The sequence below is a fragment of the Nuphar pumila genome, chromosome 8, assembly GCF_984573655.1.
Source record: "Nuphar pumila chromosome 8, dmNupPumi1.hap1.1, whole genome shotgun sequence".
NCBI classification, from domain to species: domain Eukaryota; kingdom Viridiplantae; phylum Streptophyta; class Magnoliopsida; order Nymphaeales; family Nymphaeaceae; genus Nuphar; species Nuphar pumila.
Window position 1 is genome coordinate 15581198 of NC_143256.1, and position 72089 is coordinate 15653286.

The 72089-nt window shown below is 36.8% G+C and overlaps 1 protein-coding gene across 1 annotated transcript; it reads left to right on the top strand.

Annotated features, from left to right (window-relative positions):
• Positions 1–15741: 15741 nt before the first annotated feature.
• On the top strand, positions 15742–52913 carry LOC149829669 (actin-interacting protein 1-2-like). Its single transcript, XM_090015232.1, has 7 exons — positions 15742–15785; positions 25028–25171; positions 30527–30688; positions 34764–34947; positions 46589–47011; positions 49090–49497; positions 52656–52913. Exons 1-7 carry the CDS (start codon positions 15742–15744, stop codon positions 52911–52913), a joined length of 1623 nt encoding a protein of 540 aa, XP_089871358.1.
• The last annotated feature ends 19176 nt before the right edge of the window (positions 52914–72089 follow it).

Consider the following 72089-nt stretch of genomic DNA (forward strand, 5'->3'; position numbering starts at 1 on the left):
TCTGGTATAACGATTCAAATACAATATATGTACAACAATTTGAAGAATTTTGCAAAAGTTTTGAGAAGAAACTTGGAGAAAGAATGGCAATTTTTGTGTTTTGAGCCAAACTTGGAGTATTCGAGCTTGGAGGAACCGAGTAGGATGCCTTCCATCCTCATGGTATCGTGATGGACATGAAGGGCATCCACCATTGTTGTTTTAAGTGCATCTCTGCTACTGTTCGTGACCCACAATGTTGCATGTGTTCCTTGGTGGCAATTTTAGATTACACTTCTTATCTTGTGACCACTAGGATTGAAGAAACATGTTTGTGGCTTGAACTGGCCAATTTTTGTCTCCATCAGTTTGGCTAAAACCCAATTGCTCTATTAAATTTGTGTTGTGGATGTTGTTATTGCTTCTTAAATCTGTCATCTCATTGTTAGAGTTGGATTGTGTTGCACCATATTTGAAACATGCATGTCTTTTGAATGAATACAGATTTGTTAAGTTATTTTCTTGAAAGCTTGTGTGGTTGATTATCTTTCGTGTTTGAGTTGAGCATTGTCTAACCGGAGTTGGGTTTCAGAGAAAGGGTAGTTGAAAATTTGATAAATCACCATTGGAAGTATATTTTTTGTGCAGGTCAAATTTTAACCACCAAAAAATTAAAATCGAAAATCAAAACTTGTGCATTTGTGCTTGATGTGTGTTTATGCATTTTGGTTTGTCTGACCCAGTCCTGATAATCAGAGTGTATCTTCGTAGATATAGGTCTATTTTGTGCTTACTTAGATTTGTTGAAAATCTAATGAACTCTCCTATATTTCCAGTGTTCAGTCTGCTGACAGATTTTGTATTTGCAGTCACCAAAAATAGATCTGAACAAAGAGTACAGTCATTCGAGTGACTGTATTTCTGGTGCATCATTCAGACCGGTTATTCATACCATATCATGGCACCCCGATATCAAAAAATTATAATTATTGATTCATTGGAAAGATATTTTTGTTTTCTGTGTTTTCTCTGTTAATCAGTTTTTTCAAATTTAGTGACCTACTAAGTCAAATTCTAGTAGTATCAGTCATTGTCATATTCCATAAAATTTCACTTTGACTGCTTTTGCAATAGAATTTTATTTCGATGTCTTGATCACGAACTGACTTATTGTCGGTGTGCACCATATTCCATAAAACTAAATAAAAGGATAAAGAAACTACACAAAAATACCTTTTCAATGATACCTGATTTGCAGAAAAACTACGAACGAGATACAACCCTGACAACATTCTTAAAACAAGAGCTGAACAAGCATGGTTATTCCTATCCCAATTATTCTATACTATTTTTTAGCCATTTATACTAGAAACCCAAAAACATAATAAAAAGAATAGAGGCATATCGAGGTGTTATATTTCCAATGCCACCAAGGTTACCATGATCTAATGAGTGGTTGGAGAGAAACATCATTTAAAAGTTAGACTATTTGGTTGTTCCAGTCTACAAAGCATGTTTCGTTTCCAATTTTGTAACTCCGACGAGAACCTTAGAGGGGTTTTGAGTTCTGACTCAAAATAGAAAACTTATTGACATGTATCTTAACTTTCCAACAACTTAAAAATATATGTTTTCAACGTTGAATCAGAGAGATACATATCTGAGAACAATGAATGTTCAACAAAAATTTGTAAATATGCGAATATGCGAATTTTCTCCTAAATACACGATCTTCCTCTTAAATATGCAAAATTCCTCCTGAATATGTGATTTTTCTCTCAAATATTTAAATTTTCTCTTAAATATGTGTCTAAGTATTGCATCCAAGATTTGCTACAGACTTTACCACTTATTTTTTACCCAAAAAATGAAAGATTATGAAAAAATATAAAGAAGAACAAACAAACTAGGCATAAATACATTACCAACGATACTTGATTTGCTAGAAAATGATAAACGGATGCAGGGATACAACCCTGATAACATTTTTAAAATAAAAGATGAACAAATGTGATTGTGCCTATCCTGATTATTCTATGCTATTTTCTAGCCACGTGCCAAAAATCTAAAAAAATAATAAAAAGTGCAGAGAGATCATGTTGTTCGCTTTTTAATGCCACTAAGATCAGCTTGATCAGATTAGTGGTGGGGAAGAAACATTCTTTGAAAGATAGATTGTTCAATTATTCTAGTTTGTAGGGCATATTTCTGTTCTATTTTTTAAACTCAAAAACATAAACCTTAGAAGGGTTTTCAGTTCTTACTAAAAACAGGAAAGTTACAGGCCTATATCTTCTTCTAACGACTATAAAAATATAGGTTTTCATTATTAGATCAGAGAGATACAGATATGAAAAAAAAATGGTTTTGCAGAAAATACGTGAATATGCAAATTTCTCTTAAACATGTGAATTTTCTCCTATATATGTATTTTTTTCTCTCAAATATGAAAATATTCTCCTAAATATGTGAATTTCTTCTTAAATATGAGAAATTTCTCTTAAATATGTGAATTTTCTCTTATATATGCAATTTTTTTTCCAAATATATAAATTTTCTCCTAAATATTTATTTTTTCTCTCAAATATATGAATTTCTTCCTAAATATGCAAATTTCCTACCAAATATGTGAATGTCCTCTCAAATATATGATTTTCCTCCTAAATATGTGAATTTCTTCATAAATATGTGGGTTTCTTTCAAATATGCGATTTTTTGCTTAAATATATGATTTTCTTCTCAAATATTTAAGAGAAATCACATATTTAAGAGAAAATTCACATATTTGGAAAAAAAATTGTATATTTGAGAAAAAATGCATATATTTGGAAGAAAATTTATATATTTAGAAGGAAATTTGTATATTCAAGAGAAAAATATCATATATATAAGAGGAAATTCATATGTTTAGATGGAAATTTACATATTTAGGATGAAATTCGCATATTCACATATTTTTTGCAGAATAATTTTTGTTCTCAAATCTTTATTTCTCATATCCGAAGTTGAAAACCTATATTTTTATAATAGTTGGAAAGCGGAAACACAAGACTGTAACTTTTCTGTTTTAAGTCAGAACCGAAAAGCCCTTTAGGGTTCCCCTTTCTCAGTTTCAAAATCAGAACAGAAATATATTCTGCAGACTGAAACAACCAAACAATCTATCTTCTAGTGGATATTTTTCTCCAACCTTTCATCAGATTAAGGTGATCTTGGTGGTGTTGGAAAGCTAAGGCCTCAATCTGTCTCTTTTCTTTTTATTATTTTTTTGGATTTTTGATGCAGGTGGGCAGAAAATAATATAGAATAATCTGGATAAACACAATCACACCTATTCATCTCTTATTTTAGGAATCATGTCAGGGTTGTTTCTCAATGCTTGTTCATTGTTTTTTAGCGAATTAGGAATCGTTGAAAATGTGTTTTTTCAAGTTTCTTTGTTTTTTTATGTATTTTTCAAAAATCCTTCATTTTCTAAGTAAAAAATTAATGGCAAATTCTAACACATATCTTAAATGCAATACTTTGACACATATTTAGAAAAAAAATCACATATGTAGGAGAAAATCACATATTTAGTTGGAAATTCATATATTTGGGAGAAAATTCACATATTTTAAAGAAAATTTGCATATTTTTTGCATGACAGTCTTTGTTCTCTGATATGTATCTCTCTGATATGATGTTGAAAATTTACATTTTTATAGTTGTTGAAAATGTGATACATGCATGTAACGTTCTTGTTTTGTGTAACAACTAAAAACCCCTTTAGGATTCTCGTTTTTGAGTTCTAAAACTGAAACAAAAACATGCTCTGCAGACTAGAATAACCAAACAGTCTATCTTTCAAAGGATATTTCTCCCCAACCACTCATTAGATTAAGGTGATCTTTATGGTATTGGAAAGTTAATGCCTCGATTTGTCTTTGTCCCTTTTGTTGTTTTTTCAGATTTCTACTGCAGGTGGTCATTAGCATAGAATAATAAGGATAACCACAGTCGTGCCTTTTCATCTCATGTTTAGAAATGTTGTAAGGGTTGTATCTCAACATTTGTTCACAATTTTTCAGCGAATTAGGTATCGTTGAAATGGTATTTATGTCTAATTTCTTTGTTCTTTTGTGTGTGTTTTTGAAATCATTTATTTTTTAGGTAAAAAATCAGTGATAAGGTCTGTCATAAATCTTTGATGCAATACTTGGGAACATATTTGGGGGGAAATTTGCATATCTGAAAGAAAACCACTCATGCAAAGGTTAAAATGGTCTTTTTAATGACAGATATTTGCAATTTTGGACATCAAACAAATTTTTGAAAATTATAAGGTTTTTCGTGAAATGCATCATTTTTGTCGTACAATACTTATGATAATTTTTCATACTTTTATTATCTCCCTTTCTGCCCCTCTTAAAACATATTGGCATCAATGCACTCTTAAAAAGTGTTTGCCATGTAGAACATTTGTCGGTCGAACAAGCAAAGCGACAAATGTTCTGGATATAAGAATCTTGAGTGAGAGACAAATGTTTTGGACTTTTGCATCCCCTCAATTAAATTGAGCACAGAACACACATGATAGGTGAATCAAATGCGGGACAACACCTCAGCAGGGAGTGTGGTGTCCCTCCAAGAGATTCTTCGGTGAATCAAACACCCCCTTAACATGATTGCACATCCACAAAATCATTTTTCGAGTTGCTGGTCCATAATAATTCTACATCCACACACAAGGGCTAGTACCAAGATCTAATCAGTCACCAGCAAGGCACAATCTAATCGGTCAAACCCACCATTAGGTGTAAAAAAACTAATAAAAATATGTAAGTGTGCACAAGTCTCTTTGAGTTTGAGATTAAAGGAGCAGCTAACAACCATGACTATATGACACTAGCCAATCACACGACAGCATTGCATGGGGCCCACAACTACAAAGTTTAGACCCCACGTGAAATGTTGTCATGTGTTTGCCTGTGTCAAATATTCATGGCACTTAGCCATTCTTTGAAATACTGCTCTAACATCTTATGAAATTGGGATCCTCAAAGGATTTTTAGCTTGACCCCCTTGCCAAAAAGCCTTGCATTTTTGGCAGTTTTGAAGATTTTAGATCCACGGATTTGAGATCTCTCATTTTAGTAATTGGAGGATTTGGCATGAGTTACCAATGGGGCTCGGCGTGGTTGGTAAGAGCTATCAGTGTACGTCTCCTTGTGGTGGGATGTTGCAGGTTAAAAAACCTTAGTGGTACATTGAACAATAACTGGTGGGGTTATGCCTAACCCCATCTTGCCTTTCTAAAAAAAGGATTTGGCATCTGTCGAATTTGACTTCAATCCAGAGATCTGTAACAAACCAAACTCATCCCTATTGAAAAGTGGATTTTTTTTTTTATAATTGTGGAAACTCTACCCAGAGATCCGGAGCCTTACAGATATAACACAATCCAAACCACAAGGGATCTTACATTAACCCAACAATCGACTAATTAACTTTATTCATCAATAATTAAAGTTTAAGAACATAATCAAATAAATGTCCTTAATTATAGAGCCACACTGTCCCAAACAAAATATTATAAAGTAGTCATGAAGCCTCATAAGCCCCATATAGTAGATGTCCTCATCATTGGGCTTCAGGACCTATGAAAAACATAAAGAGCATAGGGTCAAAATTAAAGATCCTGTGTACAAATTTTTCTAAAGATACAAATAGGCAAGAGAAGTATAAATCAATTCATATAACATTTTTAGAGGAACATGACTACAACTATCTCATAATCCAAACAACCAATCATGCATTTAATAACAATTAGCATGCAACAACAATATCTCACATGAAATGAAAATAGGTAAAGGTGCATAAACTAATTTCAGAATAGTAAATATGCATGATATCAATGCACATGCATGAATAGCTTACTAAATTCTTGTCAGAGTTTTCTTTTGTATGCATGTCGCTATTAAATGTACACAATTTTAGTTTCACTTTTCATTAAAACCTGCGGATATGAAAAAATGGGCACAACAATTCCCGAAGTTCAAGATATCCTAATTATAGCTTAACACATAATTTGTGTTTTATTAATGGGTTTCAGATTTGGCCCTCGACCGATATCAAAAATCAATGTCATACATCAGAACATTAGAAATCAACATTTAATGTCGGAACACCAGGAAAATCAACATCTACTGATATCACTTTCTTGGTATACCAATAATAACTATGTCTGCACACCACCCTCAGGCAAAGTGACAGAAACTCCCTAAATCGTGGCTGAGAGGTGAACCACCATATCATATTGAGGAGCACAATCGCACACAGAGTTTTAGTATCCTTACGGTTCTCCAAAACCGCCATCTAGGATTCCCATAATGTAAAAGGAACATTCAAGAAGAAACATTAATTACACTATTTTATCTTTTTTATCTTTTATCAAAAGACATTCTTTTCAAAAGATTTATTTTACAAATCAACATGCAAAATACAACATGTGACCTTGGCCCGTTACAAAATTTAACAGTGCAATTAATTCAGAAATCAATAGTTTCAAATGGATTTTTGCAATGCATAGAATAAACTTAGAGCAACACCTGCTCATGGTCCACATGGCCTACAGTGGATCACATCTGACCACTGGTGCATCTTATGCAAAGTGAACATGTGATCACATAATTATCCAAACATGTTCACAAATGCACATTCATTCACACACAATACGAATGTGCATGAATAAATAATTTACATATGCATATGAACACATGCTTTCAATATACATTTTTATTTTCATGATTCATCTCATGCATAATATACAGACGTACACATGATCATGCTGATGCAACAACAATGTAATTTCAGAATTCACGTGTTCACTATATGCATATTTAAGCCAACACAAAACTCAAGTTCATGAGCATATGTAAACAACCACATCTTTACCAAATTCGAGTATGCTCGGGTTACCAATCAAAACATACTGAGCCCGAAGGTATGTTAATCATACACGGCATAACACTAAGACCTCATTGGCAATCGGTTAGGCTTAGGCAAAACCATCACAGCCTCAACCGATAACCATATGCAGTCTCATATTAATTTCTCCACGTATGTGGTGTCGCTTTACGACACAACCATATAAAAATTTTGTGACATTTTTTGATACAAGAACAGTCACATAAAAGCATGCATAATCAGTCACATAACATATTTTTAGTAATATTCATAAGGCATGACAATCCTGTAAAAGTGTGCATAACAGTCATATAGAAGCACACATTATGTAACGTTTTATAAAGCATGAACAGTCTTATCATGACATACATGAACAATCACATGATTATGTATTTAACCAGTCCGATAATTTGTCATGTAACCAGCTGAAAATCAACTATATGACAGGCTGAAATTTTTGTTATGAAACAGGCCATAAACTGACTATATAATAGGTTGAAATTTTTATTATGTAACAGGCCATAAATTGGCTATATGACAGGCTGAAAATATGTCATATATCAGGCCAAGAATTCGGTAATGTACATGCAAAAAATCAACTATATAATAGGCCAAAAAAAATCAGACTTACTACAGTTCATGTGGCAGCAACAAAACAAGCCATATTCAATCTAACAGTGGCAGCATACCTGATCTTAACTTAGAGTTCAAGATGAAACTTTAAAGGTTGTTTTGATGCTGGCCTAAATGGCAGCATCAAACAAAGTTGGATATGGGTCCTAGACGATGATAATCGACTGGGCTAAAACCCACTGACATCAGCTCCATTTCATCATTTTTTTTGTTTGAGTCTATCCCAGCTGACTGCAGTTAGCTGGAGTGTAACACATGAGATCTGCTCAGCTGACTACAGTCAGTTGGGCTTGACAGGCTTAGAAACTGCTCAGCCGACTACAGTTGGCTGGGCATGACAGATTATAAAATATGATCAGCCAACTGTAGTTGGTTGGGCACAGAAGTGTTTGAATTATACTTAGTCGACTGCAGTTGGTTGGGCATATTAGTGTCTCGTATTATTTTTTGAACCCTGCTCAGCTAACAACACTTGGATGGGCCTGTGTACTAGAGAAACTGCTCAGCCGACTTTTGTCAGCTAGGTTATTCACAGTTCATAAAAAAAACGAAATAAATTTGAAAATCAATCCTAAAACCATAATTTACGAAATTTGGGTTTTGGTGACATAATGTAAAACATGAACAGTCTTATATAATGCATTAAACAATTATATTAGTATGTTATATGACCAGTCTGAACACTTATCATGCCACAGGCCGAGAACTGATCATGTACAGACCAAGAACCAGCCATATAATAGACCAATATCTTAATCATGTAACAGACCAAAAATCTAGTTATGTAACATGCTGAAAATCTATCGCATAACAGGCCAAAAAAAAAAAAACAATCATTGACATCCGTAGATCCGGACCAAATTTGCACGTTTATGAGGCTTGTCAGATCTGTCCACCATTACAATAGGCAGATCTATCCACATTTGTCCATACACATGGTAGGACAGATTTATCCTTGTGAACAGTGGAACAAATCTAACTATATGCACCGAAAATCGAAACAGCATGCATAGGCTAAAAGAATAAAATTTATGGATGGTTATAATATATATATATATATTATAACCATATATATATATATATATATAAAACTAATGTAATGTTATCTATCAATCTCTCTCTCTATATATATACCTAGTAAAATCATATTCTCATTTTTTTCTTCTTTTTTCATTCCACCAAAAACATTACATAAACCTCATCTGTGCTATTTCTCTGCATTTGAATCAAGAAGGAAGCCTGTACCTTTTTTTGAAGCTCAAAAGAGACCAGGAGAAAGATCGAATGATCGGAGAGAAAAAGAGCCTTCTTCTCCTTCTTCTTTTCTTCTTATTTTTTCTTCTCTTTCTTTCTCTCCCACGGTTTCTCTCTCTCTCTCTCTTTGTTTCTTCTTTCTTTCTTTTTCAAGTTTTATATCAGAGGGGGCCTCTAGAGGGTGACGCCCCTCTAGGGCTTCCTCACATGGACAGGAGATAGAATTTTCCATATGGGATTCTATCTCCAACCTCCTTTCCTAATCTTTCTAGATTTTTTTTGTTGACTTTTCCAACTCCTTCCTCTTTCTAATTACTTACTTTTTTTTTAAAGCAACCAAAGGGGCTCTTATAGAGACCCCACTATTTGGTAACTACCATATCTAACTGAAATTTCAAATTAATTAATTTTTAATAATTAATTAATTAATTAATTAATTAATAATTAATAATTAATAATTATTGAAAAAATCTAGAGGGTGTCTTATCCCTCTAGGAGTCTTTTTAACCTTAAATTTTCTTAAATTAAACCTTTATACTAAATTTAAAGCTTTGATTTCGTTGGACCTAGATTTTGGATCTGAATTTGGATCCAAGATCCAAATCCATATTCAATATTCATATGGATCTTGAATTGAATCAGATCCTAATTAATATAGGTCTTCGACTGAGTCTAGATCTATATTAACTTGGATCATGCGGATCGGATCTAGTCTGATCCAACCCGAACCCGATCCTATCGAGATGGGCACTTTTTAAAAAAATGTAATTTTTGGGCGAACTATAGTTCGAATTCAGGAAAATAAAATATCATTGAATTCAATATTTCAAGGTGCATCCAATGATGTATAACTTGAATTTTGCCTCCAATTTTCACATGAATTTAACTCAAATTTTGCTTAAATTTTACTTGATTTAAAGGTAAAAAATAAAAGTTTTTATCATATCTTGTTTAGCTCATTCAGGTCTTGTCAATGAGACTTGAGCCAAACCCAAACTCAATTGACACCACCTAAAATTGAGGATTTATCAATTTTTCTGCAACACAACCAAAATCTTTGAATTTGACTGTGTAAAAACACACGATATTACATCCCTACTTTCTTAAAAGAATTTCATTCACAAAATTAGAACGTACTGAATAGGTGTGGGTAGTGCTCACGCATATCGACCTTGGGCTCCCAAGTGCACTCGTCCAATCTGTGATGTTGCCAACACACCTTCACGAATAGAATCGTCCTACTGTGCAGTGTCCTCTCCTGGCGATCCACAATTTTCATCAGCTTCTCCTATGTCATCAAGTCAGGTTGTACATCAACCGCCTCATAGTGGATCACATGTGAGGGGTCAGTCACATACTTCTTCAAGATCGAGACGTGAAAGACATTATGAATCTAAGAAAACTAAGGGAGAAGTGTCACACGGTATGCGGTCTACCCAACACTCTCAAGGATCTCTAAGGGTCCAACATATTGAGGACTCAACTTCCCCTTCTTCCCGAACCGGAAGACACTCTTCGTGGGCGAGATCTGTACAAACACGTGGTCACCCATGGCAAAGTTGAGCTTCCTACGCCGCTGATTGGCATAGCTCTTCTGCCTGCTTTGTGCTGCGACCAACCTCTGTCGGATCAACCGTACCTGGTCTGAGTAGTGCTTGATGGCCTCTGGTGACTCCACTGCTCTCACTCCAACCTTATTTCAGCACACTGGGGATCTACATGGTCTGCCATACAGAGCTTCGTATGAGGCCATACCAATGCTAGCAGGGTAACTATTGTTGTATGAAAACTCTACAAGCTTTACAGCCTATCTCACTCTCCTGCCCAATCTAACGCGCATGCTCTAAGCATATCCTCTAGTGTTTGTATCATGCGCTTTGTCTGACCATCAGTTTGTGGGTGAAAAGTCGTGTTGAACTTCAATGTGGCACCAAGGGCCTTCTACAACTGGTGCCAAAAATGAGACATAAAATGAGGGTATCGATCTGACATGATCGAATGTGGCACCCCGTGAAGCCAGACTATCTCATCCACATAGAGGTCTGCTAGACTCTCCAAGCTTTGACTGATCCTGATCGGTAGAAAGTGGGCACTCTTCGTTAACATGTTCACTATCACCTAGATGGCATCGTGTTGACAATGGGTCCACGGCAACCCTATGATGAAGTCCATTAAGTTGTCATCCCACTTTCACTCTGGAATGTTTAATGACTGAGGAAGTCCACCAGGTCTCTAATGCTTGATCTTCACCTACTGGTAGGTAGACACCGAGACACAAACTCTGCTACGTCCTGCTTTATCTTGTTCCACCAATACATCCGTTGGAGGTCCTTGAACATCTTAGTAGAACTTGGGTGAACAAAATACCTCGACCGGTATGCCTCACTCATCAGCTCCTCCTGCAGTGCCTTTGGAACCCACCATCTGTCTTTGAACATGATGGTTTCATCCTCCTCACGACAAAACTATGCATCATGCTTCTGGGCACTCATGCACAACCTCTCAAACTCTAGATCGATTGACTGAAGCTCCTCAATGTGGTCTATAATCTTAGGTTACGCCTGCATCCCCGCATAAAGGATGCATCCAGAATCATCTGCAAATGGTTGTCATCTCACAAACTCTTTGATCATATCCCAAATATGCCCTATTAAGCTAAGTATCATGACTAAAGCCTTCTGCTAAGCGTGTCTGCCACTATATTTGCCTTACCAGGGTGGTAGGTGATGGAGAACTTGTAGTCTTTCAGGAACTCCAAACACTTGTGTTGCCTCAAATTAAAATCACATTGTGTGAATATGTACTTGAGGCTCTTATGATCAGAGAGGACCTCAAACTATTTCGCATACATGTAGTGACACAAGATATTCAGTGCAAAGACAATTGCCGCTAACTCCAAGTCATACGTGGGGTAATTCTTCTCATGCACCTTTAGTTGTCGAGAAGCGTACGCGATCACCTTTCTGTGCTGCATCAAGACACAGTCCAGTCCGGTCCCTGAAGCATCATTGTACACAATGAATCTACCTGTCCCAAAAGGTAAAGTTAATATTGGGGCCGTGGCCAACCTCCTCTTCAGCTTCTGAAAGCTCTCCTCACATCGAGGTGACCAAACCAACTTTATCTTCTTCTATAAAAGTCGAGTCATTGGAGCCGCTATACGAGAGAAGTTCTCAATGAATTGACAGTAGTAGCTCACCAATCCCAAGAAACTCTTGATCTCTAAAATTGTCTTTGGTTGCTTCCAAGACAACATTGCCTCCACCTTGGCTGGATCGACCTCAATGCCCTTCTTAGAGATCACGTGGCTGAGAAACATCACCCTGTGGAGCCAAAACTCACACTTCAAGAAATTAACATAAAGTTGATGTTCTCTCAGTGTCTGCAACACAATCCACAGATGCTCTCAGTGCTCCTCCACGCTCTCAGAGTAGATAAGAATGGTATCGGTGAATATAATGACAAAAGAATCCAACCATAAACTGAAGACCCGATTCATCAGGTCCATGAATGTTGCAGGGGCATTGGTAAGTCTAAAAGACATCACCAAAAACTTATAGTCCCCGTATCTGGACCTGAATGTGGTCTTTAGAACATCCTCTGCCCTGATTCACAACTGATGGTACCCGAAACAAAGATCTATCTTACAGAACCAGCTCCTTCTTCAACTCAACCAGCTCTGCAAGTGCCATGTGATACGGTATTCAGGAAACTGGTGTCATGCCAGGCATTAGCTCGATTGAGAACTTGATCTTCCTGTGAGGTAGCAAACCTGGCAAGTCCTCGGGAAAGACGTTCAAAAACTCATGAACCGCGTCCAACTGCTCCAAATGTGTCACCTAACTGTCTGTCGCAGACACACTGGCCAAGAACACCATACAACCTTGCTTATGGTACTTGGAGATCTTCAATGTCGAGACAATCTTCACCTCGCTCGTTGATCAAATCGCCTAAAACACCAATACAGACAAATCAGGGCGCTCTAACGGAACCTCATTTCTCCAACACTAAAGAGTAGCATTGTATTTAGACAACCAGTCTATACCCAAAATGACATCATAGAAATTCATGTTCAGTATGATCAGGTCAGCAAACAACTCATGCCCCTCGATGATCACTCAGACTGTAGGAAAATATTTCTCGCAAGAAGAAGATGTACCCATCGAGCAGGTCATTTTGATTACCCTGTGTGGCAGTTGTTGCAGCGTACACTCTCCTGTTGGTCCTCTGTTGCGCCTATTGTTGAGGCCTATGTTGCTACTATTGTTGTCCTCCATGAGTCGTTGGCTTGTTCGGACAATAGATAACGATATGTTCGGGCTGTTGGCACTAGTAGCAGACTCCCTTAAAGAGTGGACAAGAGCCCTAATGATGACTCTTGTTGCACCTTTGACACATGAACAAAGTCTTCCCCTATTGCTTCCTCTGTTGGGGTCGACCCTTCTGATGCCCTTGTTGTGTCCTCTGCCTCTTTACCTTACCCCCTGCCACCCACAGGTGGGTTCTTCCTCGCTTCGCCACTGGTGATGCCCTAGTTACCCCCCACTCTTCTGTGATTCATCCTTGAACCTCTTCCACTCCTCATTCAAGATGGATGCAGACTTGATCACATCACTGAATATAGTAGGACAACTCGTCATCACACGAACCTGGAGTCCGTCTTTCAGCCCACGAACATACTTCGCTGCCCTTGCCTTATCATTAGTAAAAAGGTTCAAGTAGTAGCGCTCCAAACTCCTGAATTTGGTGGTATAGTTCACCAAACTCATGTTCCCCTGAACAAACACAAAAAAATATTGCTACATACGTTCTCGTGCATAAGCAGGGAACTAAGCATCTAAGAAATTCTCATTGAAAGTCACTCAAGGAATTACCTCCACTCTGTCGTATTTCACTCATCACAGGGTGTCCCACAATTTCTTGGCATCACCCTTCAATTGGAACATGCCAAAATTAGTCTGCCTATCCTCAGGCACAGGCAGGATACAAAACGCCCCTTTTAGTCTCCTCAACCCAACTCTCAGCTGCCTCTGGGTCGGCCTTCACTGAGAAGGTTGGAGATTCAACCTAAGAAACTTCTTGAACATCACCACGGTGGGGTTTGGAGTGACCTCGGCAAGATAGACACACATGATCTGTTGCGCCACCTGTGCCTGGACGTATGTGGTCACTATCGTTGTCAAGGTGTTCAGGGCATTCAACATGAAGTCCCTTTGCTCCTGTCAATCAGTGGGAGCACCAGAAGTCAAAGCTCGGGAGCGGGTATATATCTAAAACATGAAAAATAGTTAAAAAATTTGCACCCTTATCAAACCTACCCCCTTAGGATTGATCCCCTCAACAATCATAATTGCATATTCACATCAAATTCCTAATTCACATAAAAAGGAATTAAATTAAGCCATTCTCACAGTCTATCATATGAAATTTAAATAAATTGATATTAGTAAAAAAAAATACCAGGTAGCCCTTACTAGTGATGGAGACTGCTCTAGAATACAAGTCATGACTTTCTGATAAAATTTGGACATGGCTTGATTATCAAAAGAAAATTCTGGTACACAAAAATGATTAAAATATAATATTTTATGGTCGACTCTGATACCAAACCTGTAGCGACCCCAACTCATCCCTATTGAAAAGTAATTTTTTTTTAAAGCAATCAAAGGGACTCTTTTAGAGACCTCACTATTTGGTAACTACCATATATAACTAAAATTTGGAATTAATTAATTAATTAATTAATTAATAATTAATAAATATCTAGAAAATTTCATAGAGTGCCTTATCCATCTTGGAGTCTTTTTAACCTTAAATTTCCTTAAATTAAACCTTTATACCGAATTGAAAGCTTTAATTTCGTTGGACCTAGATTTTAGATCTGGGTCCAGATCCAAGATGCAAATTCATATCTAATATTTATATGGATCTTGAACTGGATCAGATCCTAATTAATATGGGTTTTAGATTGAGTTCAGATCCATATTAACTTGGATCATACAGATTGGATTCAGTTTGATCCAATCTGGACTCGGTCCCATCGAGACAGACCCTTTTTTAAAAAATATGATTTTCGAGCAGACCATAGCCTGAGTTCAGAAAAATAAAATATAGTTGAATTCAACATTTTGAGGTACATCTAATGATGTATAACTTGAATTTAACCTGAATTTTGCTCAAATTTTGCTTGATTTTAAAGGTCAAAAATAAAAGTTTTTATCATATCTTGTTTGGCTCATTTAGGTCTTATCAATGACCCATGGGTCAAACCCAAACTCAATTGACGCTACCTAAAATCGAGGATTTATCGATTTTTTTATGGCACTTAGCCAAAACCTCAAATATCTCTAAATTTAATACACGATATTACAAGATCTCGGCACTCAAGCACACCCTCATAATTGTTAGGGAAAAGTAATATGTTTGACTCTATATAATTAGGGGTGTCAACGGGTTGGGTTTACTTCGACCAAACCCTATAGGGTTCGGGTTTGGTGACAAAAAAGAATACCCGATTAAGACTCATGTCCCGACTTGAAGAACCGATTAATATATGGACCCGAGTGTAGTTTGTGAAATTTTATACCAGACCCAAGCTTTGATTAAGACCATAAATTTTCAATGTAAAAATGATAAAAAATTTTATTTTATCAGGTATGATCTGGGTCTGGTTCATGTAGTTCTTATTGGATCTAGGTATGATTTATCTTATAGTAGGCTCGATTAGACCTGGGTCTAGATCCGGTATCCTACCCAAAAATCTGATCCAAGTTTGGTTCCACCTAGGTCGAACCAAAGCCGACCTATTGACACCCTTACATACAATGTCGTAAGCTTAAAGTAAAAACAACCATGATCTAACATTAATGTAAAAGGCTGACATGATTCCTGAATGAGTAGATGCATCATTACGAAGGGCAATATAAGATGGGGAAAGCATTTGACCCTCTAATTGGAACTCACAGGAGAAGGTTGGTTTGAGCAAATGTATTCAACATGGTCGAATTCGTAAGAATGAACACTTAGATCATATTTTTTTATGTAAAAATATTATTTTTTGAAGGTTGAAAGTTTGGTACATTGTAGGCCGTTGATTTTTTAACCCTGAAAAAATCTCACATGCATGTTATAATAACATGTTTCAAAGGTCCTTTTCTACTAAACTAAACATGTAGATCGTGTCAAATGTGCAAAAAATAATAAAAATATTACAGTTTTTCACTGAAGGGTTCCTTACCCACGAGGGGTAGCAAATATTGTCCCATAAAACGGTCCTGGTTTTTTTGTGAGCAAACTTTCTTGGATGACATCCAATCACTAAAGTGTCATAGTGAGTTTCCACTTTCTCAGTAGGATAGAGTGTGCACTTAATTGTTGGGTAGTTCTGGGGTAGGACCTTGTCTCTGTGTGCTGGAACAGGTCACTAAGGACAAATTTCACCATTGTGCGCTCAAAAAGTGACTATTTAGAAAATATTTAAAAAATTTTAATGTTTAATTCTTTAGGATAATGACGGCATCTATTTTACAATTTAACAATATTTTAATCTAAACTTTATTTTTTAATGACAAGAAAACCTATATCGAAGACCAGGTCGCTTAATGGGCTCGGCCCACTGCGATATAAGACCCTCAAAGATTAAGACACAACCACCATATTTTGTGGATTCTTATCGGGTGCAATCACATGGCACAAAATTTGTGCATTATGCACTTGACTGCCCTCCATCAGGCCCTAGGCCCCACAACTGACAGGCTGTCCTCAAGATGGAGGGTGATCAGGTGCTTAATGTTGGTGCAATTATATTGTATCTGATATTTTCATTGTTTTTATGTCCCCCGTACACCTGACGCCCGAACCGGATAAGCAATTCAAATCTTGTGCAGGCCCCTGTCAATTCCTCTGAGTTTCGATCTCGCGACCCTATCGTTGAAGTAAACTTTTCAGTTCAAACTTGATAACTGACAAAATCAATATGCTTCCCAGAAAGTGAATCAACTCACCATGTCAACCAGCCATTAGAATAATTTGGCAATCAAATACTTAAATTGTAAACCATTTTAGATCTCGAATAATTTGGCAATCAAGTACTTAAATTGTAAACCATTTTAGATCTCTCTCTCTCTCTTGTAGGGGAGCAATTCTCGTGGTCAAATATGAGGTCTCGCCCTTGCTTGCGGATACTTGATCGCGTTTTTCTCTCCCCAGAACTATTTCACGCAGTTCCGGATGTCACTGCTTGTCTGCTGCCACGGACCATGTCCGATCATGGACAAATGACTGTTTCGTGGGGCGCAGGCTCCAAGGCATGTCGTAGGTTCTTCTTTGAGGAATGGTGGCTTCGGGTGCCAGACTTTCAGCAGTTGGTAGGTCAATCGTGGGCTCAACCTGCTACGGGATCTTGGGTGGCCATCCGCATCCATGTTAAGCTTCTTCGTCTTCGAAAACGTATTAAGGAATGGCTAAGTTTTAATAACCTGAACAAGTTTAGGTTCATCGGCCAGTGGGAAGCTGAGCTCTCCGATTTGGCCCAACGTCAGGTCGATCTTGTTGGTGTACCGAAGGGTCAAGTGCTTCAATTGCAGGAGCGTATCGTCGTACTCTCTACTCTCGTTGCAGAATGGAGAGCACGAGATGAGCTTAGATGGAAGTTGAGGGCTAGAGTTGCATGGTTGGCTAATAGCGATGATAATACACAATTTTTTCATATGAACGCATCAAATAAATACAGTAAGAACTGTATACTCTCGATCGAGATCGATGGATGCCAGTTTGGTCCGCACAATTGCCTGCTAGCTATTACTTCTTATTTCTCCAGGTTGTATTCGGCCGACTTAGGCGTCAGGGGGGTCATCGGCGATATGGGCTATAAGCAGTTGGCGGCAAACTAATTTGTTTCTTTGCAGGTTAGATTCACTGAAGTGGAGATTTCGAATGCTATTAGCGAACTATCGGGATGGAAGGCACCAGGCCTTAATGGTTTTCACATTGACTTCTTTAAAGCATTTTGGTCAACTGTAAAAACTGACCTGCTCCACTTGTTCGATGAATTCTATCGTAATGCGAGGCTGCCTAAACCATATCATGTGGCAGTCATCTCTTTGATTTCTAAGAGGCAAGGGGCATCAGACATATCCAACTTTAGGCCGATTTCGGTGACGGGTGCTCTGTATCGCATTATATCTAAGGTGTTGGCTAATCGGTTGCGCGCTGTCATTGATCAACTTGTTTTGTCCGAACCAGGGTGCTTTTATTCCAGGTCGAAGTTTGCAAGGATCCATTATTTGTGCAACTGAGCTTCTTCACTCTTTACAGTCGACTGGATCACCGCACTTCATGCTAAAATTGGATTTTCACAAGACTTATGACAGAATGGCATGGGATTTTCTGATTGAATCTCTAACAAATATGGGGCTTGGCAGCCGATTTATAGCATGGGTTAAGGAGTTGGTCACAAAATCCGTATCATCAGTTTGCATCAATGGAATGAGAGGGGAAGAATTCAAGTTGGCTAGAGGTGTACGACAGGGTTGTCCTCTAGCACCTATCATTTTTAATATCGCGGTAGATGGTTTACCTATTCTCATGAAAAGGGCAGAAGAAACAGGCTTCTTGGAATCCTTGGGCATTCCTAGTTTTGTTGGTCACACAATTCAATATGCAGACGATACTTTAATATTTGGACATGCGAATGTTAATCAAATGTCTAGGTTGTACTTCATTATTAAAGTCTTTGCTGCAATTTCAGACCTTCGCCTGAACAAGAGTAAGTGCGCTCTGGTCTTACTCAATGCTGACCCTCTTCTCCAATCGGCTGCTGCAAGGATCTTCAACTGCCCAATATCCGACTTCCTGTCAATTTCTTGGGTCCATCGTTGCACTCTCTATAATCAGCGGGAACTTCTACTTGGATGTCTACCATAGAGCGGGTGCAAGGAAGATTGCAGGCTTGGAAGGCTCAATATTTATCTTTTGCGGGACGAGTGATGCTCATTCGCCATGTTTTAGCCCGATTACCAGAGTTTCGAATGAGCATGTCTATTATACCGACGACAGTAGAGCAGACGATCAATCGTTTGCTTTCGCACTTCCTTTGGTCTGGGAATGTGTCGCACAAAAAGTACCTGCTTGTTTCTTGTCAACAGATCGTGCTTCCGAGGCACCAAGGTGGCTTAGAGATTCCAACTATGAGAAAGAGGAGCATCGTTTTAGTCTTGAAGTGGGCTTGGGAAGCTTCCACATCTCAATCTTCTTGGGCTATGATTGTTAGGCAAAAATATGGTAGTCTACATGAATCCCTTCTTTCCACGCCCAGTTCAGTGTGTCGTTCGTCCCTCTGGCTAGAGTGGCGGAAGACACTTCGATCCTTCAGTGGCAGAGATTTTAGGCCTGTCCATGGCATGACATGGCTTCACTGGGCCATGGCGAGCGGAGATAGGTTCTCCATTAAGCAAGTTTACCATTCCTTGTTGCCATCCGGGATGAACTGGTTTCCCAGTGATTGTATGTGGGGTAAGGAGCCAGCTCCAAGGGCAAAAGCTTTGGCGTGACTTGTGGCTCTGAATCGTGTTCAAACCCAAATTAATGTCAGGAAACGGGGGATTCAATTTCCAAGCATGTGTGTTCTTTACGAGAAGGTTGTAGAGGACACGACTCACCTATTTTGGCTCTGCCCGGTCATTCTAGACTTATTTTTTCAAACTTGGGGTGCGCCACTTGTTCAAACTAGTCCGTGCTTCGTTATTCAGGACCTCTTGCTTGGTCCCAGGATTGTACGACACAAAAAAAATGGAGATTACTGTGGCGGGTTTGGTTGCTTTCAGCATGGTGGGTCATATGGACTGAAAGAAACGACATCTTCTTCAGGGGCATCAAATTCGATTTCGGAAGGCTTCGACAACGGGTCATGTCTGATGTGTATCTGGCTCTTAAATTACATAGTAGGGGGGAGGGGCTGATCGGCTTGTACTCTGAACTATGTACAATCGCCATCTAGATTGTGGCTGTTTTGCTCTTATGTTTCTCTTTTGTCTCTCCCATCCAATATTCTGTTGGATGTATTTTGGTAATGTTGAATGGTGAATGTTCTCTCTCTCTCTCTCTCTCTCTTGTACATGCGCTACAGAGTTTGTAACCCAAACTGAAACTACAACACCACACGTATATTTGTGCGGATGCATAAACATGAAATTTTGCCCATCCAAATGGATGGGTTTCATAGATTTAGGCGATGTTTGGAAACTAGTTGTCAGAAGTAGCCAGAGTGGGAATACCAACACCAGAATTGTTGGTGATGGATGGAGTTGTAAGAAATGATGCAAGTGAGATGGTATTTGACACGTCCAATTCCACATTTTACATCCCACTTACATGAGGTGGTAGTTACCAAATACTACACCAGATCTCACACAGGTGACTGCTTCAACAACCTTCCTAACGTTCTTTCAGTATTATTTCCAACTTTTTAGTTGCATTACAAACAGATGCACATGTGGAAGTGGTAAATCTCCCGTAAAATCAAAGTGGGCGATAAAGTAGTCGGAAGTCATAGGAAAAAAGGTTTCATTTCAAAAAAATTGCCTAGACTGGATATGTCTTATTTGCAAAATGGGACACCAGTTGATATGGCATTCAATCCATTAAGAGTACCTTCACGAACGAATGTGGGACAAATATTTGAATGCTCACTCGAGTTAGCGGGACACCTGTTGGGCAGATATTATAGAATAACACCCTTTGATGAGATATATGTTGGGTTTCCCTCCTTTGTGGGATCCATTGGTTCGATGCACATTCAGTATCACTGCAGAATTTCAAGCACGATGCTTGATCTTTTCGAAGATGATTTGGAGTATTTGCTGGATAGCGATTTGTAGAAGTCCTCTCAGCTAAATGACTATTCAACTGTTCAGAGTTTGAGGTTCAGCGAGTTGTCGATGACGATTTGTGGTGAGTGCCTTCAATTGCATAGCGATTTGTGGTTAGCGTTATGTGTTTCAGTCGGATGACGATTTGTGGTTATCGTTGGATAGCGATTTGTGGTATCGCTGGATAGCGATTTGTGATAAGGCGCATCGTAAGTTATGCAAGATATTTAGTCTTCCACATTTAATGTGAGTCTTGTCTTCTATTTAAGGGATGGATGAGAGAGCAAAAGCAATGGGAGAGAGCAAAAGAGGCAGAATATTAGGGAGAGAGTGTGAGAAACACTTTTAGGGCACCGAAAGGGTGCGGAGGAAAAAAAAAACAAGAAGTGTTGCGACACTTCTTTCAAGACAGCTTCGTCAAGCTAGTTCTTCAAATCATTCGTTCTTTGTTCCTCAGTGAGGCATATCCTCTTGTTCATTTCGTTACACCTTGTGTGTTTGTAAGGCTTATGCCTTTTGGCCACTTTGTAATCTTTGTTTGAAGATAGTGGAAGTTGTTGACCTATTGGTCGTCGTGGACATACCTCAGTTGAGAGGGAACCACATAAATCATTGTGTGCTATTTTTATTTTTGCAGCTAGTTTGTTTTGGTTTATTTTTCTACCACTATCATCATCGTATTGTTTTCATCAATTCACACTTGTGGGGAGACCCGGTACGTCCATTTTAACCCCAACACATGGTATCAGAGATTTGGTTAGTATATTTGTGTGTGAAGTCATGGAGAATAACATTGGGCGTATGATCAGTTTGAATGGCACAAACTGGATGGCATAGAAAACTAAAATAGAAGACCTCTTGGGTTATAAAGATTTGAATGGACCCATAGACGGTGTGAGAGGCAAACAAGAAGAGATGAAAGATGTCGAATGAAAAAAACTAGACCGAAAGGCGATCAGTTTCATTCGACAATGGATAGATGATAGTGTCTTTCATCATGTATCCATAGAAACTTTGACGCATGGTCTTTGAACCAAACTAGAGAGCCTTTATGATAGAAAGGCAGCAGTGAATAAGGCCTTTCTATTTCGAAAGCTTGTGAACCTCAAGTATAAAGAGGGCGGCTCTATTGCAGAGCATTTGAATGAGATCAAAAGCATTGTAAATCAGTTGGCCACAATGAAAATCACTTTTGATGATGAGTTACAAACTTTGTTGCTCTTATTTCCCTTCCTGAGAGTTGGGAAACCTTGGTGGTCACAGTCAGTAACTCTGCACCTGATGGAATGGTAACGATGAGCCAAGTTACCAGCAGTCTGTTGAATGAAGAGTCCAGGAGAAAGTCATTAGGTCCTTCTACCTCAAAGGCACTTGTGATTGAAAACAGGGGGAGAAGCAGAAGTAAGAGCAGGGCTCTGCACTACCATGGCAATTCCAGAGGCCACTCACACTCGAGCTCAAAGAAAGACGTCGAGTATTATTATTGCCACAAGAAGGGGCATATGAAGCGACAGTGCAGGAAGCTCAAGCTTAAGGAGTAGAACAGAGAGAAGAGCTCAGAAGAAAAATAAGGTGCCACAGTCACAGATGGAGAGCTCATGGTTGTCTGTGATGGCACTAGCATAAATTTGATCGATCAGGAGACCGATTGGGTGATTGACTCTGGAGCTTCATTTCATGTTACCTCACGGGTTGATTTCTTCACTTCCTACTCGCAAGGTGATTTCGGTAATGTCTGAATGGGAAATGAAGATGTGTCAAAGATTGTTGGCATGGACGACATTTGCTTGGAAACAAGTGTTGGCTGTAAGTTGTTGCTGAAAAATGTGAGGCATGTACCAGACATCCGACTGAATCTGATCTCTGCTGGAAAGTTAGATGATGAGGGCTATAACAACACCTAAAGTGATGGAAGGTGGAAGCTAACCAAAGGCTCATTGGTGATAGCCAGAGGAACAAAGGCTCGTTCCCTTTACACTTTGTAAGCGAAGATCTGGAAGAGTGTTGTGAATGTTGTGGAGACTGGCTCGTCCACAAAATTATGGCATAGAAGGCTTGGGCATATGAGCAAGAAGGGGCTGCAAGTCGTAGTTAAGAAAAAGTTCCTGACAGGTGCAACAGCTACATCTTTGGAACCTTGTGTTCATTGCTTCCATGGTAAACAAAATAGAGTTTCTTTCCATAGATGCATTGCATCTAGAAAATCTCATGTTCTAAATCTTGTACATTCTGATGTGTGTGGACCTTTAAAGGTCAAGACACTTGGTGGTGCATTGTACTTTATGAATTTCATTGATGATCACTCTAGGAAAGTCTGGGCGTATACACTGAGGACTAAAGACCAAGTTCTAGATGTATTCAAGCACTTTCAGGCCATGGCTAAATAAGAAACTGGCAGGCAGTTGAAGTGTGTTCGCTCGGATAATGGTGGCAAATACATTGGGCCATTTAATCAGTATTGCACCAATCATGGCATCAAGCATGAAAGAACTATAAGGATGACACCTCAACAGAATGGGGTTGCTGAGAGGATGAAGCATATCATTCTTAAGAGAGTCAGATGTTTGCTGTCACACTCTAAATTGCCAAGATCTTTCTGGGGTGAGACAATGAGGACAACAATTGATCTTATCAACTTGTCTCCTTTTATTCCCTTGAAGGGAGATGTTCCAGAGAAAGTTTGGATAGGAAAAGAACCTTTCTATGGACACTTAAGAGTGTTTGGCTGTAGAGCATTTATTCACATTCCGAAGGAAGAGAGGTCCAAGCTTGATCCAAAAGTCAAGCAATGCATATTCATTGGCTATGGACATGAAGAATTTGGCTACAGACTGTATGACCCTATTGATAAAAAGGTGGTCAGAAGTCAAGATGTTGTCTTATTGGAAGATTAGACCATTGAAGACATTGGTGAGTCTGAGCCATCAAAGTCCAGTACAGGTGATCTTATTGATTTAGATCCCCTAGATGCGCCGACTGTTCATGATTTCATGGAGGAGATTCCACCTCCTCGCAATGATGCAAAGGAAGGAAGTGTTGAGTCAGAAATTGAGGGGGAGCCAACACCCCAAGAGTCACTTCCTCAGACTCCGATAAGGAGATCCACTAGAGAAAAGCAGTCATCCAGAAAATACTCATCAAATGAGTATGTGATGATTACAGATCAAGGTGAGCCAGAAACTTTTGAAGAAGTTTTGGAGGATGAAAACAAGTCTGAGTGGTTTAAGGCAATGAAAGAAGAAATGGATTCATTGCATGCGAATCACACCTTTGATCTGGTAAAGACAACTAAAGGGAAGAAGGTGTTAAAGAACAAATGGGTCTTCAAGTAGAAGACTGATGAAAACAACTCTCAACCTAGATACAAGGCACGTCTTGTTGTGAAAGGTTTTGCTCAGAAGAAAAGAGTTGACTTTGATGAGATCTTCTCACCACTTGTGAAGATGCCCTCCATCTGAACTGTGCTCGATATAGCTGCAAGCATGAATTTGGAAGTTGAGCAGCTTGATGTGAAGACTGCATTTCTATATGGTGACTTGGAAGAAGAAATTTATATGGAACAACCTGAGAGTTTCATTGACAAGGGTAAAAAGCACCTAGTTTGCAAGTTGAAGAAGAGCTTGTATGGATTGAAGCAAGACCAAGGCAGTGGTATAAGAAATTTGATTTCTTTATGAATGAGCATGGATACTCAAGAACCTCCACAGACCATTGTGTGTTTGTGAAGAAATTTCCAGATGGTAATTTTATCATTCTCTTGCTTTATATGGATGATATACTGATTGTGAGCCAAGACATCAGCAAGATTAGCAAGTTAAAGTTGGAGCTAAGTGAGACATTTGCCATGAAGGATTTAGGTCCAGCAAAGCAGATTCTTGGGATGAGAATCGTTCATGACAGATCACATGAGATGATATGGTTATCTTAAGAAAAGTATATCAGAAAGGTTCTTGAGAGGTTCAACATGGACAAAGCAAAGCCTGTTAATTGTCCACTTGCAGGCCATTTCAAACTTAGCTCAAGACAATGTCCTACAAATGATGAAGAAGGAACAAAGATGCAGAAAATTTCCTATGCTTCGGCAGTAGGTTCGTTGATATATGCTATGGTCTGTACTCGACCAGACATAGCTCATGCTGTTGGAGTTGTTAGTCGATTTCTGTCAAATTCAGGGAAAGAACATTGGGCAGCAGTGAAATGGATTCTAAGGTATCTTCAGGGCACATTAAAGATGAGTCTGTGTTTTGGAAAGGGTGAACCCATTCTTGATAGATTCACAAATTCTGATATGGCTGGTGATGTAGACAGTAGAAAGTCTACTTCTGGGTATTTGATTACTTTTGCAGGGGAGCAGTTGTATGGCAGTCGAAATTACAGAAATGTCTAGCTCTCTCCACTATAGAAGTTGAGTTCATTGCCATTATAGAAGCCAGTAAAGAATTGTTGTGGGTGAAGAAATTCTTGCAAGAGTTGGGCTTGAAGCAAGAAGAGTATGTTCTTCATTGTGATAGTCAAAGTGCTATTCATTTGAGTTAGAATTTCTCGTTTCATTCAAGATCGAAACATATTAATGTTTGATACCACTGGATTCGATATGTCTTGAATAAAAAATTGCTGCAACTAGAGAAAGTGCATACTGATGACAATACATCAGATATGCTGACCAAGGACAAGCATGAGAAGTGTCGATTCCTAGCAGGAATGGAAGAAGCTTCCACATAAGTCGGGAAGGGGGAGAATTGTTGCGGTTTCCTCCTTTGTGGGATCCATTGGTTCGATGCACATTCAGTATCGCTGCATAATTCTAAGCACGATGCTTGATCTTTTCGAGGACGATTTGGAGTATTCGTTGGATAGTGATTTGTAGAAGTCCTCTCAGCTGAATGATGCTTTAGTTGTTCAGAGTTTGAGGTTCAGCGAGTTGTCGATGGCAATTTGTGGTGAGTGCCTTCAGCTGCATAGCGATTTGTGGTTAACGTTATGTGCTTCAGCTGGATGACGAATTGTGGTTATCACTGGATAGCGATTTGTGATAAGGCACTTCATGCACATCGTAAGTTATGCAGGACGTTTAGTCTTCCACATTTAATGCGAGTCTCGTCCTCTATTTAGGGGATGGATGAGAGAACAAAAGCAGCGGAAGAGAGCAAAAAAGGCAGAACATTAGGGAGAGAGTGTGAGAAACACTTTTAGGGCACCGAAAAGGTGCGGAGGGAACAAAAAGCAAGAAGTGCTACGATACTTCTTTCAGGACAACTTTGTCAAGCTGATTCTTCAGATCATTCGTTCTTTGTTCCTCAGTGAGGTATATCCTCTTGTTCATTTCGTTACACCTTGTGTATTTGTAAGGCTTATGCCTTTTGGCCACTCTGTAATCTTTGTTTGAAGATAGTAAAAGTTGTTGACCTATTGGTCGCTGTGGACGTACCTCAGTTGAGAGAGAACCACGTAAATCGTTGTGTGCTGTTTTTATTTTCGCTACTGGTTTGTTTTGGTTTATTTTTCTACCAGTGTCATCGTCGTATTGTTTCCATCAATTCACACTCATGGGGAGACCCAGTACATCCGTTTTAACCCCAACAATATACACACAAAAATTTCCATTCCTGCCACATACTGACAGCTTCCAAACAGGGCCTTACTCAAGTTTATAGAAAAAAAAATCTACCAAATAGAGAGAGAGGCATGGAAATATAATATTAGTAAGAAAGTGAAAGAAGTCGATTTGACATACGCAGGCATGGCTTAGTGATGTATTGGGAGCAAAATTAAAGGCTGCCCTTTTGTATCATATATTAGAATTTTAGTAGGAAATTATCACTTTAAAGTGTAAACATAATGTATACATGTATGCCTTCAACCGTTTCTAATGTGATTGTGATTTTTTCCCATTAATTGCAAGTTACAACAACAATAAAACCCTATGATCTAGAGCTACGACCTTACTTTCTATGCCTCGGTTGTTTGACAATAGATTTCAGTGCACCAAACAGTAGGGGATAAATTGTGAAATTTAATCAAACAAGAATTACTTAAGCCAAAGCCCAGCATAGGCGCGAGGGCGAAAGTCTTGACCTCAGAATTTTACCCCATTGGTGGTTGATCTATGATCTACCTGCGAATGGAACCAAGGTTATATATATATATATATATTAATGAGTTTGTGCTAAACTCATTTGATGCTAAACCACATGCTAAATGGGTTTTTTCATCCTTTTTTTCATTTTACTTTTAAATTCTGACCGTAATGTGATCTATGTACTTGATTTATAGGGATCAGCTCTTGAAGCATTTGATTCCAATATATGGGTGGGTTTTTATAAGGTTCAAAAAAACAACGGTCCAAAATCTTTGTAAAATTTTTAGGCTCCAAACATTATTGAAAACACAAGAGCCAGGTGTGGATCCTTAGTAAATCCACCATGCCCAACACATTTATAGAGCTAAAACTGCATAAAAAGCACCGAAGAAGCCCAAAAACCCATTTAGCATGCGGTTTAGCACCAAATGGGTTTAGCACGGACCCATCTTCCTATATATATATATATATATATATATATATATATATATATATATATATATATATATATATATATATAAAGTAATGCTAAGCTGCTTCGGGATTACCTACACACATAGTAAAATCATAGATGTAGTATCTTCTCAATCGGACTCCGTGTTCAACATAGTTATTTGATAAGAATCATGTCCGGATCATGTTTTTGGACATAAAATAAGATTTTTTAAATCATGAAACTTTGCTACATTTTAGGCCGTTGATTTTTTTAAGGTCTTAAAAAACCTATACAATGATTACAATCGCATGATCTAAAACTTGTTTTCTGTTTAAAAATGCATATAGATCACATTTATAAGGTCTTATCAACAAAAAAAAAAACTACAAGATTTGGAAAACCCAAACCTTTTACTAGATGGGAGTAGGTGCTCTATATATAGGAAGAGGGACCGTCCAACTAAAAGAAGGTTCAAAATCTACAACCCATGATAATCCACGGTGTTCTTTTTCTAACAACCGAGTTTTATATCGATCACATTTTTTCAACAAAAGAAACTTTTTTTAAGCTATGAAAAAATTGAGCATTTGTGACCATTGATTTTTGAATCACCAAAAAAAAACACTTGCATAAACTGGATTCCCATGAAACAAAAAATTTGATCCCAACCAAATAGACCATGTAGATCATATCTATAAAGATTCACATAAAATAACACGAGCTATGAGATATTGCTCATTTCAACTCATTAATATTGTATGCACATCCCCACTAACTAACTAACTAACTATGTATATATTGTATGCACATCTCCACTAACTAACTAACTAACTAGCTAACTATATATATATAAAAGGAAGACTCTATTAAACATCAAGAAGTCTTTTTTTTATGAGGAATGTTGAAACCACCTGCGAAATCAGACCCTGCGCTGGCTATGCATATCGCACATTCAGCCGTTGATACCACGGTGTAAACCCCCTGAGACACACCTTGTCTTTAGGGAGTCGTCTTGCTTCGGCACGAGCTAAAGGCATGAAACCCTTACCCTTCATAATGCAAGGGGCTGACATTTGTGAGAAACTCTAACCACCCGCCTAGCAGCCAAGGGCCCTTCCATTACACAAAACCCTTTGGGGCTACCAATCCACGTCTCCATGACTTGCTACTTACTATATTTGTATCCATGACTTACCACCCAAGGAATTGGCATCCACGCCATCTTGTCCGTTGAAGGGCATGACCAGTCTCCCTAAGGTTATAAATTAATGAGACATGATCAACTAGGCTAAGAGACTAATGGCTCTCACTTCTTTTTTTTGAAAGGCAAGGTGGGGTTTGGCAGACCCCATCAGTTATTCAACCTACCATTGGGTTTTGAACCTGCAACTTCCCACTACAAGGAGACATGCACTGACAGCTCCTACCAACAACACAGCTTTGGCTACTAATGACTCACTTAATTAGGAGCAAATATGTATTTTGGCAACGTCTTAACATAATCTTACTTAGGACAAGAAATAAATAGGAAGAGTTTGACTAGCCCTGAACCCATCATCTAGCTTGACTTGACCCATTGCTTGGTTAACTTTGAGTTTCTCATAGCTACATTTACAAACATAAAAAATGAACCAGAAGAGACAAATAAGCTGTGTTGATTGAGGGAGAATTGTCTTTTTCTTTTTATTTTTTTTTGCTGTTTGATGAGCAAGTTGAGGGATAACGCCATGAACCTGAGACCCCAATTTGTATATATTACATAATAATATTTTGTCAAAAAATAATGTTTTTTATATTTCAAAGACCTGTTTGTTCCATTTTCATGGATGGGAATGATCTATCATACAAAAATAGGCATCGATTTTTAAAAGCTCTTGCCAGTTCAATTTAATTGAGAGAAGTATGAAAGGATTAATAAAAGGTAACCAACGGGGGCTCTGCTTGTTTGGTAGGAGCTGTTAGTGCAAGTCACCATGTGATGGAACGTTGCAAGTTCAAAACCCAATGGTATGTAGTGTAACGGGTGGAGTCGGCCTAACCCCATCTTGCTTATTAAAAATAAGAAAGAAAAGGTAACAAAAAAAAAACTGAGACTCACCGATGCCAACATGACAATTTTAACTGTGATGTTTAAGGGGGTGTTTGTGTGTCATGGAAAATTCAAGTTTTTTCGCAAAAAATGCATCGATGGGCGTGCGTTTTTGCAGAACTTACAATGCCAAAACAAACATGGCGTATGGAAAAATGCCTCGACGGGTGTGTCATTTTACACACTTAACTCTCATTTTTCTCGAAAAACTGTTCTCATGTGGGTCCCATTTAGTTTCCGCCGCAGAGGAATCCACTAAAGAAGTGCCGCAGAACCCTATTCCTTGACAAGAAAACGCCGCTAAATGTTTGTTTCATCGTAGCCAAAAGACTAGAAAAAGAGGCGTCACATTTTTTAAATGCGGCCCAACTTTGACAATCCATGCAGCAAACGTCTGGTCGACTCGGAATCGTAGCTTTCTCAAAAGCCAGTCTGGTAAAAGGTCCCTCAAGGACAGAGTAGGACGCCAGACCCACTTGAATCCAGACCGAGTTCGTCCTATCGTTTATGAATGCCAATGGATTCACATAAATGAATGCACCATCTAAATCTAACCCATGGCCTAGTCTCAGAGTGCAAGCAAAATATGAGGGACCGACAATCTGCCGTCGGTGATGATTTTTTATTCTTCTTTGGATTATAAAAAAATATAATAGAAAAAAAATAGATACCAACGGGAGATCCGCTTATCTGGCAAGAGCAGTTAGTGCACGTCACTTGTGTTGGTTGTAAGTTCGAATCCCAATGGTACTGTCGAAAAAAAGGGAAAAAAAAGTAAATGCGTGTGACCCTGTCCACTAATAACCTAACAGGCTTACACGTTTGGCACTCAGAACCGAACAAACTTTTTTCTCTTAAACAGTTTAATGTTGCTAATTCCATTTAGTGCACGTCACATGTAGTTTTTTTATTATTTATAATTGAATCATTTGCACACAATTAAAAAATGACAAAGCAAGCATGCATAATGTTGCTAATTCCATTTTCTTTTGATACCTCAAAGAGTAAGGAAAGGGTGATTTTTTTGTCTTTCTATCATTGACATTCTGTTTATGATAGAGATAATATCTTTTTTTTTTCTAGCATTATTTACCATATGTGAAGTTTGATTGAGATTGCCTTGATATTTTACATTTAAATTTGTTTCGGTTGTATTTTGTGCTTTGCACAATTTATAGTTTAATCCATCTTTGTCATGGTGATCTCCTTCTCTTTGTTGTATTTTTTGTTTTTGTTTGTAGGTGGGATTCCGGATCAACTGTTGGTGAGTTTGACGGTCATTCAAGACGTGTCTTAAGTTGTGCATTCAAGCCTACAAGACCTTTTCGTATTGTTACATGTGGAGAAGATTACTTGGTGAATTTCTATGAGGGACCACCATTTAGGTTCAAACTGTCACAAAGGTTAGTCTTGTTTATGGTTTTAAGAGATTGATTTATACTATATTAGGTCAAGGATAGTGCAAATTTGCTAAAGGTTCAGCTGTTTTAACATAATTGTTTTGTATGAAGAATCCTTTGGTACATTGTCTTTCTTTTTTGGTAAAGGTATGAGGATCCAATGCAGGAACTGAAGCGTGACATGTTAGCCTGTCGAAGCAAATGAAATTCTAATAGCTATTCAGTATATGATGTGTTAGCTTTTAAGTAAATAATGACCATTCTCAAACTTTAGGAGTGCACTCTGGCTTGAAACATTACTATAACGTTTAACTTGCAATGGAATATAAAATCATGGTATAAATAAGTGTTCCTAGTATCTTCATGCTTGAATGACATTTTCCAAAAGCAATGCACATGATGTAAATAATATTTTCTCCAAATTGTAAATTATTATGTGCTCTAGTGAGGGAGATGTATACCTGCCCTTTATCTGATGTGTAGTCTGTTTAAAACTAGTAAGAGAATTAACTAATAACATCCAAGGGGAATATATCAGGGTATTGAAGATAACATTTAAACTATTATTCCTAAAATGGCCAACACAGGTTTAAATTAACTGCACCGTCTAGGTAAATGTTTTAATATAATTGATCTTTGTTCTTGTAGGGACAGGACTACCACTTTTTCTACCAAAAATCTAAACAGATTTTTCAAGCCATAACTAGAGAGCTTTTCTGTCCTAGAGGATGGGCCCTGCTGGTTTCCAGATCACAGTTCATATCTTGATAATATTGCTTCAAAATACATTATAACTGCCAAGCCCCCTTCATGAGAGCGATATAGTTATGAATCTAGTCTGAGCACATCAGGAACACTTACTAATTTAGGTCTCTCTCCCTCTGTGTTTAAGGCTGGAAGGTTATAAAAATGGCAAAAAGCAGAAAATATGACAAGAACATGAGGGGCTTGGCAAACTTTCTTTTTCTTAACAGTTAACATAGGTTATGGATATATAAATGATAAAAGAGTAAGTTAACCGATAAGGGAAAAGGCTACTAACAAATGACGCTTCTCTAGAAAATCTAATTGCACATTCATAAAGGTTTAAGTTTCATATATACATATGGATTCATACAGTTTGAGGATTTGATTAACATATTTGTTAGATTTGAAATTAGATCAAACTAGATTAGCTTTCTATTCAAAGTAATTTAAACATGTATCTCTATTTGAATCTTTATGGCTATGGCCACATATGAGAAAAAATGGAAAGAATGGAGAATGGGGCATGCCAAGATTATGTCTTGGGTCATTAGTAGTCTTGATATCAAGAAGTGCTTGAGTCTAGCTAAATTTGAACATGCAAATAAATATTTGCATGAGACTATCTTAAGAAAATGTATTCTCTTAAATCTATGTCACATGGGTGCAGGTGCAGGGGCAGGGGTGCGACACTTTAAAAAAACTTGGGTGCGGGGATGCGGCAAAAAGTTGGACATAAATGACCCTGGGTGCATTGACTGCACCCAGGGTCAGGTTGATCGCATCGGGTGCGGGTGCGATGTGAGTGCGGCACCTAGTTGAAGAGTCCCTGTGACATAGTCTTAAAGATATTACCCACATTTGCAACTTGTAAGACAAGGTACACACTATGATTCAAGGAGAAAAATGTATTAGAGAATATTTTAGTAAGTTGTTCGACCTTTGGAATGAGTTTGCTCTTCTTGAGTCACAATGACATTATCCCAAAGACATAGAACTCCGTCAAAGACAAATTGATGTGAAACATTTCTATCAATTCATCAATGGTCTAAGACCGGAGTTTGAGTCTACTAAATCGGCTTTTCTTCATAAAGGAGAAGTTCTCTCTATTGAAGAGCTAAGTATGAAAGAAAATAGACTAAAAAAAAGACATTTAAAGATGATGATAATTCGGTCATAGCCGTGTCTAGGCTGAGAAACCATGTCCATGCTTACCAACTACTACATTATAACTATCACATTATAAGAGACCAAACAATGATAGCTATGGAAAGCAAGACAATGAGTTTGAAAAAAAAATAAATTATTTGCTATTATTGTCGTGAACCGGGGTATGTCAAGATATATTGTCCTAAACTAAAGATACCCTATGAGAAGAAGGTAGCCTCCGTTGCTCAAGAGTCAAGTGAATTCAAAGCTACACAAGAATCAACTATTGAGAGCATGTCCTTGACTCAAATTGTAGAAGCTCTTCAACCTCTATTCAAAGGAGCTTCACCAACCGAAGCTACGGTCTCTTCTGTTGGCATCTTTGATCCCAGTAAGTCTCTTTGGCTTCTTGGCTCATGTGCCTCATTTCATATGACACTAAATTGTGATATTTTATCTGGATGTCATAACTCAAGCGAGTCAAATGTTTTTTATTGTTGATAGAATATCTCTTGAGATAAAGGGAATAAGAAATTTTGAAAATATTTTAAAGAGATTTTTTATTCAAAAAATTAGATATATTCCCAAGGTAAGCCTAAATCTTTTATTTGTCTCTTAATTATGTGACCTTTGGTATAATGTTTCTTTCTCTTCTATTGGTTTATGAGTGCGGGATCGTCTCTCAGGGAAGCTGATTGGAGAAGGCTGTAAAGAAGGAGGTTTATACTACATAGATTTTTTGGAAATACCTAAGAATACTTTTTGTTATAATGTTTAAAAACTGAATTTTGGATTTTGGAGCTCCCTAACCAAAATCTTCTGAAATATTATCTGCATGAATGCAACCAAAACTGATTGGAGCTCCCATGTGGCAGGTCATGAATCCCCTTGTCATTTTGTGGTTGATGTATGCTTCAAAATTTCCCTTCATATCTTCATCTGGTCTGATACCATCTTCAGATTGATGGTAACATGATTATGTTCCTTTGATGTGTGAAAGAATATGTGGTGTGTGCGAACTGTGAAACAAGGTGAGAGAAATGAGTGAGTGAGGAGGAAGAAGAAGATATAGGAAAAGAGAGGAAGTGAGAAAAGACAAGGGAGAAAGAGAATAGGGGCTGGAATCGTGCCCTATCCCTCTCATATTGACCCTTATAAAGGTAATTTAAGTCAGTTTACAAAAATGCCCTTCATAACTATATCTTTTGACCTATTGGGTCTTGAATACAAAAAAGGACTTCACTAGCCAATCAATTTTGACTCTCATGTAATGCTTCCTTATAACATATTGTACTTCAAAGGATAAACCGGAGTTGCCAGTTGGGGAAGCGATTCGGGTAGTGGAAGCGGGAAGTGAGGGGGAAGCGAAAAAAGGAAAAAACAAAAAAAGGAAAAAACAAAAAAAGGAAAAAAAGATACATTTTGGAAGCGCCACGTTTCGCGCCTCCGAAATATGCTTCGGAGAAGCATGCTTCCCCATGTCCTATGGTACTTCCGGTAACCCTGGGATAAACCTCTAAAGTGGTCATCATGATGTATATGAACCCTTTATTTTTGTTACCTCATTAATTCACTGGTCTGCACTCCAGTTAGGCTAACCAAAACAGAAAAAGTGAAAAAGTGGAAAACTTCCCTTAAGTATCCACTAAACCTGCCATCTTCTGATCGATGCAATTGGATTGAGTGTTAGATGTCTTCATCCTTCTAAGATTTTAATTCATGGTAGCCTCTTGGTTCAAGATAGAACGCAGAAACATAACATTTATTCAAGTTTCCTTGCATTGCTTGTTTGGCCCATCAAATATTGTGCATTGGTGTGATTTGGCTACATTGTTTACAAGATGCCTTTCCCCATTAATTGTTGAAGCATACTCTTTATTTTGGAGCAACAGTCGTGTCCTTGATTTGCAGAGTCCAATGCAAAACTTCTGGAAAAATGTTCTAGGGTTCATATTAATTAACATCGAGTGCTTGGTATTTTTTCTTTTTTTTTTTCAAAATTTCTTGTAGGAGAAATGTAGTCATTATTTTAATTTTATGTCAATGATAAAAAACTCATTCATGGCATTGTAGCAATGTAGGCTTGTGGCCATAATAAAATATAATGTGCTGAGGAAGATGTTCTTGATTGTGTCTTACCGAACAGAGGTAGTATGTAAAGGAAACATTATTGTTTGAAGTGCAGGGAACATTCCAACTTTGTCAATTGTGTAAGGTTTTCTCCTGATGGAAGCAAGTTTATCAGTGTAAGTTCAGATAAGAAAGGTATACTATATGATGGGAGGACAGGAGAAAAGATTGGGGAGCTATCTGCTGAAGGTCACAATGGTAGCATCTATGCTGTTAGTTGGAGTCCTGACAGTAAAGAGGTATTTATGATATTCCTATGCTATTTTCATTATTGATTAATAATTATACTTCCAGTGGTGGACTTAGTATGCAAATATCTACATTGAATGATATCTACTTTTTCCTTTTTCAGATTCTTAGATTGATAATATGAACATTTTAATTGGAACACAATTAAATTTAAATGTTACTCATATAATCAAATGCCTGACTAATGGAGAGTTTTTCTTCTACTTTTTTGTTTTTTGGTTGATCGAAGAAGCACATTCATTTATCTGTTGAATGAAAGTTTTATACAATCTGGTTTACCTATATTCTAATGGTCTCCAGCACCATACTGGTTCTGATGGGGCTGTACTTGTCTGTATTACAGGTGTGAGTGGAAGTGTTAATCCAAAGTTTCATTGTGTGCTTTAGTCTGCTTTACTTTGGTATTGATAGAAAATTCTTTCATATTTTCTGTGTAGTTGGATAAACCTGGTTGAGGTTATATTTGTCACAAAATGGCACGGATCCCAATACCGTCCATAATGGACTCCGAGGGTCAAAACATAATGCATTTGAACAAAAACATAAGAACTAAAATGAAACACAATAGAATGTGAGTAAATAACTTCATTAATAAAGAACAGTAAAAATACAAAAAAAATACATTTTAATCCTCATTACAATACACTAAAAAACACACAAGAAGCCTAAAACCATGGTTGCTAGTCGAGGAAGCGGGAAGCGATATGTGAAGTGGAAGCGGGAAGCGTGGCACTTTCAAAATTTTAGGAAGCGGGAAGCATGGGACGACTTAAAAGCGAATCAAGAATCGTCTCGAAAGCGAACCAGAAGCGAATCTGGAAGCGACCTAGGAAGCGAGGGGGAAGCGAAAAATAAAATAAAAATAAAAATACAAAAAAAGAGAGGAAATGCAGGGAAAGCGAAGGAGAAGCGTGCTTCCCATAAATGGGAAGTGTGTTTCCTATAAATGGGAAGCATGTTTCCCATAAAAGAGAAACGCGCTTCCCATAAATGGGAAATGCGCTTTTCAAAAAAATTGGCGCTTCTCAGTGCGTTTTGGAAGTGCGACCTTTTACGCTTCCGAAACATGCTTCCCCACTAGGCTAGGTGCTTCCAGTAACTCTGCCTAAAACTACTCATCACTCCCTCACCTTACAAAGGCACCCACCCACCCATATTTATAGAGAAAAGAAGGAAGAAGAGAGAGATTAAAGGAGAGAAAAAGGGAGACCACACTAACCATTGGACCATAAGTCAAACAACTAGTCCAAGTCAACCAAAGTTGACTTAACTTTAAAGTATATATATCAGAGTTACCGAAAGCACCTAGCCTAGTGGAAGCACGAAATGTTGTGCTTCCGAAACGCGTTGGGAAGCGCCATTTTTTTTGAGAAGCGTGCTTTCCCGTTGCTTACCCCGCGCTTCTCCTGCGCTTCCTCCCTTTTTTCATTTTTTTTTATTTTTATTTTTTCGCTTCCCCCTCGCTTCGTAGGTTGCTTCCGGTTCGCTTCCTAGGTCGCTTCCAAGATGATTCTTGATTCACTTTTAAGTAGTCTCACGTTTCTCGCTTCCTAAAATTTTGAAAGTGCCACGCTTCCTGCTCCTGCTTCCTCGACTGGCAACCATGATATATGTTAACGCCCCCGCTCAAACTTACATTGACTCACTATAAGTTTGCAATTACAAAAGGAATCCCATTACACAAGATATCGACATGTTCTTCTATAATACAAATTCTTGAAGGAGCTTCTAGATCTTCCTTGATATGCTTGAAAGTTCTCTAGAATCATCAATAATGCCAATATTTTAAAGAGTGCAAAAGGAGCAATCCAATTAAAAATAACTATATATATATATATATATATATATATATATATATATAGAGAGAGAGAGAGAGAGAGAGAGAGAGAGAGAGAGTAATGGGTATGTGCTAAATAAAATATGCTAGATGAAACATGCTAAATGAGTTTTTCAGGGTTTTTTTGTTTTATTTTTAAATTCTAATCGTACAAATGTGATCTATGTACTTGATTTTATAGGGTTCAACTCTTTAAGTGTTCGATTCTGACACATGAGCGGATTTTTATAACGTTTAAAAAATCACCATTCCAAAATCTTTGTTAATTTTTAGGCTCCAAATATCATTTTTTTCATCGAAAACACATGATCCAAGTGTGGATTCCTCGTAAATTGACCATGCCCAACACATTTATGGGGTCAGAACTGCAAAAAAAAAACCCACACCAAAAGAGCAGAAAAACCCATTTAGCACATTTCATTCGCATATTTCATTTCGTACACACCCATCTCTTTGTCTCTCTCTCTCTCTCTCTCTCTCTATATATATATATATATATATATATATATATAAATGACCAAACACGCCAAAAATACAATACATATTTAATAAGACATTTTAATAATTTTCAAAATCTTTTAATAGTAAGAAAATTTTTCAACATCAATTTTGAAAGTCATTAAATTTTTATACACAATATTCATTGAGAGTCTCACCTCAATAGATAATTTTACGAAATCATAGTTCTTGATTTATAAGAGAACACAATTGCATATTATCAAAAGAAGAGATGCATGCATAAAATATCTCAAAGATAAACGTATAAATCATTCATCACTTTAAACATTCATGAAAACATGCATTATTGAAAGTCAATACACACATCTATCTCGAAAAGCACATTAATGCATGAAATATGAATTTTCAAACAACATCAATACCATGAATAAATAACTCACAAAAGAGTTTAACCCACATAAAAAATATTCATAAAGCAGGGTTTTTCAAAACAAGTAGCCATATTAAATGTACAACAGAAATAATGGGGAAGTTCAAAATCCCACGTACAAATCATAACAAGAGATATTTTGTAATAATGACAAATATTAATAACAATTTAAATCTCAACAATAGAAACAATATCTATAAATACACTCAAAATATTGCATCCTATGCAACCAAGGCATATCATGATGTAAATCACCCAAGATAAGTAATCATGGAACACATTTAAAATATCTTTAAGCATGCAATTAAAACATATTCAATGCAAAATGCATGAAGAATTTTCAATAACCATTTCCCAGACAAGGGTAAATGAGTGAATCTTTTTTAGAAATTTTGTGGAGAGATTTGAAAATCCCACAAATATCAAGAAATGATATTTTGCAAACCTTCACAATAGTTCGACCACCATAAGCAATTTACCTCGCTTGACCTTCAAACCTCAAAATTCAAGTGTAATAGCTGCTAGAACAAGAGATCAATGACAATGCCACTTATGAGCTTAACAAACACACAAAAAGTGTGAACATCTCATCTATATAAAATAACACTTAAATAAGAGACAAACCTCAATGTTTCAGCTACTAGAAAAAGAGCATAATACAAACACACAAAAAGTATGAATAACCAATGGGTGCACCTAACTCATTGCAAACAAATCTTTCTTGTCTACGTAAAATGACACTTAAATAAGAGACAAACCTCAATATTCAAGTGCATCAGCTACTAAAATAAGAGTATAATACAAACACACAAAATGTGAATAACCAATGGGTGCATATAACTCACCACAAAAATATCTTTTAAATAAGAGACATAATAGGAGAAGACACAAAGTAAGAGAGCTTGTAATAAAAACAAACTAATGTCATCAAGAAGGATAAATGTATCAATTTTAACAATCTTTCAAACACCATATTTTCAAAATAGATAACCATCACAGATAAACATAATTATAAGTATTCATAATAACATTGTCCAAATAAACAAATGAGTGATATAACACACTCATAGAACTAGAGATCAAACAACCGTCAATTAGAGCCAAACTATAAGGCGACAATCTATACTGATAAGAAAACCAAGGTGCACACAACTCACCCCAACAAGCATCTCTTGTTCAACAAAAGCAACATGGATGTAGATACCAATCAAACCCAAGACAAGTGACAACACATCACTCATAACCTTTGGGAATCTAGACTAGTAAGATGACATGAGGTGCACACATAACTCACCTCAACGGCTAACTCTGACCCAACAACAAGGCCAAAAATAAATGGCGCATCCTAGAAAAATCTATGATGGACAAAAAACAATGCCAAAAGAAGGCAAAAAATACTCACGGAAATTGATTTTCAAATAAGTGAGTTCATATATAAAAGTACCGATTTGAAAAAACAAAGTTTTAAATCAAATCCAATAAAGGTAGATGAAGACTTAGAATGAATATAGTTCAATCATATGCACAACAATATGTCAATTGATGCAATCACTTCCAACACAAGATGTCTCATGACAAATTTTACAAACTTTGACAAGCAAATAATGGACAAGAATCATGCCCAATATAAATAATCTACATAGGTGTGATGAAATTATGATGTTAGAGTATCTTTCAAAAGATAATGGAATCATGAATCCACCAATCAAGAAACAAGTGCACTAAGGCACATCATATACAAAAGATCCAATAAATCTCAATAAAAAGACAAAAGTATATGATTTTATTAAAGAAAAGCTTCTAAGAAGCTAGATCTAAATCATTAGTCTACTATTAGACAATTGATGACAAACATATAGAGATTCACAAAGAGCTATATAACTATCAACAACCATGAACTCATATATATCATACAAAGAATTTTATCACAATGTAACAAATATAAAATCTTTAAGAAACATGCAATGAAGTATCAATGCACAAAAAAGAAACCACTAAGGGTTACAAAAGTGCACAAACACTCAAGTCACTAAGCTACCAAAAAGCACATAAAACTACTAAGGGCTAAGCAACAATCATACAAGAGTCTTTTAAAAAATATAAGTTTTATTCATAAAATGCTCAAGAAGCATACACAAGAACCCACTAAAAAATATAATGCATAATAGAGAAATTAAAATATGCATTCGAGTTCATGATGACAAATCATGCTTATGCCATCCAATAATAATCACAAAGGCTACATAATTAAAATCATGCATGGTCACATAGTTAGAATCACCAAAGAAATATCACTATATATTAAAAATCCCAAAGATAATCTATGTAAATACATACATTAAGAGACACAAAAAAAAATGTAAAAAATTAATATTTTGCAAAACATGAAACACATAAGATTTTAAGAAACCACATATTTTTGCAAAATATAATTTTTTCAATATACATATCCATAATCTAAAAAATATATTAAAAGACAATAATTTCTATTGAGAATGTAGGGTACGGGTCTGGTTCTAGACCCAAAATGATTCTTTTGTATTGTATTTACATGGTTGGTGTTATCGGGTCTGGGTTGACAGACCCGATCCAACTTGTATCATATATATTACATTGAATATAGGGCACAACCTCTCATTGAGAATCGTGCCAGTCATTGCTGCCTCTCCTTCTTGCAAATCCCTTTCTCTTCTGCTGTGGATGAAGATCTGGTCGAAGGTGCGTGACTTCTAACATGGTATCAGAGCAGGCTGAGAAGTAAATACTAGGTCGAGTTCTCTTCTTCCTTTCTTTGATCCAAGATCTGATCTTATCAGATCAGATTCTATTCTCCTTCTGTCCTGAAAATTGATCTTATCATATTGGGTTAAAAATCTCTCTCTTAAAATTTTTAAACATCTTTCTTCCTCTCTAAGTTTTCGATCTCTTAAAACTGAATCTGTTCACGTCAAACAGTCTGGTCACGTCAAACCAGATCTGTTTTCTTAAATCTTGATTATTTTTTTTCCTCTTTGATGCTGGATCGGATCGTTCCAGATCTAGTGTTTTCGTTCCAAGCCAGACTAAATTAGATCTGGCCATGGCATATTGATTCTTCCCTTCAGCAGCGTTAAATCAAATCTGATCGTATCAGATCAGATTTGTGTTTCCATTTAAACTTAGATCTCTCTTTTGTCTTTCAAGTCAAATCTTATTCTCCAAAACCAAATCAAAGTTTCGGTCCATACAAAAAAAAATTCAGATCATTAATTTGTCGTGTTCTACTGATTATTTGTTTCCCTGCAATATTATTTTCGTAGCAAAAAGAAAAAAAAAACAAATTTACATTGCTGGTAAATCAAACTGCTGGTCAGAGTGTTCTTTTGTTGTCCTTTCACATGGATTCTCCCTTCCAGTTTCCTTGGACAACTCATATAACTACTTGACCTGGAAGCGACAAAGTTTTCCTTTTATTAAGAGTCTGGATCTCTCTGGATATCTTGATGGAACGATCCATGCACCACTAGAATTCATCCTGCAAGAAGAGCGAGATGATAAAGGGGAGGTTTCCAACAAATTGATTCATAATTCAAAATTTGTAACATGAAGAAGAAAAGATCAGGCAGTTGTGGCTTACATTACCTCTATGCTTTCCCATGAGATATTAGTGGCCATCCTAGATGAATGTTCAGCCAGAGAGTTGTGGCAAATATTGGCGCAGACTTATTCACAGATTTCATAAGCTAGGATTTTGCATTTAAAGAGAGAATTTCAGCTTTTGAAGAAATAGAGTTTATCAGTGACATAATACATGAACAAAATCAAGAGTATTACATATCAACTAGCCATGGTGGGTTGCGTAATTCTTAACAAAGAAAAGGTTCAACAGGCACTGAATGGTCTGGGTTCTGACTACCACATGTTAGTCACCTCTCTTCTATGCCTCCCTTCATTGTCCAGTTTTGAAGATCTACGGACTAAGCTACTACAATATGAAGTTACCATTAGGGGCGAGAAGATGACCCTGAATTCCAACAACCATGAGGTACTTGTCACATGAGTAGTATTAGGGCGAGGACGTGGGGGATTTTGAGGCGGGCGTGGACATAGAAGAGGTAATCAAGGAGGCCATGGGCTTTTTCCCATACCCTACATGTCACCTAACTTGTATCCAGGGAACCCTATAAACATCCCGACATGTTTTCAGTGTAATAAAATGGAGCACATTAAAGCAAATTGCTGGCATAATCCGCAAAACAAAGGCAAGTTTAATGGTGCTGGGCCTTCTACTAGGGGACAAGCAGAAGACGACCGTAAAGGAGATGAAAAGAAAAATGTGAAGAATCTTTTGATTTTCGCTCTTTCAGAATTGAGCTTTAAGCAAACTGAGTAGGAGACTTGGTACATTAACTCCGGGGTGCTGCACATGTGACATGTGATATTGGTAAGATTTATTAAAACCGGAGATGGTGTTCTTCATCCTATCTCTCATGTTGGAAATATTTTCCTTCTACTCCCCAATTCCTCATTACCTTTATCTGATGTTTACCATTCTCCTAGTATTGTTAAAAACATTGTTTCTGTTTCTAAACTTGTCGATGATACTAATTCTTTTGTCGAATTTACTCTTTCTGTATGTGTCAAGGATCTTCTCACGAAGAAGACACTCGTTGAAGGAGAACGACAGGGAAACATGTATGTCTTCAAGGAGTCTCTTCTAGTTCATGATGCATCAATAAATTCACAACCAGTTCGTCCAGTGTCATTAAAAGTTTGTTTTAGTCTATCTCAATGTAATAAGCCAGAGATTTGGCATCGTCGTCTTAGTCATTGTAATCATTCATTTATTGAGAAGCTTGTGTCTAGTGGACTTGTTCCGCAGTCTAGTTTGAATGTCGAGGCTGATTTTCTTCTTTGTTTCCGTTGTCAATTATGTAAAAGTCATGTTCTTCCATTTCATTCAATAAATCAAAGAGATTTTGTGCTTTTTGAAATTGTCTATTCTGATGTCTGGAGACATGCCCCGCAGTCTTCTTTATTGGGCAATCATTATTACATTACTTTCATTGATAGTTACTCTAGATACACCTGTATTTATTTTATCAAATATAAATCTGAAGTTTTCAAGCTTTTTTGCTCATTCTGTGCTTTAGTTTGTAATCAATTTTCAACTAAAATTCAATATTTTCATTGTGACGGTGGATGAGAGTACTTATCAAAGGAATTTACTGAATTTCTCTAAGATAATGGAATAGGTCGTCGAATATCTTGTCCACACACACCACAACAAAATGGTGCGGCTGAAAGAAAATACTGGCACATTGTAGAGAGTGCGCTGAGTATGTTGCATAACACTCACATTCCTTTAAACTTGTGGATGAAAGTTTTTCATTCAGCTGTCTATGTCATAAATCGACTGCCAATGAAATTGTTAGCAGATCAATCCCCTTATTTTACGCTATTTACACTATTTGGGGTTCATCCTGACTATAATGAGTTGCGAGTGTTTGGCTGCATATGCTATGTTCATATTGACAGTTCTTAACGTGATAAGTTTCAGAAAAAGGCATGCAGGTGTAGGTTTGTTGGATATGTTGATCAATATAGAGGATATCACTGCTATGACTCCACTACCAGTCGCATCAGAGTTTCATGGAATGTCGTGTTTGACGAGACTCATACTGATGATTCAGGAAGTACAGAGGGACACTGTAAGGATGCTAAAAGTTATCAGCCATGGCTTGTTGCTGAGGTGCTTGATCAAATGGTGATGCATGACGTACCCTCATGTCATACACTATCTGCAGAACAAAATAGTACAGTTGTACACCCAGAAAAGGAAATGTCGACAAACACACAAGATATTACTATGCCTGTCATTTCAGATGTTACAAAGTTTTAAGGGATTACCTATGTGCAGTGAAACAAAGACAAAGTTCAACGACCTATTGTGCAACCCAGGAGGCTTGAGAGGATTCACCATCCTATTGAAAGATGGGTAAGTTATGACAACTTCTCTACAGACTTACAACTGTTCATCTCCCAGATTGAAAAGCATGATGAACCTATCAGTTTCTCACAAGCATCTACGTCAATCAAATGGGTTGAGGTCATGAATGAGGAAATGAAAGCTTTACATGAGTGTGGGCCTTGGGAGATTGTTCCTAGACCATCGAACAAGAATGTTGTAGGATCTAAATAGGTCTATAAAATCAAGTATAAACTCGATGAATCCATTGAACGCTATAAGGTGAGGCTAGTAGCGAAAGGGTTCACTCAAGAATACGGGCAAGATTATGCCGAAACATTTAGTTCTGTGATCAAGATGGAAACTATTCGATTAGTTCTGTCCTTGTCAGTTCAGTATGGATGGACTCTAAGTCAACTTGATGTCAAAAATGTATTTTTTGCATGGCACTCTCAAGGAAGAGGTGTATATGGAGCAACCCTCTAGTTATACCAAACATAGCCCCAACACACATGTTTGCAAGCTACGAAGAGCCATCTATGGGCTAAAGCAGGCCTCCCGCTCATGGTTTGATAGTTTCTCTATTGAAGTTCAGAGACATGGGTTCGATCTCATCTTGATCATTCGCTTTTTATTTTTCGAGATTGTCAGGCACGCACCTTAATTCTTATATATGTGGATGATATTATTATTACTGGGAACTCCGATGAACACATAGAAGCTACCAAGATCTTATTGAGTCGACAGTTTAAGATGAAAGATTTGGGGGTTTTGCGTTATTTCTTAGGGGTTGAGGTGGATCGACAGGATGAAACACTTCACTAACCCAACACAAATATACTTTGGATTTGTTGGATAAGGCAGGCATGAAGGATTATAAACCTCTATCCACCCCTAGTGTCCTTAATCATAAACTCGGATCCCGGGATGGGGAAGCATATGAAGATTCCAAGAAATATCGGAGTCTTGTGGGTATGTTCCAATATCTCACCTTCACTAGACCAGACATTGTGTATGCAGTGAATCAAGTTTCACAATTCATGCATGACCCACGAACAAAGCATATGAATGTTGTCAAGAGAATCCTTCAATATTTAAAAGGAACTCTTGGAGATGGTCTAGTTTATCATCAATCCAAGACTAAAGGGGAGCAACATCGACTGGATGTATACACAAATGCAGATTGGGCTGGAGTTCCAGATGACAGGCAGTCGGTTTCTGGATATTGTGCTTTTCTTGATGGGAACTTGATGGCGTAGAGTAACAAGAAACAACGTGCATTTGCACGATCTAGTATTGAAGCTGAGTATCGATCTATGGTGGCTCCTACAATAAAGGCCACATGGCTGAGACATCTTTTGACTGAAGTTGGAGAATCTATGCTACCCACCACTCTCTTGCACGATAATCAAGGTGTCATACAAATTGCTTTTAATCCTATTCACCATAGTCGCACAAAGCATATAGAGATTGATCAATACTTCATTCGGCAAAAGATTGAAGATAGAGAAGTTGCACCTACTTATGTTCCTACGGCTGACCAAGTGGCAGATTTGTTCACTAAGGGCCGTACCAATATGCGTTTTTGGTTCTTGAAGAACAAGTTGTCCATGTTGCAAAACCATGCACAACTTGAAGGAGGGTATTGAGAATGTAGTGTACAGGTCTAGTTCTAGACCCAAAATGATTCTTTTGTATTGTATTTACATGGTTGGTATTATCGGGTCTGGGTTGACAGACCCAATCCAACTTGTATCATATATATAACATTGAATATAGGGCACAACCTCTCATTGAGAATCATGTCAGTCATTGCCGCCTCTCCTTCTTGCAAATCCCTTTCTCTTCTGCTGTGGATGAAGATTTGGTCGAAGGTGCTTGACTTCTAACAATTTCTACATATTCTAATTTCAAAAGAAGACATTCATTTTTAATATAACCCTTTCAAAACACCTACCATACATATGAAGATAGAAAAGCTAAAGATACATACCGGAATGCAAAATCCTCGAATCCATGCTATTCATTAATACGAATCTTTTTCAAGACCATGATGCCTTGCTCTGATACCATGTCACAAAATGGCATGGACCTCAATGCACTCTATAATGAACTCCAAGAATAAAAACACAATGCATTTGGATAAAAACGTAATAACTAAAATAAAACACAATAGAATGTGAATGAATAACTTCATTAATAAAGAACATTAAAAATACAAAGAAAAATACATTTTAATCATCATTACAATACACTAAAAAACACACAAGAAGCTTAAAACTACCCATCACTCTCTTACCTTACAAAGGCACCCATATTTATAGAGAAACGGAGGAAGAAAAGAGATTAAAGGAGAGAAAAAGGGAGTCCACATTAGTTTGACTAGCTGTTGGACCTAGTCCAATGGCTAGATTTCTAGCCGTTGGACCAGCAGTCCAACAACTAGTCTAAGTCAACCACAGTTGACTTAACTTTAAAGTACATAATATATATACAAGTATATATATATATGTATATATATATATCTTAACAATATTTGGGTTATATCATTTGAACATCTAAGACAAGTAGTTTGCATTGTATGCTGTATCTTAATAGCCTTTAGTTTGCAAACTTAATCTGTTGAAGTGATTATGTCACTATGAGAAATAGAGATGGTGAAAAGCCCTTCATTTTCCTTGTTAGCTTCGAATCACATCGGCTACTGCTGGATTTCTGGTTTTGACTGAATTGCCTGTTGCAATTTTACAGGTGTATTAAAGGAAAGTGTTAATGCAATATTTGATACATTGTTTTTTCTTATTTTTAGGTCTTCAAAGAGAATGCACTTGCTGATTATGATTTTTTCTTTTGGTGTGACTCAACAGAAAGATACCTATTCATTATTTGTTTTATATATTTATTTCTCTAGTAGCCAACTCTCATATCTTACTGCGAAAGCTTATCCTGCTGTTTCAGGTGCTAACAGTGTCTGCAAATAAAAGTGCAAAAGTGTGGGAGATTGATGAAAATGGAAACGGTAAGGTGAAGAAGACACTTACTTCATCTGATTCTGGACTGGATGGAATGCTAGTTGGTTGCCTGTGGCAGAATAATCATCTTGTCACTGTTTCCCTTGGTGGCACTATTAGTATATATTCAGCCAATGACCTAGAAAAGATGCCAGTATCATTTTCTGGGCACATGAAGAGCGTCACTGGTTTGGCAGTCACCTCTGAAGGCAGCCAGAATATTATTCTATCTAGCAGTTATGATGGGGTGATTGTCCGATGGATGCAAGGAGTTGGATGTGCAGGAAGGTTACAGAGAAGGGAGAACTCTCAAATTAAATGTTTTGCAGTGGTGGAAGGAGAGCTCACCACATTTGCCTTTGATAACAAGGTAGCACCATTTCTTCATGTACATGTAGTAGTTGCCTTTATTTTTATATCTTGTGGTTTGTGTGCTTGCACCATCTTTTTGAAGCTGATTTTCTTGATGACTTATGATTGCAACTAGGCTGGAGAACATGATGATGTGTCTTTCTATTATCCAATATGATCACTGAAATGAATATATTTCAATTCAATCTTGCACCTTGATGGGGTAGGCAATTTACACACTAGCTAAAATTACTACTCAATGTTGAGTCAGGCATAGTAAGCCAACAAGATCTTGTGTTCTAAATAAAACATGTCTTGAGGGAAAAGACTGACTAGATGTTCATTGCAATTGAATAACAAGAAAATGAAATCTTGCGTTGATGGAGAAATGTTAGATCCCTCAATATAGAAATGGCACAAGAATGTGCTTCATAAAATGCCCTTATGTGATATTACAGAAGTAATTTTGGCATTTTAGAGAACAATGGAGTGAAAAATATAAAATATATAAAGAATATGAAAAGTGAAGTTATTGATGACTAGTATAGTTTTGTGAACTCCATGTATAGTGAATTGTGATAGTGTTAATAATTTTCTCTGGTGGTAAAGGAGCTTGATTGTAAATTATATTTTTATCAATAAAAAATGTCACTGCCTTTAAAAGTAGAACTACAAACTGCAAAGATTTTGTCATAAAATATGACAAATATTGAGATTAGGGGTGGCAAAACCTGACACGACCTCCCAACCCGACCCGCCAACCCGCCTTTTAGGCGGGTTTAGGTTGGGCTTAAACTAACCCGTTTAATAAACGGGTCAACCCGCCTTGATAGAAATCATGGGTTCCTTTCTTCATCTACAAGCAACAGCACAACATGGGGAGAGAGAACGTGGCTGCAGCAAAAATCCCTAATCAGGGTATTCATTTTTGCTTCTCTGATTAAATACACACAAATACAATAGCTAGGGTATGAAAATACCCATTACATGTTATGATAAAATTACAGCATGCCATTAATAAAACATTAATGAGCATGTGTTTAAAATGAAAGGAATTGGGTCTGGATTCTGAGTTCCAGACCTTATACTAAATGACAGTATCTTTTCACCCCCCCTCCAGTTGTACATGGTTTTGGACCATGAACATCCAAAATCTGTCCTTGATAAGTCCTTTTGTAAACAAGTCAACAACTTGATCAGCAGTCCGCACGTATTCTGGTTCAATTTCCTTCTCTTCAACCTTTTGTCTTACAAAATGTTGATCAATTTCAATATGTTTGGCACGACTGTGGTAGATAGGATTGAATCACATGTTGATAGCACTTTGATTGTCACACAAGAGGGTATATATATATATATATATTTTTTAACACCACCCCTTTACCCTTTCTCGTGGTACCCCATTCTCAAGCCCCATCCCTCTTTACCCCTTCTCGAGGTACCCCCTTATTTTTTTAATTGGGGGGGGAGGGGGGTGCTCGAGGTACCCTTACCCATTATCGAGCCCTGTCCCTTTTTTTAATGGACAAAGTTAACCAAGTCCATTTTGGACAATGATAACCTTGGGTGCGGGTTGACCGAATTGGGTGCCACACCCGCGTCGCGTCGACGTGGGTGCAGAGGCCTCTTTGGTGAGTCCCTGTGGCATAGACTGGGAGCATGTCTGTGCTCGCTAGTATGTCTAATGGCAATAACATGTGAAAGATTTCCAAAGGCTATTCGGTTGGAGATTTTCTCCTCGTTTTTAAGTTATATTGTCCTAGTCCAATTTGATGATTTTATCAGGTGTTCTCCAAATATTTGGTCCTCTTCTTTGATGTTCGGATAGTAAATATCAGGGATAGTCCATATATTCTTGTCTGGAAAGCTTTCCAGCCAATTATAAAAGTTCAATACACGGTAGTATTGCTCACCAAGTCTGATGAATAGCATATTCCTTTAATAAGGAACAATTTCTTAATCTACCTGCCAAATTCCAATTGATGATATCCTGCTGTGGGGCTTATATTTTGCTGACTGTACAACAACTGTAGCTATGTACAATATGTTCAACTTGCTTTTGCTACAAGAGATGATCCTTTTCCCAAAATTTTACAGGTAAGGAGAATTCCGCTGCATGCTGATCAGTGTGGTGATGAAGAACAAATTGATATTGGTGCACAACCAAAGGACTTAAATATTGCACTTGATAAGCCCGAGCTGGCATTGCTTTCAACTGATTCAGGAGTAATCATGCTTCGTGGATCCAAAGTGTTGTCAACTCTGAATCTTGGGTTTGCTGTGACGGCATCTGCAATTTCACCTGATGGAAGTGAGGCCATTGTTGGTGGCCAAGATGGGAAACTCCACGTCTATTCTGTCAATGGGGACACTCTCACTGAAGAGTCAGTCCTTGAGAAGCATCGTGGTGCTATTAACATCATTCGTTTCTCCCCAGATGCCTCTATGTTTATTTCTGGTGATCTCAATCGAGAAGCTGTTGTATGGGACCATGTCACTCGAGAGGTACCATCTCTCTCTCTCTCTATATATATATATATATATATATATATATGTGTGTGTGTGTGTGTGTGTGTGTGTGTGTGTGTGTATCAATCCTTGAACACAAGCACACACACATAACAAAAAGAAAACAAGAATTGGTGTATGTACAGAGTCTACAGACAGTATGCGAGGGAGATGCACATTATAACACTTTGCAAACCATGTAAATCCTTTTTTTTTGTCTAAGAGAAATAATTTAAGCCAGGGGATAAGAAATATTTCAACAAGCTTACAGAATAGATCAAATTAAGATTCTTAACCACCAGTCCTATTCCGACCAATCCAAGCTAAATCCCCATCTGGCCATTTTATTGGCACAATCCAAAGCTTGTTTGAACAACCACTGAAATGCTGGATAAAACCAAAACAAATGCTCAATTGTTTCGTTCTCATCGAAACAGAAGTAGCAAGTACTTGCAAGCTGGAAACTTTTGTCTTTCAATTTGCACTGGTTATTAACCTTATCAAGTGCTAAGAGCCACACAAATATCTTGGCTGTAGGAGAGGGATGGAAACCCTGGACGGTGTCATTTGGAAAGTGGTCTACATCTTTACAGCCAAAAGCATGGCTAAATGAAGCTATAGAGAACATAACACATCCGTCACATTTCCATATAAGGAATTCTCGCTGTCAGAAATTTTCCATGGGCCTAAAAATCCAATAGCCATAACCAAAACCAATCTTCTACCTCTTGCTCCTTGAAATTCCTTCTGAATTCAGTGAACTAACTAGCTCTTCCTTTCCAACATTCACTTACAAGTATGCTGTTATCTCTGTTTATGTGAAAAAACGGTGGATATCTTTCAGCAAGAGTTACATCCCTGGACCATAAGTCTGTCTGGAACCTCAGCTTGACCCCTTTGCAAGCTTGATTTGAACCATAAACTTAATTACCAATTCAATCACCCCCCTTTGCAAGGTCGTACTTCCTTGAAGATTTGATTATTTGGTTCCAGCCAACCACACCACCAGCTGAGATAGAGCTACCATTTCCACGTACCAATCCATTTATCCCCTTCACCCAAGCCTATGGGACCAAAAAACAAGTTAGATTCCAGATTTGTTCAAAGCTAACAGTCAGATCTGCCTATGATTCCAGTAAGTGTTTTAAAATTTAACATTCAAAACAAAGAAATCTTCTGAAAAATATTAAATCCATAGAGAAGAAAGAGGTTAGAAGATTAGAGGAAAAAGCATGAAGATGAGATTAATAGATCACTTCGTCATGGCTGCTCTAATTCTGTGTCAATTTTTGTCATTTCAATTTGACTCAATGAAATAGGAAAGAGAAAATGAATATTCTAACTACAACAGGTTGATGTCCCAACTCATTAATCACATGGGATGATCTCTCATAATAGATTAATCCTCACTAGGATTGAGTTAATTTTTTTTTATTAGTCAAGCTAGGTTTGCCTGAATATGGCCCGGTTGAGATAGTGTGACTCCAACTGGTACTACAAATCAATTACACGAGTCATTGATGACAATGATACAATACTAATGCATGTTACGTAAAGCAAAAATAAAAACACATATTGAAGAAATGCCACGTATCCTTACATCTTGTCCTTAAGAGTTAATTAAACAGAAAGATGAGCATTGTCAGGGATAGAATGGGCATGTTACAAACTGTTTGAAATTACAGAACACAAAAAATTTGACATGAAGCAAGTTGAAGGAACTGGGAAAAGGAGGAGCTCAGTAAAGATTGGAGATCAGCAATAAGCAGGAATATTACTATTGGGGACCATAAGTTTAGCTTTAAGCAACAATGGGATTACAAAGCAAATTGTGGTGCATAAGACAAATACTAGTTTTGATAATAATGGTGTACTTTGCTATTAATTGCATGTTCTGGATTTTCATGAGAAGGTGACAAAGCAATCAAGACCTAGAATGAATTGATTCGGCGTAATATCCCTGTTATGAAAAATGTAGTAGACATTCATTCTATTGTATGTCAATGGCATTCTAGATCCAAAAACCTTGAAAATTCTTAAGCATTTACGGCCTTGTGTGCGGTATTATAATTACCCTTGTTTTCCTAGACTACAAAATGCCTATGTCACACAGACTCGGCTAGGGAGGTGCCGCACCCGAGTCGACACGCCCCGACACGGGTGCGGCTTCGGACTCGGCCCGGACTCGGTCAACGCCGAGTCAGACTCGGTCAACGAGTCCAGGCCGCGTCCGTCCACATTTTGGACTCGGTCAACTTTGACCGAGTCCAAAAATGTCCATTTTTAAGACAAAAAACAAAAAAAAACAATTTTTATATATCTTTTTTTTAATATATAACCAGACTGTGCAATGCATGCAGTTGCACAGTCACAGACTGTGCAACTGCAACTGCACAGTCATTGCACACAGTCTGTGTGACTGTGCACAGTCTGTGTGACTGTGCACAGTCACAGACTGCATTGCACAGACTGTGTGCACAGTCTGTGTGACTGTTTCACAAGTCACAACTTATGTAAAAATATGTATAAAACACGATAAAAGGTAACCCAACCATTTGAGATAGCTAAATAAATGCTTTTCCAGTTTAAAAAAATACTGGTTTCACAAGTATTAGAAAAGCTAGCTTAAGAACTACCATAAAGAAATGGGAATGCCAAATTGAAACTTTCGAAAAAATTAAGGTCATAGTTTTGGCTACTTAATTTTAATTGTTTACTAGAATTATATATATATATAGCCGAGTCCCCGTGTCCAAAATTTTTGAAATTGTGCCGCACCCGTGTCGCACCCGCACCCGCACCCGCACCCATGTGACATAGCAAAATGCCATGGTTCAATTTATCAGGCACAATGTAAATCCTATATGGTTTTTTAATTTTCTTTTTGTTTCCTAAATTCTTTTTACACACATTAAAGTAGTGGAAGGCTGTCATGCTTCATCCATGTTTTTTTTTTCTTTATTTTTGATAGATTTTGTCACTATATTTAAGTTGTTCATACTTCTAACTTTTTGGTTCCCATTTGCACAGTCCATCTCTCTTTCTTCCTTTCCCTTCCGCATTAATCCTTTTTAGAAATGTAATGTTAATTACCAAGGTTTGATTTTTAACTTCCTGAACATTTGTCTCACTAACCAGTTGACTATCTTCTGCAGGTTAAGCTTAAGAACATGTTGTACCATACTGCTCGTATAAATTGTGTGGCTTGGTCTCCTGATAGCACAATGGTTGCTACGGGATCTCTAGACACAAGCATAATTATATATGAAGTTGATAAGCCAGCTTCAAGTCGTATAACCATAAAGGGTGCTCACTTGGGAGGTGTTTATGGATTAGTTTTCAATGATGATTGCACTGTTGTAAGCTCTGGTGAAGATGCATGCATTCGTGTGTGGAGATTAGTGCAGCAGTAACGGGATCGTAATTGCAATTGATGGTTGATTTGGTTTTGGAAGCAAGTTGTGTGGCCTTACATTTCTTGCTCTGTGCAGTCTTCGTCAAAAGAATTCTCTGTTTTGTTTGTAGGAAAACCCTTTCCAGTTTGTCTTTGATTGAAGACTAGAAGAACATAGCAGAATGGCTCGTGTTTTGATATGATTTTGCTGATGTGAGTTTTTCGCCTTTTTTGGGTTATATTGGGTGTTTTTTTTTTCCTTCTCCTTTTGTCGGTCTGATCAGCCATGCATACACCTAAATATTTTCCATGATCATATTTGTGTATGCAATGTTCATTGCTGGAATTGTGATGAAATAATAGAAAGCTTAATCCCTTGGCCTATTCGCACTCTCTTCTTTGTTCAAGCATGGATATTGCTTTCTTTTCGGGGGGGGGGGGATGAAAGAGACATTCTTTCGTAGGAAAGAGAACTTTTACTAAGGGAGGTGAAACAAACATCTCCATGGAAAACATGTGGTGGTGTTTACATAATAAAGGCAAACAAGCATCTTTCCTGTCAAAATGGGTTCACACCACTGTTGTCTGTATCGGAATCGGACTTGTATCGTTTGGCCCAATGATTCAGGTGAATCCTCCAATATCCATTCTCAAGTGAATTATTCTGAATTGGCCAAAAAATAATTAAAAAATATTGTGTCAATCAGAACGTGACACATGTTAAAGCCATTAAAATAATAAAAAAAATTAATTTTAATCTATTTTTTACATTTTATTAAAAAATAGCCAATTCAGGTCAATATTTTCTGGTGCATCGACATTCAGGCCAATATCGACAACACTGGTTCACACCTTCCCCCCATGGGAAAGAACTTTTTCTCATGCGTCCCTTCAAGAAGTGGCTTCCCTTGGGTGGGGATGCAATAAATGCCCTCTTGATGATATTTCGATCTTAAGAATGTGAAATAAGTCTCCATATGGGAACTGGTAGTTGGAGGGAGTTTATGCATTTGACAAAGTGGCAGCAGTCCATTTCTGGATTTGGCATCTACCATTTTATGAGGTGGTAGTTGCTAAATCCAGTTTTCAATGCAAATACAAAGGCCGTCTCACCTCCTTTCTCAAATGCATAAAGTGCCTTAACATCATTCTCTGGCACAACTGCCACTCAGTGAATCATATTTTTGATCCTATATCCGACCAAATTTGATTGTTCAGTTGCATTTGATAAGCTAAAACTATTCGAGTATAATTCGATTCTGATTTTGCTATCAAATCTGATAAATATCCAAATTTGAAGGATATCTGAATCTGTTTATATGTAACATATAACGATTACGTAATGATTTATTGTGATAGGTATTATTATGTACAGTGATTACTGTGATAGCGATTACTATGTATAGTGATTATTGTGACCTATGTATAGCGATTAGTACGTATAGCGATTACTTTGATATTGATTATTGTGTATATGATTACAGTGATAGCGAGTGTGCAACGATTATTATATATAGGAATTACTGTGTATAGCGACATGTAAAAGTACAAATGAGAGTAATTTTGATTTGGTACAAATAATATGTTATTTTGTGCTACACAGAGGTCAGAAGATAAGTAGAGCGCCAGGTGAAAAGCTCAAAGGGCGATGTCAGTGGCCTGCAGTTCTGTCGTAATATGGACATCTGAGTGAATATCAGAATGATCAATTATGAAATATGCACTTCAGTGGCTTTCTCGTGTTGGAACACTATGACCCACCCGGTCAATAAGTGAAATCATAAGATGAACACATTCCAGTTTGATTCTTTTGAGATCACCATGACCCTAGAAGATGTGCCACAAATTACGGGTCTTAAGTGCCATAGAATTGTTGTCCTAGCATGAGATTCAAACTATAATGCAAGGGACAAGTGCACGACCCTTCTAGGAATGTCGATGGAGGATTGGGGTCAATGTATTTTTGGTGAAAGCAATTTCACATTAATGAAAGTTTCTTCTTTTCGTAATAAATGGGAAGGCCGGTCTGCTACATGTGCATCTGAAAGAGCTGACCAAGAGTTGCGCAGCTTCCTTCTTTATTTTTTTGGACTTACTCTATTTTCGGATTTGTCTGGTTCGAGGTTAAGTTACCTGTGGCTGCAGTTCTTGAAAGACTTCGATGAAGTAGACAACTATGCAGGGGGTGCTACTATTCTTGCATTCTTATGCAGTCAACTTTACAGTGTGAGTAAGGGTACAAAAACCGTCGAAGGGTTTTAGCCATTTGTTAAGGTAATTATTTATTACATATTTGGTAGTTATAGACTAATGTCGTTGAAGGTTATAGTCTTACTAATATATTATTTTTGTAGGCCTGAGCATGAGAGCATATTGTCGCCTTTTGTCCTCAGTGTGGCCCTGCGATTTATGGTTTTTCCAAGATCGACCGATAGGCTACAATAAATGTCAAGGAGGATAATGCTAAGTTCATTTTAGATGGTCTGCAATTAAATGAGGTAAATGGTTTAAAATCGTTTATAATCGTTTCAGCATTTATCATTCATTAGTATAAATTGTTGAAATGTTTAGCATTCTTAAGTAATCATCGCTGCAAGAATTTGTCTTCGTTAGTACAAATCATTATCGCATTAGCATTTAGCATTCATTAGTATAAATCGTTCTAATGTTTAACATTCTAAAGTAATGATTGCTTATAAGATTTTGTATTCCTTAGTACAAATCGTTATTGCTTTAGCATTTAACTTTTATTAGTGTAAATCTTTGAAATGTTTAGCATTTTTAAGTAATCATCACTGTAGGATTTTGTCTTCGTTAGTACAAATCATTATCGTATTAGCATTTAGCATTCATTAGTATAAATCGTTCTAATGTTTAACATTATTAAGTAATGATCGTTGCAGGATTTTGTATTCCTTAGTATAAATCGTTATCGCTTTAGTATTTAACTTTTATTAGTGTAAATCGTTATAATCTTTAGCATTCTTAAGTAATGATCGTTGAATGATTTTGTCTTCGTTAGTACAAAGCGGTATCGTTTTAGCATTCATTAGTGTAAATCATTTTAATACAAAACATTCATTAGCAACAATCGTTGTAATATATTTAGCACTCGTTATTATAAATCATTTTAATATTTAGCATTCATTAGCATGAATAATTATGCCTATACCTAAACCATAATCTCCAATGTACAGGTTGTGTGGAGACTGTATGAAGATGGGGAGGACGAGGACCAAGAGGTTATTGCTGAGGCTGCGAGACTGTCTGGCTGCAATATTTGGCTATTTAGCAAATCTGAAGCCAAGTTGCAGCATGGTAGTCAAGTTCTCCTGTAAGCTGGCTTGGGATAGTCTACCCCAAAGCAGCTTGTGGAAGTGAGAAGGAAGATGAATAGTGGTGGGGTCAGGAACGAGAATTAGCACGAACACTTTAGGAAACAATTGGATAGCTGGAACAAATGAGGTGTTTGTAACATAGCATATGATTATAAAGAACGACAATATGACCTCAACTATTTTAAAAAATATTAGGAACCCATGCATCAAAATCTGGAGATTGAGAAGAAGCAACGTGAAAATATTGGGAACCCATGCATCCCTCCCGTCCCCCAACATGTCATCTCCCAGCATAGAAAAAATGTTCATTGTGTCCCTCTGCCTACAAGAACGATTCCCTCAGTTGTAGTACACGGTGAGGAGCAAACACAACTCACAAAAAAAGAAGGTAGTCTCTGTCACAAGGTTAGAGATGTTGGAGAGAGAGAATAAGGAGTTACGGAAGTAGGTGCAGAATTTGGAGAGATAAATGCGATCACAATATGGTACACTGGTAGAGATGATTACCAGTGGTTTGAATAAGTTCGAGGAAACCAAGAGGCCACCGAGAAAAGAGAGTCCACCAAGAAAAAGAAAGAGACGATTTGTATATCATAGTCCATCTGAGTCGTCAAGTGCTACTGAATAAACATTATGTGATTTTTGTATCCCGATAATTATTTATTGTAATTCTATAATTCTTTGTTGTAATTCTATAATTCTTTTTTGTAATGTGACATTCTATAAATATATAATTCTTTTTTTAATAAGTTCAACACACAAGTGCTACTGAATAAATTGTTGTAATGTTCGGCCTTCATAAAAAAAAATTGAAGAAGCATTTAGCGTTGTGTACTACAGAAATTATGATTTACTTTTACGACCTTTCTTCCTATCGTGATTTACACAAAAAATGATAAAAGGCTGAAAGGATTTGTACGTATAAAGGCTACATGTTATCGCGATTTGCTTGATACCGATTGGCTTGCAATCAGTTCTATAAGAGATCGCGATTTGTTTTTTATAGAAGAAGTGTTCTATCACGATCTGTACACCCATGAACATAAAGCAAAAATGATTTGTCCTATCATGATTTGTGTTTACGAGCTTTGTCTATAAGAATGATATGCCCTATCACGATTAGGGTTTAGGTTTTTGTGTTTTAAGGGTTTAGGGTTTTAGAATTTAAGGTTTAGGGTTTAGGGTCTAGGGTTTAGGGTTTGGTGTTTAGTGTTTTAGGGTTTAGGGTTTTAGGTTTTAGGGTTTGTAGTTTAGGCTTTAGGCTTTAGGGTTTGGGGTTTGGGGTTTGGGGTTTGGGGTTTGGGGTTTATGGTTTAAGTTTTGGATCTATCTATATTTCAAATGGATCATCTTAAATAAAAAAAAATTGGGTTTATTTGATACCCAAATAAATTTAATTAAAAAATATATATGTAAATGTGTATATATATATATATAATAGTTTAGATTGGGTTTGCCTTTACGAGCTTTGTCTAAGTGAACGACACGTCATATCGCGATTTACACAATGACTGATTCATAAAAGGTAAAAAAAGAAAAACAATAAACAAATCGAGACGATGTTTAGACTTAGTAAAGAACAAATCGAGTTAACTTCAATGATACAAATCAATGTAACTTTATAAATACAAATTGATTTCGTTCACAAAGACATATCATTGTCGCGGTAACTTCATAACTACAAATCGATGTGATTTACAACCACATTCATTTACAAAAAATATGAGTATTTAGTTATAATACATCATAATCAATGGTTTGGCTTAGATACAATACATGACCATCATGGATATGGAAATAGTTTAGACTCAGATCAGGGTTTGGACTGGACCTATAAGAGATTTGGATCCGTTTAAGACCCAAATAAATCTAATCTAATGTAAAAGTATTTTAGATCCATTTAGAGACCAAATTGGATCCTACTAAGAAAATAAGATATCGAATCTACTTAAAGACTCAATTTGATCTCATTATGTATATTAACATTTAGACCCATTTGGAGATCCAATTGGATTCCAGTAAGTAAATAAGGCTTTTGGATCTACCTGAGACCTAAATGGTTCTCATGAAGGTAAAATGAATTTGTTTAAATCTGAATTCAATTCGAGGTCCAAATAACTCCTACTTAAGAAAAAAAGAATTGGATTCACTTATGATCTAAATGAATCATTTTAGTGTACTGTGAATTTTACTAAAATATAATAAGTTTTTGATCTATCTAAATTCCAAATGGATCATACTTAAATATAATAACTTTTGGGTTCATTTGAGACCCAAATAAATTTAATTAAAATATATATATGTAAATTTGTATCTCTCTCTATATATAATAGTTTAGATTGGGTTTAAATTTGATGAGAGCTAAATAGGTCTCACATCCAACCCAATCCAATCACTCCCCTACCTAAACCCATCTGACAATCAAATACATCTCATCCCACTAAATCCATTTGAATATCCTATTACGATTTGCCTTTAAGAGCTTTGTCTATATGAATGATATGTCCTATCGCGATTTACAAAATGACTGATTCATAAAAGGCAGAAAAGAAAAACAACAAACAAATCAACACAATGTTTAGACTTAGTAAAGTATAAATTGAGGTAACTTCAGCGATACAAATCGAGGTAACTTCATAAATACAAATCGATTTCATTGAGAAAGACAAACAAAGGCATATTGTTGCTTGATATTGATTGACTTGCAATCAATTATAATTCATTTTTGCAAAAGGCAAATGAAATGATGTTTTTTAATTAATGTGCAATGCAATTTATTTGTGTGCGCTTTTTTAAAATGAGCGGTATGTGAAACGATGTTTCCTTTATAAATGAATGACAGGTCGCACAAGTTTAGGAGGGTGTCGCTTCGCTTTGCTTCGTCAGTAAAGAATAGACGAAGTGACATTTCTTTTATAAATGATGAGTTTGTGGTTTGAACATATAACAGACAAATTATGTAAATCTCTCTGGGTTGAAATAAAAATTAATTTTACTAAACACGTCAATAAGTTGGATTGTTATTTGTAGCAAAGGTAAATCGTTGTCTCCGACATAGATGTCATTGTGTAAATCACTTAAGGACATTATCTGGTATAACGATTCAAATACAATATATGTACAACAATTTGAAGAATTTTGCAAAAGTTTTGAGAAGAAACTTGGAGAAAGAATGGCAATTTTTGTGTTTTGAGCCAAACTTGGAGTATTCGAGCTTGGAGGAACCGAGTAGGATGCCTTCCATCCTCATGGTATCGTGATGGACATGAAGGGCATCCACCATTGTTGTTTTAAGTGCATCTCTGCTACTGTTCGTGACCCATAATGTTGCATGTGTTCCTTGGTGGCAATTTTAGATTACACTTCTTATCTTGTGACCACTAGAATTGAAGAAACATGTTTGTGGCTTGAACTGGCCAATTTTTGTCTCCATCAGTTTGGCTAAAACCCAATTGCTCTATTAAATTTGTGTTGTGGATGTTGTTATTGCTTCTTAAATCTGTCATCTCATTGTTAGAGTTGGATTGTGTTGCACCATATTTGAAACATGCATGTCTTTTGAATGAATACAGATTTGTTAAGTTATTTTCTTGAAAGCTTGTGTGGTTGATTATCTTTCGTGTTTGAGTTGAGCATTGTCTAACCGGAGTTGGGTTTCAGAGAAAGGGCAGTTGAAAATTTGATAAATCACCATTGGAAGTATATTTTTTGTGCAGGTCAAATTTTAACCACCAAAAAATTAAAATTGAAAATCAAAACTTGTGCATTTGTGCTTGATGTGTGTTTATGCATTTTGGTTTGTCTGACCCAGTCCTGATAATCAGAGTGTATCTTCGTAGATATAGGTCTATTTTGTGCTTACTTAGATTTGTTGAAAATCTAATGAACTCTCCTATATTTCCAGTGTTCAGTCCGCTGACAGATTTTGTATTTGCAGTCACCAAAAATAGATCTGAACAAAGAGTACAGTCATTCGAGTGACTGTATTTCTGGTGCATCATTCAAACCGGTTATTCATACCATATCATGGCACCCCGATATCAAAAAATTACAATTATTGATTCGTTGGAAAGATATTTTTGTTTTATGTGTTTTCTCTGTTAATCAGTTTTTTCAAATTTAGTGACCTACTAAGTCAAATTCTAGTAGTATCAGTCATTGTCATATTCCATAAAATTTCACTTTGACTGCTTTTGCAATAGAATTTTATTTCGATGTCTTGATCACGAACTGACTTATTGTCGGTGTGCACCATATTCCATAAAACTAAATAAAAGGATAAAGAAACTACACAAAAATACCTTTTCAACGATACCTGATTTGCAGAAAAACTACGAACGAGATACAACCCTGACAACATTCTTAAAACAAGAGCTGAACAAGCATGGTTATTCCTATCCCAATTATTCTATACTATTTTTTAGCCATTTATACTAGAAACCCAAAAACATAATAAAAAGAATAGAGGCATATCGAGGTGTTATATTTCCAATGCCACCAAGGTTACCATGATCTAATGAGTGGTTGGAGAGAAACATCCTTTAAAAGTTAGACTATTTGGTTGTTCCAGTCTACAAAGCATGTTTCGTTTCCAATTTTGTAACTCCAACGAGAACCTTAGAGGGGTTTTCAGTTCTGACTCAAAATAGAAAACTTATTGACATGTATCTTAACTTTCCAACAACTTAAAAATATATGTTTTCAACGTTGAATCAGAGAGATACATATCTGAGAACAATGAATGTTCAACAAAAATTTGTAAATATGCGAATTTTCTCCTAAATACACGATCTTCCTCTTAAATATGCAAAATTCCTCCTGAATATGTGATTTTTCTCTCAAATATTTAAATTTTCTCTTAAATATGTGTCTAAGTATTGCATCCAAGATTTGCTACAGACTTTACCACTTATTTTTTACCCAAAAAATGAAAGATTATGAAAAAATATAAAGAAGAACAAACAAACTAGGCATAAATACATTACCAACGATACTTGATTTGCTAGAAAATGATAAACGAATGCAGGGATACAACCCTGATAACATTTTTAAAATAAAAGATGAACAAATGTGATTGTGCCTATCCTGATTATTCTATGCTATTTTCTAGCCACGTGCCAAAAATCTAAAAAAATAATAAAAAGTGCAGAGAGATCATGTTGTTCGCTTTTTAATGCCACTAAGATCAGCTTGATCAGATCAGCTTTGAAAGATAGATTGTTCAATTATTCTAGTTTGTAGGGCATATTTCTGTTCTATTTTTTAAACTCAAAAACATAAACCTTAGAAAAGTTTTCAGTTCTTACTAAAAACAGGAAAGTTACAGGCCTATATCTTCTTCTAACGACTATAAAAATATAGGTTTTCATTATTAGATCAGAGAGATACAGATATGAAAAAAAAATGGTTTTGCAGAAAATACGTGAATATGCAAATTTCTCTTAAACATGTGAATTTTCTCCTATATATGTGTTTTTTTCTCTCAAATATGAAAATATTCTCCTAAATATGTGAATTTCTTCTTAAATATGAGAAATTTCTCTTAAATATGTGAATTTTCTCTTATATATGCAATTTTTTTTCCAAATATATAAATTTTCTCCTAAATATTTATTTTTTCTCTCAAATATATGAATTTCTTCCTAAATATGCAAATTTCCTACCAAATATGTGAATGTCCTCTCAAATATATGATTTTCCTCCTAAATATGTGAATTTCTTCATAAATATGTGGGTTTCTTTCAAATATGCGATTTTTTGCTTAAATATATGATTTTCTTCTCAAATATTTAGGAGAAATCACATATTTAAGAGAAAATTCACATATTTGGAAAAAAATTTGTATATTTGAGAAAAAATGCATATATTTGGAAGAAAATTTATATATTTAGAAGGAAATTTGTATATTTAAGAGAAAAATATCATATATATAAGAGGAAATTCATATGTTTAGAAGGAAATTTACATATTTAGGATGAAATTCGCATATTCACATATTTTTTGCTGAATAATTTTTGTTCTCAAATCTTTATTTCTCATATCCGAAGTTGAAAACCTATATTTTTATAATAGTTGGAAAGCGGAAACACAAGACTGTAACTTTTCTGTTTTAAGTCAGAACCGAAAAGCCCTTTAGGGTTCCCCTTTCTCAGTTTCCTAATCAGAACAGAAATATATTCTGCAGACTGAAACAACCAAACAATCTATCTTCTAGTGGATATTTTTCTCCAACCTTTCATCAGATTAAGGTGATCTTGGTGGTGTTGGAAAGCTAAGGCCTCAATCTGTCTCTTTTCTTTTTATTATTTTTTTGGATTTTTGATGCAGGTGGGCAGAAAATAATATAGAATAATCTAGATAAACACAATCACACCTATTCATCTCTTATTTTAGGAATCATGTCAGGGTTGTTTCTCAATGCTTGTTCATTGTTTTTTAGCGAATTAGGAATCGTTGAAAATGTGTTTTGTCAAGTTTCTTTGTTTTTTTATGTATTTTTCAAAAATCCTTCATTTTCTAAGTAAAAAATTAATGGCAAATTCTAACACATATCTTAAATGCAATACTTTGACACATATTTAGAAAAAAAATCACATATGTAGGAGAAAATCACATATTTAGGAGGAAATTCATATATTTCGGAGAAAATTCACATATTTTAAAGAAAATTTGCATATTTTTTGCATGACAGTCTTTGTTCTCTGATATGTATCTCTCTGATATGATGTTGAAAATTTACATTTTTATAGTTGTTGAAAATGAGATACATGCATGTAACTTTCTTGTTTTGTGTAACAACTAAAAACCCCTTTAGGATTCTCGTTTTTGAGTTCTAAAACTGAAACAAAAACATGCTCTGCAGACTAGAATAACCAAACAGTCTATCTTTCAAAGGATATTTCTCCCCAACCACTCATTAGATTAAGGTGATCTTTATGGTATTGGAAAGTTAATGCCTCGATTTGTCTTTGTCCCTTTTGTTGTTTTTTCAGATTTCTACTGCAGGTGGTCATTAGCATAGAATAATAAGGATAACCACAGTCGTGCCTTTTCATCTCATGTTTAGAAATGTTGTAAGGGTTGTATCTCAACATTTGTTCACAATTTTTCAGCGAATTAGGTATCGTTGAAATGGTATTTATGTCTAATTTCTTTGTTCTTTTGTGTGTGTTTTTGAAATCATTTATTTTTTAGGTAAAAAATCAGTGATAAGGTCTGTCATAAATCTTTGATGCAATACTTGGGAACATATTTGGGGGGAAATTTGCATATCTGAAAGAAAACCACTCATGCAAAGGTTAAAATGGTCTTTTTAATGACAGATATTTGCAATTTTGGACATCAAACAAATTTTTGAAAATTATAAGGTTTTTCGTGAAATGCATCATTTTTGTCGTACAATACTTATGATAATTTTTCATACTTTTATTATCTCCCTTTCTGCCCCTCTTAAAACATATTGGCATCAATGCACTCTTAAAAAGTGTTTGCCATGTAGAACATTTGTCGGTCGAACAAGCAAAGCGACAAATGTTCTGGATATAAGAATCTTGAGTGAGAGACAAATGTTTTGGACTTTTGCATCCCCTCAATTAAATTGAGCACAGAACACACATGATAGGTGAATCAAATGCGGGACAACACCTTAGCAGGGAGTGTGGTGTCCCTCCAAGAGATTCTTCGGTGAATCAAACACCCCCTTAACATGATTGCACATCCACAAAATCATTTTTCGAGTTGCTGGTCCATAATAATTCTACATCCACACACAAGGGCTAGTACCAAGATCTAATCAGTCACCAGCAAGGCACAATCTAATCGGTCAAACCCACCATTAGGTGTAAAAAAACTAATAAAAATATGTAAGTGTGCACAAGTCTCTTTGAGTTTGAGATTAAAGGAGCAGCTAACAACCATGACTATATGACACTAGCCAATCACACGACAGCATTGCATGGGGCCCACAACTACAAAGTTTAGACCCCACGTGAAATGTTGTCATGTGTTTGCCTGTGTCAAATAGCCATGGCACTTAGCCATTCTTTGAAATACTGCTCTAACAACTTATGAAATTGGGATCCTCAAAGGATTTTTAGCTTGACCCCCTTGCCAAAAAGCCTTGCATTTTTGGCAGTTTTAAAGATTTTAGATCCACGGATTTGAGATCTCTCATTTTAGTAATTGGAGGATTTGGCATGAGTTACCAATGGGGCTCGGCGTGGTTGGTAAGAGCTATCAGTGTACGTCTCCTTGTGGTGGGATGTTGCAGGTTAAAAAACCTTAGTGGTACATTGAACAATAACTGGTGGGGTTATGCCTAACCCCATCTTGCCTTTCTAAAAAAAAGGATTTGGCATCTGTCTAATTTGACTTCAATCCAGAGATCTGTAACAAACCAAACTCATCCCTATTGAAAAGTGGATTTTTTTTTTTATAATTGTGGAAACTCTACCCAGAGATCCGGAGCCTTACAGATATAACACAATCCAAACCACAAGGGATCTTACATTAACCCAACAATCGACTAATTAACTTTATTCATCAATAATTAAAGTTTAAAAACATAATCAAATAAATGTCCTTAATTATAGAGCCACACTGTCCCAAACAAAATATCAGAAAGTAGTCATGAAGCCTCATAAGCCCCATATAGTAGATGTCCTCATCATTGGGCTTCAGGACCTATGAAAAACATAAAGAGCACAGGGTCAAAATTAAAGATCCTGTGTACGAATTTTTCTAAAGATACAAATAGGCAAGAGAAGTATAAATCAATTCATATAACATTTTTAGAGGAACATGACTACAACTATCTCATAATCCAAACAACCAATCATGCATTTAATAACAATTAGCATGCAACAACAATATCTCACATGAAATGAAAATAGGTAAAGGTGCATAAACTAATTTCAGAATAGTAAATATGCATGATATCAATGCACATGCATGAATAGCTTATTAAATTCTTGTCAGAGTTTTCTTTTGTATGCATGTCGCTATTAAATGTACACAATTTTAGTTTCACTTTTCATTAAAACCTACGGATATGAAAAAATGGGCACAACAATTCCCGAAGTTCAAGATATCCTAGTTATAGCTTAACACATAATTTGTGTTTTATTAATGGGTTTCAGATTTGGCCCTCGACCGATATCAAAAATCAATGTCATACATCAGAACATTAGAAATCAACATTTAATGTCGGAACACCAGGAAAATCAACATCTACTGATATCACTTTCTTGGTATACCAATAATAACTATGTCTGCACACCACCCTCAGGCAAAGTGACAGAAACTCCCTAAATCGTGGCTGAGAGGTGAACCACCATATCATATTTAGGAGCACAATCGCACACAGAGTTTTAGTATCCTTACGGTTCTCCAAAACCGCCATCTAGGATTCCCATAATGTAAAAGGAACATTCAAGAAGAAACATTAATTACACTATTTTATCTTTTTTATCTTTTATCAAAAGACATTCTTTTCAAAAGATTTATTTTACAAATCAACATGCAAAATACAACATGTGACCTTGGCCCGTTACAAAATTTAACAGTGCAATTAATTCAGAAATCAATAGTTTCAAATGGATTTTTGCAATGCATAGAATAAACTTAGAGCAACACCTGCTCATGGTCCACATGGCCTACAGTGGATCACATCTGACCACTGGTGCATCTTATGCAAAGTGAACATGTGATCACATAATTATCCAAACATGTTCACAAATGCACATTCATTCACACACAATACGAATGTGCATGAATAAACAATTTACATATGCATATGAACACATGCTTTCAATATACATTTTTATTTTCATGATTCATCTCATGCATAATATACAGACGTACACATGATCATGCTGATGCAACAACAATGTAATTTCAGAATTCACGTGTTCACTATATGCATATTTAAGCCAACACAAAACTCAAGTTCATGAGCATATGTAAACAACCACATCTTTACCAAATTCGAGTATGCTCGGGTTACCAATCAAAACATACTGAGCCCGAAGGTATGTTAATCATACACGGCATAACACTAAGACCTCATTGGCAATCGGTTAGGCTTAGGCAAAACCATCACAGCCTCAACCGATAACCATATGCAGTCTCATATTAATTTCTCCACGTATGTGGTGTCGCTTTACGACACAACCATATAAAAATTTTGTGACATTTTTTGATACAAGAACAGTCACATAAAAGCATGCATAATCAGTCACATAACATATTTTTAGTAATATTCATAAGGCATGACAATCCTGTAAAAGTGTGCATAACAGTCATATAGAAGCACACATTATGTAACGTTTTATAAAGCATGAACAGTCTTATCATGACATACATGAACAATCACATGATTATGTATTTAACCAGTCCGATAATTTGTCATGTAACCAGCTGAAAATCAACTATATGACAGGCTGAAATTTTTGTTATGAAACAGGCCATAAACTGACTATATAATAGGTTGAAATTTTTATTATGTAACAGGCCATAAATTGGCTATATGACAGGCTGAAAATATGTCATATATCAGGCCAAGAATTCGGTAATGTACATGCAAAAAATCAACTATATAATAGGCCAAAAAAAATCAGACTTACTACAGTTCATGTGGCAGCAACAAAACAAGCCATATTCAATCTAACAGTGGCAGCATACCTGATCTTAACTTAGAGTTCAAGATAAAACTTTAAAGGTTGTTTTGATGCTGGCCTAAATGGCAGCATCAAACAAAGTTGGATATGGGTCCTAGACGATGATAATCGACTGGGCTAAAACCCACTGACATTAGCTCCATTTCATCATTTTTTTTGTTTGAGTCTATCCCAGCTGACTGCAGTCAGCTGGAGTGTAACACATGAGATCTGCTCAGCTGACTACAGTCAGTTGGGCTTGACAGGCTTAGAAACTGCTCAGCCGACTACAGTTGGCTGGGCATGACAGATTATAAAATATGATCAGCCAACTGTAGTTGGTTGGGCACAGAAGTGTTTGAATTATACTTAGTCGACTGCAGTTGGTTGGGCATATTAGTGTCTCGTATTATTTTTTGAACCCTGCTCAGCTAACAACACTTGGATAAGCCTGTGTACTAGAGAAACTGCTCAGCCGACTTTTGTCAGCTAGGTTGTTCACAGTTCATAAAAAAAATGAAATAAATTTGAAAATCAATCCTAAAACCATAATTTACGAAATTTGGGTTTTGGTGACATAATGTAAAACATGAACAGTCTTATATAATGCATTAAACAATTATATTAGTATGTTATATGACCAGTCTGAACACTTATCATGCCACAGGCCGAGAACTGATCATGTACAGACCAAGAACCAGCCATATAATAGACCAATATCTTAATCATGTAACAGACCAAAAATCTAGTTATGTAACATGCTGAAAATCTATCGCATAACAGGCCAAAAAAAAAAAAACAATCATTGACATCCGTAGATCCGGACCAAATTTGCACGTTTATGAGGCTTGTCAGATCTGTCCACCATTACAACAGGCAGATCTATCCACATTTGTCCATACACATGGTAGGACAGATTTATCCTTGTGAACAGTGGAACAAATCTAACTATATGCACCGAAAATCGAAACAGCATGCATAGGCTAAAAGAATAAAATTTATGGATGGTTATAATATATATATATATATATATTATAACCATATATATATATATATTATAACCATATATATATATATATATATATATATATATATATATATATATATATATAACTAATGTAATGTTATCTATCAATCTCTCTCTATATATATATACCTAGTAAAATCATATTCTCATTTTTTTCTTCTTTTTTCATTCCACCAAAAAAATTACATAAACCTCATTTGTGCTATTTCTCTGCATTTGAATCAAGAAGGAAGCCTGTACCTTTTTTTGAAGCTCAAAAGAGACCAGGAGAAAGATCGAATGATCGGAAAGAAAAAGAGCCTTCTTCTCCTTCTTCTTTTCTTCTTATTTTTTCTTCTCTTTCTTTCTCTCCCACGGTTTCTCTCTCTCTCTCTCTTTGTTTCTTCTTTCTTTCTTTTTCAAGTTTTATATCAGAGGGGGCCTCTAGAGGGTGACGCCCCTCTAGGGCTTCCTCACATGGACAAGAGATAGAATTTTCCATATGGGATTCTATCTCCAACCTCCTTTCCTAATCTTTCTAGATTTTTTTTGTTGACTTTTCCAACTCCTTCCTCTTTCTAATTACTTACTTTTTTTTTAAAGCAACCAAAGGGGCTCTTATAGAGACCCCACTATTTGGTAACTACCATATCTAACTGAAATTTCAAATTAATTAATTTTTAATAATTAATTAATTAATTAATTAATTAATTAATTAATAATTAATAATTATTCAAAAAATCTAGAGGGTGTCTTATCCCTCTAGGAGTCTTTTTAACCTTAAATTTTCTTAAATTAAACCTTTATACTAAATTTAAAGCTTTGATTTCGTTGGACCTAGATTTTGGATCTGAATTTGGATCCAAGATCCAAATCCATATTCAATATTCATATGGATCTTGAATTGAATTAGATCCTAATTAATATAGGTCTTCGACTGAGTCTAGATCTATATTAATTTGGATCATGCGGATCGGATCTAGTCTGATCCAACCTGAACCCGATCCTATCGAGATGGGCACTTTTTTAAAAAATGTAATTTTTGGGCGAACTATAGTTCGAATTCAGGAAAATAAAATATCATTGAATTCAATATTTCAAGGTGCATCCAATGATGTATAACTTGAATTTTGCCTCCGATTTTCACATGAATTTAACTCAAATTTTGCTTAAATTTTACTTGATTTTAAAGGTAAAAAATAAAAGTTTTTATCATATCTTGTTTAGCTCGTTCAGGTCTTGTCAATGAGACTTGAGCCAAACCCAAACTCAATTGACACCACCTAAAATTGAGGATTTATCAATTTTTCTGCAACACAACCAAAATCTTTGAATTTGACTGTGTAAAAACACACGATATTACATCCCTACCTTCTTAAAAGAATTTCATTCACAAAATTAGAACGTACTGAATAGGTGTGGGTAGTGCTCATGCATATCGACCTTGGGCTCCCAAGTGCACTCGTCCAATCTGTGATGTTGCCAACACACCTTCACGAATAGAATCGTCCTACTGTGCAGTGTCCTCTCCTGGCGATCCACAATTTTTATCAGCTTCTCCTATGTCATCAAGTCAGGTTGTACATCAACCGCCTCATAGTGGATCACATGTGAGGGGTCAGTCACATACTTCTTCAAGATCGAGACGTGAAAGACATTATGAATCTAAGAAAACTAAGGGAGAAGTGTCACACGGTATGCGGTCTACCCAACACTCTCAAGGATCTCTAAGGGTCCAACATATTGAGGACTCAACTTCCCCTTCTTCCCGAACCGGAAGACACTCTTCGTGGGCGAGATCTGTACAAACACGTGGTCACCCATGGCAAAGTTGAGCGTCCTACGCCGCTGATTGGCATAGCTCTTCTGCCTGCTTTGTGCTGCGACCAACCTCTGTCGGATCAACCGTACCTGGTCTGAGTAGTGCTTGATGGCCTCTGGTGACTCCACTGCTCTCACTCCAACCTTATTTCAGCACACTGGGGATCTACATGGTCTGCCATACAGAGCTTCGTATGAGGCCATACCAATGCTGGCAGGGTAACTATTGTTGTATGAAAACTCTACAAGCTTTACAGCCTATCTCACTCTCCTGCCCAATCTAACGCGCATGCTCTAAGCATATCCTCTAGTGTTTGTATCATGCGCTTTGTCTGACCATCAGTTTGTGGGTGAAAAGTCGTGTTGAACTTCAATGTGGCACCAAGGGCCTTCTACAACTGGTGCCAAAAACGAGACATAAAATGAGGGTATCGATCTGACATGATCGAATGTGGCACCCCGTGAAGCCAGACTATCTCATCCACATAGAGGTCTGCTAGACTCTCCAAGCTTTGACTGATCCTGATCGGTAGAAAGTGGGCACTCTTCGTTAACATGTTCACTATCACCTAGATGGCATCGTGTTGACAATGGGTCCACGGCAACCCTATGATGAAGTCCATTAAGTTGTCATCCCACTTTCACTCTGGAATGTTTAATGACTGAGGAAGTCCACCAGGTCTCTAATGCTTGATCTTCACCTACTGGTAGGTAGACACCGAGACACAAACTCTGCTACGTCCTGCTTTATCTTGTTCCACCAATACATCCGTTGGAGGTCCATAAACATCTTAGTAGAACTTGGGTGAACAAAATACCTCGACCGGTATGCCTCACTCATCAGCTCCTCCTGCAGTGCCTTTGGAACCCACCATCTGTCTTTGAACATGATGGTTTCATCCTCCTCACGACAAAACTATGCATCATGCTTCTGGGCACTCATGCACAACCTCTCAAACTCTAGATCGATTGACTGAAGCTCCTCAATGTGGTCTATAATCTTAGGTTACGCCTGCATCCCCGCATAAAGGATGCATCCAGAATCATCTGCAAATGGTTGTCATCTCACAAACTCTTTGATCATATCCCAAATATGCCCTATTAAGCTAAGTATCATGACTAAAGCCTTCTGCTAAGTGTGTCTGCCACTACATTTGCCTTACCAGGGTGGTAGGTGATGGAGAACTTGTAGTCCTTCGGGAACTCCAAACACTTGTGTTGCCTCAAATTAAAATCACATTGTGTGAATATGTACTTGAGGCTCTTATGATCAGAGAGGACCTTAAACTATTTCGCATACATGTAGTGACACAAGATCTTCAGTGCAAAGACAATTTCCGCTAACTCCAAGTCATACGTGGGGTAATTCTTCTCATGCACCTTTAGTTGTCGAGAAGCGTACGCGATCACCTTTCTGTGCTGCATCAAGACACAGTCCAGTCCGGTCCCTGAAGCATCATTGTACACAATGAATCTACCTGTCCCAAAAGGTAAAGTTAATATTGGGGCCGTGGTTAACCTCCTCTTCAGCTTCTGAAAGCTCTCCTCACATCAAGGTGACCAAACCAACTTTATCTTCTTCTATAAAAGTCGAGTCATTGGAGCCGCTATACGAGAGAAGTTCTCAATGAATTGACAGTAGTAGCTCACCAATCCCAAGAAACTCTTGATCTCTAAAATTGTCTTCGGTTGCTTCCAAGACAACATTGCCTCCACCTTGGCTGGATTGACCTCAATGCCCTTCTTAGAGATCACGTGGCTGAAAAACATCACCCTGTGGAGCCAAAACTCACACTTCAAGAACTGAACATAAAGTTGATGTTCTCTCGGTGTCTGCAACACAATCCACAGATGCTCTCAGTGCTCCTCCACGCTCTCAGAGTAGATAAGAATGCCATCGGTGAATATAATGACAAAAGAATCCAACCATAAACTGAAGACCCGATTCATCAGGTCCATGAATGTTGCAGGGGCATTGGTAAGTCTAAAAGACATCACCAAAAACTTATAGTCCCCGTATCTGGACCTGAATGTGGTCTTTAGAACATCCTCTGCCCTGATTCACAACTGATGGTACCCGAAACAAAGATCTATCTTACAGAACCAGCTCCTTCTTCAACTCAACCAGCTCTGCAAGTGCCATGTGATACGGTATTCAGGAAACTGGTGTCATGCCAGGCATTAGCTCGATTAAGAACTTGATCTTCCTGTGAGGTAGCAAACCTGGCAAGTCCTCGGGAAAGACGTTCAAAAACTCATGAACCGCGTCCAACTGCTCCAAATGTGTCACCTAACTGTCTGTCGCAGACACACTGGCCAAGAACACCATACAACCTTGCTTATGGTACTTGGAGATCTTCAATGTCGAGACAATC

What these genes read in the sequence shown, in the direction of transcription:
- LOC149829669 (XM_090015232.1), top strand. Translation starts at nt 15,742, where the DNA reads ATGGGGAAAGCATTTGACCCTCTAATTGGAACTCACAGGAGAAG. An exon ending in AGGTTCAAACTGTCACAAAG is followed by an intron (nt 30,689 to 34,763) that starts GTTAGTCTTGTT and finishes TTTGAAGTGCAG; the next exon opens with GGAACATTCCAACTTTGTCA. An exon ending in CATTTGCCTTTGATAACAAG is followed by an intron (nt 47,012 to 49,089) that starts GTAGCACCATTT and finishes AAAATTTTACAG; the next exon opens with GTAAGGAGAATTCCGCTGCA.